Source organism: Zingiber officinale, unplaced genomic scaffold (genome assembly GCF_018446385.1).
Source record: "Zingiber officinale cultivar Zhangliang unplaced genomic scaffold, Zo_v1.1 ctg246, whole genome shotgun sequence".
Taxonomy (NCBI): Eukaryota; Viridiplantae; Streptophyta; class Magnoliopsida; order Zingiberales; family Zingiberaceae; genus Zingiber; species Zingiber officinale.
The window spans coordinates 195,295-267,383 of NW_024589918.1; the positions used below are offsets into that span (position 1 = coordinate 195,295).

The 72,089-nt window shown below is 38.0% G+C and overlaps 2 long non-coding RNA genes and 4 pseudogenes across 3 annotated transcripts; all 6 read left to right on the forward strand.

Moving 5' to 3' along the window:
- Positions 1–9,640: 9,640 nt before the first annotated feature.
- Positions 9,641–11,204, forward strand: LOC122037225 (annotated as a pseudogene).
- A 7-nt stretch (positions 11,205–11,211) lies between these two features.
- On the forward strand, positions 11,212–12,097 carry LOC122037217. The gene is made up of 3 exons (XR_006127580.1): positions 11,212–11,270; positions 11,734–11,836; positions 11,924–12,097. It is a non-coding gene; the product is annotated as an uncharacterized LOC122037217 (long non-coding RNA).
- Positions 12,098–13,275: 1,178 nt separating this feature from the next.
- On the forward strand, positions 13,276–35,885 carry LOC122037227 (annotated as a pseudogene).
- Positions 35,886–35,889: 4 nt separating this feature from the next.
- Positions 35,890–40,376, forward strand: LOC122037228 (annotated as a pseudogene).
- Positions 40,377–40,706: 330 nt separating this feature from the next.
- Positions 40,707–42,276, forward strand: LOC122037216. 2 transcript variants are annotated; one of them, XR_006127579.1, is made up of 4 exons: positions 40,707–40,765; positions 41,229–41,331; positions 41,419–41,693; positions 42,125–42,276. It is a non-coding gene; the product is annotated as an uncharacterized LOC122037216 (long non-coding RNA). The 2 variants fall into 2 exon arrangements; XR_006127578.1 differs by having other exon boundaries at positions 42,128–42,276.
- Positions 42,277–44,026: 1,750 nt separating this feature from the next.
- LOC122037229 lies at positions 44,027–52,408 on the forward strand (annotated as a pseudogene).
- Positions 52,409–72,089: the final 19,681 nt, after the last annotated feature.

Below are 72,089 nucleotides of genomic sequence, written 5' to 3' on the forward strand. Positions count from 1 at the left end.
ATGATTTATTATAAAGACTAACTGTTATTATATATGATGTCTGTTGATTGCATATATATCTTCAAAAATAAGATGAGTAGAAATTGAGGAAGAGTATTTATCTAATTGAATCACTAACCTTAAGGCCCAATAATAAGTTCAATCTAGCCTAAAATGTAAGGACTTTCATGAATCCCTCACAATTTTTTAATATACTAAAGAAATCTAACTTAGCACTATAATACAAACAAAAGGGTCAAGTTTAACCTCCAATATTTGTCTCTTACATACGTTAACATGCCTACATTGTCAACTCATGCAACCCAAGAACTTAATCTGACATAGAAAATAAGTGCTAATAAGATAGTTGTTAAAACATCAAGTTAGCTTCTAGCTTAGTATGCACACAATGAAGATTGATTTATATAACAATTTGATCAACCTGATATAGCCAAATTCCACAAAAAAATGGACAAAATTGATAAAGAACAAAATAACATCTCACAAATATCATACACAAATATTAGAGATTAAATTATTATTTTATTGAAAGAAAAATATCAATACATTAAGTGACGACTCTTTATAAACTTACTCTAAACTAGTAAAACTAAAAAGAACTTTAACAAAACTTTAAATATATTAATCTTTTTGATACCAAAATAATTGTCATAGTAGAGTTTCTCCCTCTCGCAAATTATAACAATTTTTTTTCTTAGCCACCTTACTCTTCCCACCATTTTAGTGAGTGCTTCTTATCCACACTTCCCTTCTTCCTCTTCTCTTCCATATTTTGTGTTAATGGCTTGTTTTTAAGAGTAATTTCTCAACTTTTCCCTCTCATTCTCTTAGTAAGCTTGTAGAGGTTACAAAAAAGGTAAGTAAACTTTCATCCCTTTATTCGTATTTTTTATACTTTATGCTTGTAGTGAGTGCTAAAATTTTCAATAGAATATCCTGTATCCAATTTCCTCAACTTCAGTGACGTATATATTGTACACACTTTATTTTAGTTAAGCTTTAGTTAAGTATGCAAGGCACAATATATCTCCATGTTTACAAGTTCTCTTTTGGCTTAATTCTTTTGTTGATTCTATTCATTGAGGATTAGATCTTCCAGTCAATCTTCTTTTCTTGCCTCTTATTAATCTACCTTAATAAATAAGATAGTGGAGTCTGTTAGGGTCGAAATGTAGCTAGAGGGGGGGGGGGGGGGGGAAATAGCTCGTCGCGCTCGTTGTTGCTTGCTTCTTGATGATGATATATAGCAGAATGTACAAGAAACAAAAATATAACGCTAACACAAGGATTTACTTGGTATCCACCTCAAGAAGAGGTGACTAATTCAAGGATCCACACGTGACACACTCTCCAATAATGAAATCACTCATTTACGGTAACTACCAAAGGCGGAGAAGCCTTACAACACTCTAAGTACAAGAAGAAAGAAAGGGAAGCAAATACAATTGAAATCTGACAAGATTTACACTGGAAACCCTAACCCTAGCTTCTTCTTCTTCTTGTAGATCGCCGATCGCCTCTTGACTTGGACGTGCACCAGCACTTGCCTCCAAGAACTTTCAAGAACTGGCGGTGAGAGCTCGGAGAAGTTGCTGTGTAGATCGGAGAAGAATCGGGCGAAGAAGTTACTGAAGAGACCCTCGCAATGGCTTTATCCAGCGCTAACGGTCGGATCCCAATCAATTGAATAACTCCTAATCGATTGGGGAGGCTTTGGATCGATCGGTTGATCGATCCAAAACGCCTCTATGCTCTCTGGAAATTGCCTGAATCGATTGCCCGATCGATTCAAGGCTTCTCACGATTTTTCAGCGCTCCAATCGATCGCCTGATCGATTGGAGGCTCCCAATCGATCGGGTGATCTATTGGGAGGGCTTTTGTGCAACGGCGTCACTCCCCCAATCGATCCATTGATCGATTGGGAGGAGTTTTTGTCGCGGGACTCACCTAATCGATTGGGTATGATTCAATCGATCGGTTGATCGATTGATCCAACTTGATTTGCCCTAATCAAGTCCCAAGCCCTTAAAACCCAATATCCGGTCAACCATGACCTGTTGGGACATCATGCCTAGCATCCGGTCACTCTCGACCTGCTAGGACTTCCTCACCAAGTGTCCGATCAATCCCTTTGACCCACTTGGACTTTTCACCTCGTGCCAAGTATCCGGTCAATCCTTTGACCTACTTGGACTTCTCACCTCGTGCCAAGTATCCGGTCAATCCTTTGACCTACTTGGACTTCTCAATACCAGGTGTCCGGTCAACCTTAATCCACCTGGATTTCCACGTGCCTGACTTCGCTCACCAGGACCTTCACCTAGCTTCACTCACTTGGATTTTCATACTGCTTAGCTTCACTCACTAGGTCTTTCACTTGACTTCACTCACCAGGATTTTTCAACTGTCTGGCTTCACTCACCAGAACTTCTCCTCTGCCTAGCTTCACTCACCAGGACTTTCCTTCTGCCTACCTTCACTCACTAGGTCTTTCACCTGGCTTCGCTCACCAGGATTTCCCAACTACCTAGCTTTACTCACCAGGACTTCTCCTTTGCCTAGCTTCACTCACCAGGACTTTCTTCTCTGCCTAGCTTCACTCACTAGGTCTTTCATAACTGTCTGGCTTCACTCACCAGGACTTCCCAGTCAAGTATCCAGTCAGTCTTGACCTACTTGACTCTTCTTCACATCTAACTGGTCAACCTTGACCAGAGGAGAATTGTATCAACAATCTCCCCAAATGAACGATTGCACCTGCAATCTTCATGTATTGTCAGTCTCTATGTATTGTCAAATATCGAAACCCAAACATCAAGACTTAAACTTGAGCCTTCTCAAGCTTAGTCAACTAAGTCAACCTTGACCTAGGGAATATTGCACCAACAGAGTCCAGACCATCTAGCAATTTTCTCACTTAATTCATTCACTTCTCAGCTTTCGCATCAGCTTAATGCATTTTGATGATCTCATTTATAAATTCCTTGAGACACCAAATTTTCTCGTTGAATTTTATTTTTTGAATCTTCATGAAGCCATAAGCGACCAAGATTGACCAAATATAGGTAGATGTTATTTCTACTTTTCCAATTTTGTTATCATTACTATGTCTTATTATTTATTATATCCATACAATGATTTATTGTTCTCTCTTCCAAACTGAATGTTTTTATTTCTTCTTTATATTTATTATCTAATCTCTACGTACAAGTTTCAAGGATCTTTGAGTATTGAACTTTCCAATAACAAGCATCCAAACATGTGCATTGTTCATCGAAAAATTGCATTTATTCTTGGGCAGTGGGCTTTTGAGGTTGTAAAATTTTTTCATTTCATTTTGTGCTTCCTATTAATAGTTTGAGGACATTGATCATCTTATTGAGGCACAAGGTATGTGTTTAAATTGTGTTTCTTCATTTTTGTATTTTCTTAGGCGCATTTTTCAATTGCTTTTATTTTTTAGTGGTTGTAAGATTTGAGATTAATGTTTCTTCCATGACAACTTTCAGATCTTTTAGAACCAAATATATTGTGGTAAATTGTAGTGTAGCCAAATCATGTCATGTATAGATAGATATTAGTTTTATCTTGGTGGGCATAAAACAACATGTTTTTTGGTTATAGAATTTTTTTTGTATGACTTGGATGTACTAGCTACTGCTTTAAAAATTCTGTAGCTTAAGAAATATCCTTGTTTCAAGAAATATCCTTGTTTCTGTGTTTTTTTTTGTGCTTTTCTTTCAAGAAAGTGTTGTATCTGTGTATTCTTTTTTTTGCTGATTTATGCTCCATTTTATTTTTGTGTGTTATCAATTGTCAAATTTATTCTTTAGGATTTAGCTTTGCAATGTTCATGATATTTTGTATCTTGCAAAAGATTTGCTTAGAGTAATTTTGTAAACATTTGAGATGAAGGTATGTTCCATGTATTTTATGTTAGAGTATCACTTTTGCCATACTAGTTGCTCTATCATTAAAATAATTCTGAAGCATATAAACATGTTTAATCTCCTGGGCAAACATATCTTAAAATATTTGTACGACTAAGCAATCAATTATAAAATATTTTAATTAGTTTACAATCATATCTTAAAATGCATTTTCTCCCATGATACTGGTACCCAAATGTGAATGTTATAAGCTCATCAACAGAGAATTGCCCATATGTGGGAAAATAAGGAAACTTATCTGCTCTAGGATTTTATGTGATCTTATATGATGTATGTGAAAGGGAACTCAATAAGATATTAAAACATAATTAGCATGAGTTAAACTTCATAAAAGGAACAAAGCATGGTGTATGCTGTGAAATTTCACAGGTTGTTATTTTGATTGCCTCTAATTGAGGGATTTCTAAGTTTATTTTTATCCACAATTATGAAGACAAAGTAATCAACTGCAGTAATCTTAATAGAATTTAGTGTGTATGATTTTTACAATATCTGTACTATTTTCTATAGTTTTTGTAAAAAAGGAACAAGTAAAACATAGCTAGTAATTGTTTCTGAATTATTTCAAAAAAGAAAAAATTGTATAGGAGAGGCTTGTGGAGTCTCTGGTGACTCTTGTGAAGTGTTATGAGTATTGTGCGATCTCTTTTCAAATAGTATCTATCTGTTAAGGAATTGTTCAGTGATAAAATTCGGTTAATTAGATATCAGATGATAAAATTCCATTCGGTTAAAAATTACCAAGTAGCAAATATTTCATTAACAAGATCTAATTATAAGTTATTATATGGTAAAATGAACAAACAGTTACCATTTGGTACAATATTCTCAAATTGACTTATTTACATTTGTGGTTCATGACATCAAAATTTTTACCGTGTAACCCTTATGTTAACTTTTTGATGAAATTGTTCAATTCTTTTTTTGTACAGACTGACGTCATAGAACAACTCCGGCTTTAACACAAGAAGGATCTTCTCCGGGTGGTAGACAGGTTTGAATCACATTACTGCTTTTGAAGTACTATACAAATTTTAATATTTGCAATGATGACGTGCAATATCTGCTACGTGAAGGGTATGAAAAATAAGAACAAGCTATACTTATATTCATGGAAGCATAGGTTTATCCCAACCTTAATCCCTACCATGATCTGCTAATTCGTTTCTCTGCTCTTAATCATACAAGTTACTCTAAGGTCTGCTTATGTCTTAAGTAATATAAGTTGCTCCATTTGAGAGGACATTCTTATTTATTGTGCTTGACATAATTAATTGCTCCAGTTGGCATTGAAAAGCTAGCCAACTTTGTGAGCAAACTAAACTTAGTGAGTTACAGACAACATCGCGAGAAATTTATCTGAACTGGCAATGTTTACTGAAGAAGGAGAACCCCTTAAAACCCCTAGGAGGAAGATGGCTATTGATGAGAGCATAGAAGATCTTGTCTGTGCTCCATTAGCTATGGAGGATGCACTCATAGCTCTCTGTGATCATTCTAATCCTATCCTTCAAAGAAGGGTTGTCAACACATATATATGTGGAGTATACCAAGTTAAACTTCATAAGCGTGAATGACAGACAAGACTTGGTCATTTTTCTGACTGGTGACTTCTTTTGCAGCCCTATATCATCAAGGACAGTATCCGGATGCAATGGCACCATTCTGGTCTGATGGCATCATGGAAATTTTACCAAGAACATATAGAGAAGAGGGGGGGGGGGGATGGTTATCATTAAATCTCTTCAGCTTCTTACATCATCAACTTGCATTGCCTTGAAAGAGACATCTCTGTTTTGTGGATTCTGGTACTGAAATCACAAATGAGCTTCCTCCTCGTCTTGACAAAGGCAATATGATTCATATCGCTTTGATTGGCAGTAACAGCCAGATGAGTACTTTACTGGATAGATACACATCTCTGTAGTTGCAAATTGTAAAGTTATAATAGGTTGTCCTTTGAATATTAGTAGTTTCTTTTTCTCAGTGGGGAAGATCAGGCCCATGAAAGGATAGATAAACTAGCAATGATTTTGAGTGATAATAAATTGAGCTCTGATCTTTTGGATTCAGGAGTTGGTGTTGTTAGTTGTATTATACAGAGGGGTGAAGGACGAACTCCTATGTGCCACACTCCTTTCACTAGTCATTTGAAAAGAAGCATTATGTGGAAGAACCTCTACGTCGTGATGTAGATCCTCTTTCTACATTCCTAGAATTGGTTTGTCACTATATTCTGAATTGTTCATAGGCTTTTCTCATCTTCTCCTTTGGATTGAGCTTAACTTGTTATTGTTTATGCACCTTAGGAAAAGATGAAAGGCTTCTGAAAGTATACCACATAAAGGGATCACCAATGCCATCTTTACACTGTTGTAGATAATGCTAATACCAAGTGGATGTTTCTCCAAACGATCTTGAGACAACCAAGGACAAATGCTAGCTCTGGATCAAGCCCATCCCTTGACATAGAAATATATAATGCCTAACCTTATTTGTCCTTTAATTTCTACAAGCTTATTGAGGTCATTAATGAATGCTTTAGAAGAGTTGAAGTTACAGGTCCACAACGCAACTTTCATATCTGATTACTCACTCTCACATGTATATTCACATTTTAAGGGTGCAAGTATTTCATGATCTTTTACCACCTTCAAAGTTTGTTTAACCTCAAATTTTTGTTAATTTTTTTCTCCATATTTTACTATTTCTATTTCATTAGCTTTTTTGTAATAATGCTAAGCTACTGCCTTTACATGTTCCTTACCAAAATCCTAGTAATCCAACACTAGAAGTGTTTAATTACCTTTTTGTGGGCTAACATGCAATCTTTCCATTCTACTATCTAGAATGATGGATGAAACTAGCATACATATGATCTTAAATGAAATGGCGGTCAAAATTCATGAATTTATTAGTGTTTGGATGCATCGTTTGGCTTTTTGTGAGCGGGAAGTGAAGCTACGGCTTAATTTTCTAGGACCCCCTAATGGTGCTCAGAGAATTGTGGTGACTAATGTCACTGGCCATACCTGCATTATCCATGTAAGTCACTATTGTGCGCTTTATAAATTAACTTTATGTTAGGATCAAAAGGGATTTAGATATCTCCACAATGACATAGTATTATCCACTTTGGACCTAAGCTCTCATGGATTTGCTCTTGGGCTCTACTCAAAAGGTCTCATACCAATAGAGATATCTTTCCCTTATAAATCTAGGATTTTTCTCATGTATTTTCAATGTGGGACTTTATTTACAATCTTGCAACACTAACAATCCCCCCTCAAATGAAGGACTAGGCTTCCCAATCCGATCCTCGATCCACCAAGTCTTCCTATCCCTCGGTCCACCCAACCTACTAGGACTTTCTTGTCTAGCTGCGACTATGACTTCCTGCCTGGTGTCTGTGTTGGGATATGTCCGATGCAGATGCGTGTTAAAATACGTTTCGTAAACATGCACGGTGAAAAATAAAATAATAATAATTTCTAATTACATCACGCACACCGCACACATACAAGGATACAATATGCCAAATATGATTGCATAATTAAAATTTTACGAAAAATAAATTTACGCTAGGTATACCTTACGGATGACATGTAACGAGAAGGGCATCAACCGTAGCGACATTGTCGAACCTCACCTCTATTCGTATCCACGCCGAGCTCCTCAAGACAACTCCGTGAGTACAAGCCTCTCCTTCGAATGTTACTAGCCACGAGCGAAGAAGAGGGATCAAGAGGAAGAAGAAGCGAAGCACACAAGGGAGTGTTTTTCTCCCTTGTGGTGGTCACGGCATCAAGAGGGAGAACTCTCTTGTTGGCGGCAGGAGAGAGAGAGGAGAGGGAGAGGAGGATTGAGTTTCCAAAAGCCAATCAACCAAATAATGAAAATTATATCTAATTCTCTCTCAATTATATCTATATATAATCCTCTTTAATGTGTTGGATTAGAAAGCTCAAATCCAACCCATTGTCCCTTTAACAAAAAATTAGTCCATTAACCCCTTGGTTTGGTTCACAACTAAACCAAGTTGGTTCATGACTAATTCATGATTAAACCAAATATGGTTCAACTCTACCATAAGAGATGTAGCCCATCTGTGCTTCTATCATGACAAATATTTCCAGATTTGTCTTATGTATGGTCCAACCAAACATTTATCTCTTGGTCTAAAAATCATATTTTTTAACTTGTTTTACGTCTTTTAGAGATTCATTAGTGCGTGTGACCTAATAGGTTCCCGGTTCATATTGGTTGTCCATGATTAACTACTTAATTATAGAACGATTATAAATGACACCTAATAGTACATCATGATCCTCAATTAGCCGGAAAATTATAGTTAATCTTAGAACTAATTCTAAACCCTTCAACAGCTACAGTGAGTCGTGCCTTGTTCTTTCACTCATCTTATACCCACTTGGTTCAGAACATGGTCTATGTGTCTTTCCCCACTAGACTGATTATGTCACACCTAGCCCAAGTAATACTTCCTCGTTCTATGGATTCAAATTACTCATACATGTGTCTAAGAGTCTCGCACTCTTAATATGTGATTCTTTGTCCAAGACTTTAAGTAATAATCCTAAGTGGCCATAGGGTATACGTTTCCTTGCAAGGAGCAGTGAATTCTTTGTGTGCTATCCAAACATCTTCGGACATTTTAACTTATACACAATCATCCTGCGTCCATACCTCAATGAGGTGCTTACTTAAGATGTCAAAGTATAACTCTCCATGACCAAGATGACTTGTATATCTCAAGTCGAAGGAAACTTGCACTCGAGTTGCAGTAAGAGCTTCACAGACATATCCATATATATAGATAACCACATGAAGTCTTACAGCGAGTCACTCCAATGAACTAGTTACGATAATTAGCATCCACGTTTAACTCTCGACATCCTAATGTCTCCAGCTAGTGAGAAAACAGCTGCTTGGCGAACCAAGGAGTATAACTCGTGCTAGTCTTACAGAATTGATGATGTCCAAATGCATCAATTCGATGAATAAGGAAATTCTAATACGTTCATAATTACACATATAGAGATAATCACTAGTTGTGATCCAATCATAATTTCTCTCATGCTATGAATTATATTAGAGACATTCAGTAAATAAGTTTAAGACAATCAAACATGTAATATGCACTCAAATAGTGAATCTATATTTAGTAAAAATCGTAAGACGATTTGCCTTAGGACATCCCTCAAAATCTAACAGCATGGTCCTCTTGATTCGGACATGGGAGCCCCCACTTCCTTTGTTTAAGGTCAATATTTTACTCGCATGAATTAATTAGATCATCTCTCTTGTGCACAGTTGGCGATTAGACCTTCTGGCAGTTCATGCTTTGATACCAATTGTTAGGACCAAAAGAGATTTAGATATCTCCACAATAGTATGATATTGTCCACTTTGGGCCTAAGCCCTCATAGTTTTACTCTTGGGCTCTACTCAAAAGGCCTCATACCAATGGAGATATCTTTCCCTTATAAATCTATATCTTTCCCATGTATTTTCAATGTAGGACTTTGTTTGCAACCTTGCAACCCAACACTTTTATCCTATGATTATGTTCGGTCTCTATCATCATTTTGTTTGAGGTTAAATACTTCCTACTTAGATTAATTGAGAAGTGGAAGATACAAAATCTCATGAAATGGTTTACCATTCCTACATGGATGTAAATGGTCCCTCCTTGGAATTCCCATTAAATGCTCAATATACAGAACAAGGGCCCATTGATAAAAGGCGTTTGAATGCAGGAAGAATAACACAACTTACTGTTATGATTTCCTATTGGTAAGTTTCCCTTCAAATTGTTATAAGAAAGCAGCTTATGCAGAATCATATGTTAAATTTACCTTCATGTATATCATTGTAAAGATGTGTTTACCATGTATTCAGGCATTCGAGACTGCACTTAGACGGTTGTTGGAATCATACACATCCAATAACATTAGGGTAAACAATAATAGAGATCTCATTAAAGTGATATAGTTTGCATTTGCAAACAATCATGGAGATTGGACTACTCCTTTAGTCACTGTGAGCCGGTCCTCTAGTCTCAATGACATAGGTACGGTAGCCTGGTTAATGGAGATGTCTACACCAACTTCCCTAGTTTGTGGCAAACAACGTCACTTTCAGAGTTGGTTCATTTGGTCCTAGGGAAGATGCATCCTTTCATGCAGTGACCAATTTAGCATGTGATAATAACCTTGCTCTAATTTATTTGGCTACAAATTCTGGTTCTAGGATTGGAGCAGCTGAAGAAATAAAATCCTTTTTTAGGATTGGGTGGTCTGATGAAGCAAGCCTGGAACATGGCTTTCAGTACTTTTATATGAGTCCAGAAGATTACAATTGCGTTGGTTCATCTATTATCGCTCAAGAACTCAAATTGGAAAATGGTTAGACAAGATGAGATCATTGACGCAATTGTAGGAAAACTAGATGACTTGGGGGCGGAGAACCTGTCTGGAAGTGGTGCCATGGTGTTTATTCAAACACATATAATGAGATATTCACTCTCACTTATGTGACTGGAAGAATTGTTGGCATTGGAGCTTGTCTTGCCCGGCTTGGCATGAGGTGCATTCAACGTCTTCATCAGAGAATTATTCTCATAGAGTACTCCACACTGAACAAGCTTCTTAGACGTGAAGTCTACAGCTCTCACACGTAGTTGGGTGGACCTAAGATAATGGCAACTAACGGAGTTGTCCATCTGACTATATCAGATGATCTTGAAGGCATTTCTTCCATTCTGAGATGACTTAGCTATGTTCATCCTTATGTTGGTGGCAAGAAGAATGGTAAATCTTTTTGAAGACATGATTGTTTTGCTACTAATGTTTAATAGTAACATGTATGTTTTTATAGTTCATGTGGAGAAGACAAAGAATGCCAAGGAGGAAGCGAGGGAATTGTTGCTGAAACTGGAAACAACTATCCATCACAGGGTTAAGCTTATTTAGAAAAATCTCTCAGTTATGCTTAGGATTCTTGGTCAGATGGCTATTGCTAATCCAATATTTACTCATGGTCATCAACTACCTACACTGGTAAGTGATTGTATGTCTTTTTTTGGTCTTCCTACTTCAAGATTACTTATAGGTACTATGAAAGTGTTTCTTTTTTAATAATCTATCAATTAAATCAATGGTTATTAGTGACAACTTTTATAGTTACTGCTGCAGGTCAAATACGTTGATCCATTAATGCACTCATCAATTGTTGGAGATACAGCATTTGAGACTATGCTAAATCTTGCTCATCGTCTAGCCCCACCTCTTTTTAGCTAGGTACACGAGATAGCTGCTTCTTTGCATATAATTTCTGCAAAAGATGTGCATGTAGTCTTGGAGCTTACCTGACCTCTGAAGGTCAAGTTCCCAAAGGTCCCCCATTGGATATTTTTGAGCAAATAGTTAATGGCCTGTCAATGTCATTGAACGATGGACCGCTTCTAGTAGATTTGTTTACCTTTATATTTCCAGTATATTTCTGTCTAAATTTAGTTACCATTCAACTGTACTTCTTGTTTGCTGTTCTTTTTAATTGCTCCATATTTTGCTTTCTTCTAAGAAGATTGCACTTCTCGATAACTTACTTCACATACTATATATGCATTTGGATCCTATATTGCCACTCGCTAGGCCACGGATGCTCTTTGTCGGATATGAATACCTTGATTTTGTAATGATGATCAACCATTTTATATTATAATTTTCTTGTCTCTTGTTGACTCTTCATGGCTTTTTCCAGGTTCTTTATCATGTCCTTGGTGTTCGTCCAGGCTTATTATCCACTAATTGGGCCATTGTTGAACGAGTTATGCCTTGGTATCCAAGCTAATGGATTGGCCAAAGTGAGTAAAATGTGGTTTTGTTACTTAAAATTACACTTATACTTATTTTTTTATTCTTTTTGCTTCTAATATTTCTGTGTAATTTAGTCCCTTTCTGGAGTTTATGCTAAGGATTTGCACGCCTGCTTGACCGCTATAAAATGCATTCCTTCTATCCCTGGCCATGTGCTTCGGAATGATGCTTTGATCATGACAAGTATTTGGATTGCTTGGAAGATGTCTATCCCTGGCCATGTGCTTCAAGCCTTTGCTTCTATCTTCCATCTGCTTCTCCAATACTGAAGGTGATTGATAGTTAAAACAAACTTATATTGCGGGTGCATGCTGTGGAAGTGGACCTCAATGAAATAACGTTGGGGCAAGTAAGCTTCAGCAAAGTAGGTTAGCAGCTTTAAATAATATTTTCCAGTATATTTTCCTTGAGCTTACTTTCTTGTTTTCTAACCATCACAGACTGTCATGTTTTGCAGGAACAACTTAATCAAAGTAACCAGTCATTTATTTTATGTTTAAAAGTAATTTGTCATGTATTTTCTCTATTACTTTCCTACTTTGCTAGTTTCACAGCCAGTTGATATATATCTGACTATGAAAAAGTTGTTGTATGTGAATATCCTATTTGACCAAATGTTTGTTTTAAAGCCAAATCCTATTAGAGTTTCTCTATTCATAGTTATGCTTTCAATTAAATATGAGTGGTAAAAATACCATGTCAGTGCGCTATAATGCTTTTTGTTGTTGCCATATAAGTATTTTTCTATCACAGCAGGTTGCTGATGATTCAACATCATATGGATGCTGCATTTTGGTCGAAGAACTTCTACAAAAACCTTCAATTTTCATTGCTTATAGGGGACAAATAATGCTCATCACCACTACGCCATCATGTTTTCACTACATCACATTGTTACTACATCTTATCAAGGCTTCCATTTTTTTTATTTGCATTTTGGGATACTAAAAAGGTAACAAACTAGCCAAACTTCCTCATCCATCATACTTCTTGTTGCTTTTTGATGTCCAATTGTTTAATTTAACTATATAAATGCATTTAAGCTTCTCAAATGACCACAATCTAAAATTTAACTTAGTGGTCGTAGCTTAGATTATTGAACCTTGTAAGTATTGAAGTTAAAAATTGTTCAGAAGTATCTTTGTTTTTATATGCTAATGAAAATTTTTGTAATGTAGATATGCATAGGAAAAAAAATCTTTTTTAGTAAATTAGTGGGGGTTTTTGCTTATATAGTAATTGGGCACCTCACAATTTTTAGTTTTTGTCGTTGTTGTAGTATCTTTGTTGAAGAAAGGTTAGAATAGCTTACGAAAGGCTTAGAAATGCTAAATCTGATATCTACAAAAGATGCATCTTAAGAAGAAAGGGTGCTTGATATCACTTATAACTCACTAGAGGGAAACTACACTACCGAACAAAGGAAATGAGTGATTCTGATTCAACACCAGATGCTACTCCTAAGGAAGTCTATAAATCACTGGAGGAGTATGGTGCTAAGGAGAAAAAGGCAAAGAAGGGATTCTGATTAAGCTACTCTTAAGGAAGTTTATAACTCACCTGATGAAGAGTGTACTTCTAAGAAAGTATCATTCAGCAAGGATCATGACTAACACCAACAAATTTCTATCTAAGATACTGCAACTTTAGCAGCTGACCAAGGATTGACAGACCTTATTGAAAGAGAAAATGTAGTCATTAGCCAAAATAATTTTGATGACTATATTAATAAAATTAATGCAAACAAGCGACAGAAGTTGGATGCAACCGATACTATTTTGCCACTTTTTCAGTATCATGCTTATGAGAGCTCTGATTCTTCTAGCAAGTAAGCTTTTTTTAAAACTATTTGTTTGCATTACCAAGTCAATCAGTCATTAGCAAAGTATAGCGTCAATTAATTAGTGAAAACTATCATCATATACTTGCCATCAAACAAAGCATAGTATAACTTGTGATAATTATTAGTTCAAGAAATATGCTTAATTTTCTTAGACCATACAAATGTAGTGTCAATTAATTATTATCTTGTGGGTACAGATGTGGAATAGTTAGGTTATTATTTGGATTTTTTAGAACCTCTACATGTTTGAATTCATCTTTTCCCTAGGTCTTTGGAAGATTTACATATTTATCCTTTCAAACTTTGGAAAATGAATTTCCATTGCAGAAATGATATTTGATTTTTCATATATTTTTCTGAAAGTATTAATTTTACAATTTTTTGTGGTCATGTGACTATTTTCAATTTCTTTATGTTGTTCTGTAAATATTTCCTCTGAGTTAATTAGAATTTATAGCAAATAGCATGATCCACTATGATGCTTCCTATATGCTCTGCCTTAAACATTTTGTTCTTATTATCAAGATACCTAAATTCAACCACACAAACATGCTCTAGTCCCAACATATTGCACTTTTTAGTTATTTTGTTATGCATGCACTGTTGGATTTTTCGGGCCGCGAAAATCGCTTTTTCGCGTCGCGGAAACCCCGAAACTCCCTAGCCAACGGATCCGTGCGAAGAGTATAGAACCAAATTTTACATGTACAAGTTTACTAACTAGATCTACTCTTAGATCTATATGTTTAGAAAATTACCCTTGATGCGTGCCCTTTTCGAATCCCGCTCGTCCAAGGAAGTGTCGGATCTCAAGATTGTCAACGTAGACAATCCTCTAGAAGTATCCACACGAACAAGATGTGTTCTCTAACACACAAGGATGGAGAAGAGAACACCACAAGTGTGCTAGCACTTCTTGATGCTCTCGGATGGGATTGGAAGAAGAAGAAAGGAAAAGAAGAGAACACACTCCTTAAAAAAACTCTATGTGACTTTCACTAACCTTTCTTCTTGGATTAGATTCACTCTCCTTTCTTCTCCCTTGCTTGAAACCCACGACCAAGAGAAGAGAAGGAGCAAAAAGAGAGCTTGAGGAAGAAGATGATGTGAATGTAATTGAATGAATAATCAAATTTTCATTCACATCACAATTTGAGTGGTCAGCCACTACAAGAGGTGTAACCCCCTTCACATTAATCACAATTAATGTGGAGGCCGCTAAAGAGAATAGTTGTAACCTCCATGAGGTGGCGCATGTGATGATGTGGCACATCATCATTAGTTCTAATGCCAAGTCACAAATGATGTGGCATAAAGTCAAGTCAAACTTGACTCTTCCTCTTCCTCTCAAGTCAAGTCAAACTTGACTTAATCTCTCTCATGGTTGATCTAATCCAACCATTTAATTCAAGCCAATTTAATATAATGAATCTAATTCATTTAATTAAATTGATTCAATGAGTCATAATCTAAATTAGACTGATTGAACACATGAATCAACTTGAGTCCAACTCAATTAGCCCAATTAGGATTACTCTTAATCCAATTTGATTCATCACATGAATCTAATCCTCTTGGTTCATCATATGAACCTAATCTCCATCCACTTGTTCTTTGTGTGTGACCCAATAGGTTCTTGTAACGTTGGCAATGCTCCTAAACTCATTTAGAAGCATAAGTAATGAGCGGTATCTAGCAATACATCATTACTACCCAAGTTACAAGAATGTTGAGATCCAACATCACCTTGTGACTACTAATTGTGACTCCTCACAATATATGACAAGTGTCCTTCTATCCTAGACATCTAGATTGATCAATGTGAGGCATAGACCGTGTCATCCTCTAATCAATCTAAATCTTGAACTCCAAGTAGACTCACTAAATCAAATGAGCTCAATATCCTATATTAACTCATTTGGGCATGGCCATGCACTTCGTGGTCTCACTCTATCAAGAATATCGATGTCTCTCCCGTCATATAGGAGGGATAGATCTCATCTACATCACTCACATCCCTCTGCATAATTTGTTACATACCCAGTAATCGTCTTTATAGTCCACCCAGTTACGGGTGACGTTTGACGAAACCAAAGTACATAACTCCTTATGTAGGGAACCATGGTGACTTCAGGTCTAAGGACTAATAGTCATACTAATAGCCACATGAGAAAGTATATGACACTCATATAATGATCAATGATACTTTCTCATGGCAGGTCATTCAGTATACATTCTCCAATGCATACCCATGTGTCAACTTGATATCTCCATATCGATGACTTGTGAGATCAAGTCATCGAGTTGAGCTACATGCTAGTCTTATTGCATTAACATTGTCCCTAAATGTTAATACTCGACTAGGAATGATTAAGAGTAGTGTTCCCTATATCATCTCACTATCGGTTCAACTAACCGATTGATATAGGTGAGAACCTTCTACTCAAGGGCGCTATTATACTTAGTTTATTTGACACCAATACAAGTATAATAACCAAAACAAATGCCTTTTATTTATATAAGAATATGATACAACAAGTCCACAATACAATCATCAAATAATTGGCTCTAGGGCTCTAACTAACAATCTCCCACTAGCACTAGTGCCAATCAGTGTAGGCTCTAAGCCCCAATGACCTAGTGTGACTATCATGCTTCCTCTGTGCCAAAGCCTTGGTCAAGGAATCTGCGATGTTAGCTTCTGTAGGTACTCTGCATATCTTCACATCTCCTCTCTCGATAATCTCTCGAATGAGATGGAAGCGCCGTAGTATGTGTTTGGTCCGCTGGTGTGAGAGAGGTTCCTTCGTCTGTGCTATAGCTTCATTGTTGTCACAATAGAGCTCAATAGGGTTAGCAATGCTAGGAACCACCCCAAGTTCAGTGATAAACTTGCGAATCCAAACTGCCTTCTTTGCTGCCTCTGATGCAGCAATATACTCGGCCTCTGTCATAGAATTAGCTACTGTGTCCTGCTTCGAACTCTTCCAGCTCACAGCACCACCATTTATGCAAAACACGAACCCTGACTGTGATCGATAATCATCCTGGTTGGTCTGGAAGCTAGCATCACTGTAACCCTTTACAGCTAGCTCATCATCGCCTCCATATATCAAGAAATATTCTTTAGTCCTTCTTAAGTACTTAAGAATATTCTTGACCGCTATCCAGTGACTTTCACCTAGATCTGACTGGTATCTACTCGTCATGCTCAAAGCATACGAGACATCAGGTCGAGTACATAGCATGACGTACATGATAGATCCTATGGCTGAGGCATAAGGGATTTGATCCATGCGGTCTCTCTCCTCTCTAGAAGAGGGACTTGAGTCTTCGAAAGACTCACGCCATGTGACATCGGCAGAAATCCCTTCTTGGAGTTCTGCATGGCAAACCGAAAGAGTACCTTGTCAATATATGTACTCTGACTTAGGCCAAGCAATCTCTTAGATCTATCTCTATAGATCTGTATCCCTAGAATGCGGGATGCCTCACCTAAGTCCTTCATTGAGAAGCAACTCCTTAGCCAGGTCTTGACAGACTGAAGCATAGGGATGTCCTTCCCAATGAGTAGTATGTCATCCACATACAATATGAGGAAGACAACTATATCCCCTACAACCTTCTTGTAGACACAAGGTTCATCTTCATTCTTGATGAAACCAAACTGTTTGATTGCATCATCGAATCGAAGATTACAGCTCCGAGAAGCTTGCTTTAGTCCATAAATGGACCTATGCAACTTGCATACTCTGCTAGTATGCTGTGGATCTACAAAACCCTCAGGTTGTGTCATGTACACATCCTCGAGTAGGTTTCCATTCAGAAACGCGGTTTTGACATCCATCTGTCAGATCTCGTAATCGTGGTAAGCTGCAATAGCAAGCATGATCCGAATGGACTTAAACATCGCTACTGGAGAAAAGGTTTCATCATAGTCAATACCATGAATCTGCTTGAAACCTTTAGCTACCAAGCGACCCTTATAGATAAGTTCATCCATGTCTGTCTTTCTCTTAAAGACCCACTTACACCCAATGAGTTTTACCCCTTTAGGTGGATCAACCAAAGTCCATACTTGGTTGGTGTACATAGATTCCATCTCGGATCTCATGGCCTCTAGCCATTTCTTGGAATCTGGTCTCATCACAGCTTCCTGATAGGTGGTAGGCTCATCCTCTATGAGCACAACGTCATCATGGTCAGACAAGAGAAATGAGTATCTCTCAGACTGACGACGTACCCTATCAGATCTGCGAAGAGGTATGTCTACTTGAACTGGTTGTTGTCTTCAACTCCTTGTGGAACAACATCATCCACAACACTTTATGGTTCCAGTTCAACTTCCATCGAGGCATCAGTGCTATTGTTCGCATCTTGAACTTCTTCAAGATCGAATGTACTTCCACTAGTCTTTCTAGAAATAAAGTCCCTTTCTAGAAAGACTCCAGTCTTTGCCACAACTACCTTGACTGGGAATGTAGAAGTAATATCCCTTAGTTTCATTGGGATATCCAATAAAGTAACACTTATCAGATTTGGGTCCTAACTTGTCTGAGACTTGACGTCGAACGTAAGCCTCACAACCCCAAATCCTCATGAAAGACACCTGGGCATCTCTCCCAGTCCATATCCTATATGGTGTATTTATCACAGCCTTGGATGGAACTCGGTTGAGTATAAAAGCTGCTGTGTCTAGAGCATAGCCCCAAAGGTATGTCGGAAGATCTGTGTGACTCATCATAGATCGTACCATATCTAATAGGGTACGATTCCTCCTTTCGGATACACCATTCCACTGTGGTGTTCCAGGAGGAGTGAGTTGGGATAGAATCCCACACTCATCTAGGTAGTCACGAAAGTCATGGCTAAGGTATTCTCCACCTCGATCTGATCGAAGTATTTTAATACTCTTGTCAAGCTGGTTCTGTACTTCATTCTTGAATTCTTTGAACTTTTCAAAGGATTCAGACTTATGTGTCATTAAGTACACATAACCATATCTACTGAAGTCATCAGTAAATGTGATGAAGTACCTATAACCTCCTCTAGCAGCGACATTGAAAGGGCTACATACATCACTATGTATAAGTCCTAACAAATCAGTCGCTCTCTCGCTGTGCCCACTAAAGGGAGTCTTGGTCATCTTGCCTCGTAGGCATGACTCGCATATCTCATATGATTCAAAATCAAATGAGTCCAGCAAACCATCTTTATGGAGCTAGGATAAGCGCTTGTCATTTATATGACCTAAGCGACAGTGCCAGAGGTAGGTTTGGTTCATGTCATTTGACTTGAACCTCTTGGTATTTATGTTATAGATAGGGCTCTCAAGGTCTAGAATATAGAGTCCGTTCATCAGAGATGCACTACAATAGAACATATCGTTTAAATAGACGGAACAACATTTGTTCTTTATTGTAAACGAAAATCCTTTCTTGTCCAAACAAGAAATTGAAATTATGTTCTTAGTCAAGGCAGGCACATAACAACAATCATCTAATTCTAGTACAAGCACAGAGGGTAGAGATAGATAGTAAGTTCCTACAGTAATAGCAGCAACCCGTGCTCCATTGCCTACTCGTAGGTCTACCTTGTTGATACAGTCTGACCTGGCTGTTATTTTGATGTTGACACTGATTTAAGTTTGTATCAGATATTAATTAAACTCAGACTGATTGATGATCAAGGATGATCATGAGGAGAGGAAAAGTCCAAGTATGGATACTTGGCACGCAAAGTCAGAGAGGGCTCGGTAGCTCGTTCTTTGGACCGGACGAAGTCGGAGAGGGCTCGGCAGCTCGTTCTCCGGACTAGGTCAGAGAGGGCTCGGTAGCTCGTTCTCTAGACCGGACGAAGTCGGAGAGGGCTCGGCAGCTCGCTCTCCGGACTAGGTCAGAGAGGGCTCGGTAGCTCGTTCTCTGGACCGGACGAAGTCGGAGAGGGCTCGGCAGCTCGTTCTCCGGACTAGGTTAGAGAGGGCTCAGTAGCTCGTTCTCTGAACCGGACAAAGTCGGAGAGGGCTCGGTAGCTCGTTCTCTGAACCGGTCAAAGTCGGAGAGGGCTCGGCAGCTCGTTCTCCGGACTAGGTTAGAGAGGGCTTGGTAGCTCGTTCTCTGGACCAGGAAGACGTTAGGGTTTAGGGCTGGGAGGCTCTAAAACTAACACAAGGATATTGGATCGGTCTGTTGACCGATCCAGTGATACTCTGGTTGTCTGGATCGGTCGGCAGACCGATCCAGTGATACATGAGTCACCTGATCGGTTTTGTGACCGATCAGTGACCACACAGAAAGTCTCTGTGGGTTATCTGATCGGTCTGGGGATCGATCAGTAACCACACAGAAGCATTCTGTGGGTTATCTGATCGGTCTACAGACCGATCAGAAAGAAGTGATCAAAAAGACGCTGGGACTCAAAGCGATAGGGGGATCGGTCTGTGGAATGATCCACCCATAGGCTGATCGGTCCACAGACCGATCAGACTCTTCCCAGACCGATCAGGATGAGTCCTGATCGGTCCAGAGAGCTATGGATCGGTCTGTTGACCGATCCACAACATGTCGTTTGTTTCTGCTGCTTCTCTGATATTTCTGATTCACTTCTGATTCACCTGATCAAATCATCTGCTGTGAGATTTTTAAGTTACAGGTTACAGGTATCGTGCCATTGGTTAATTTCAAATGAAGCTCCATCAGAAGAATAAGAACAAGTGCCCTTTATGCTGTATTTCACTGCAAGTGATGCAATTCGGGCTTCAACGTTCACTGGCCGCGATCAGTTGGTCTCTTGCTCATTGGTTCGAGCTCAGAGACAAGAGACACCAGTGAAGACCATGGATGGTATTGGTGTGAGTTCAGAGAACCAGATGAGAAGGAAGAGTGATTGGCGACGCCTGAGTTGGTTGCAGCGATTCGACACAGGTGACAGTGATTCGGGACAGTGAGAAAGCAGAATAAGAAGGAGGAAGAAGAGAGGTTTGCTAAGGTTCTGGAAAAACTCTCTGTCGATCAAGAGGCTGTGTTGTTGAGCTCTTGACTGAAGACTTCCTTCTGTCTTTGCGTGCGTTTTGCTTCGTGGCTGTAAGTTTCATTTGTTCATTCCTTCAGCCACCAAAACTCTGTAAGTCATTGTGCTTTGTTTTCAAATCTATTCTGTGACTTTTGTGGAGAGGTTACTCCACCGAGAAGGAGAAATACTTAGCCGGAATTTGTCCGGGGTGTGATCTACCGAAAGATCAAGGGATCGTCCACCTTACGGACACGCCGAGGAGTAGGGGCAAGTTATCCCCGAACCTCGTACATCGTTTTGTTAGTGTTGGTTGGTTTTCTTTCCTTGCATCAGTTTTTATTTTGTTTATTTCCGCTGTGCTAACAAAGTCTTGTGAGGAAATTGATTGAGTTTTAGTGGAGGCTATTCACACCCCCCCTCTCTAGCCATCCGAAGATCCTAACAAGTGGTATCAGAGCAGGGTACTCTTCATCCGGATTAACACCCTAAAGAGCAAGAAGATGGCTATGAAGGAAGGTTTTAGTACCAATCGCCCACCCTACTTCGATGGAGCGGATTTCCAATATTGGAAGAGTCGTATGGAGTATTATCTCAAGACCGACATCTCCATGTGGTTCTCGGTCAAGGAAGGTTTCACACCTCCGAAGGATGAAGAAGGTAAGGAACTAGAGTCGTCGAGGTGGTCCGCCGAGCAAACTCGCAAAGGACAAGCCGATGCTAAGGCGGTGGTCACACTACAATGTGGAATAGCCAAAGATCAGCTTGTCAAGGTAGGTCCATTCGTGAGTGCAAAGGATTTATGGAACAAGCTCATCGAGCTCCAAGAAGGAACTCGAGACTCTCGGATCGCCAAGAGAGACTTGTTCCTAAACCAACTACAAAATCTCACCATGAAGGAGAATGAAACGGTAAGTGAACTACACGGAAGGTTCAAGGAGATCATCAATGGTCTTCATTCCGTGGATGAACGTGTAGAAAATCGTGATCTCGTAAGGTACGCTCTCAAAGCTTTTCCAAGGAATGCCTTGTGGTCATCTATGGTAGATGCCTACAAGGTCTCCAAGGACCTCTCAATTGTTAAGTTAGATGAATTCTTTTGTGAAATGGAACTTCATGAGCTTGCTAACAAGGGTCAAAAAGAGAAAGGTATTGCTTTAGTTGCAGGAAAAAAGAGCAAGGATGGAAGGAGGAAGAAAGAAAAGAAGAAGGAGAAAGAAATTCCTACATCCTCATCCTCCTCCGAGTCCGATGATGAAGGAGGATCATCATCAAGCGAGATGGCCAACTTCGTGAGAAGAATCATGAGAAGGAGACGAAGATATAAAGGGAAAGGTAAGTCTATTGATCAAAATATTGATAAGACTAACGTTACTTGTTATGAGTGTAGCAAGAAAGGACACTATCAGAGCGAGTGTCCGAAACTCAAGAAGAAGGAAGAAAGGGCCAAGAAGAAGAAAGCTCTCAAAGCTTCTTGGGATGAATCCTCCTCAAGCTCATCGGAGGAAGAGAAGGAGAAAAGCACTCGTCAATTAGCACTCATGGCAAGGGAGGAATCGGACTCCGGAAGTGATACATCAGCCGCGGCTTCATCATCTTCGGATGATGAAGAGGTAACCTCTCCACATTTAGAAAAATACTATAAGACTATTGCTCATTTATCTACACTGCTTAAGAAATCAAAAACTGAAATCAAATTATTAAAAGAAGAAGTAGAACACTTGAAGACTCTTAGGGAAGATGAGGTTGATGACCTTCATCAAGAGCTTCTTGAGGATGAAAATAATGCCCTAAAGAGTGAAGTTGAGAAACTCAAGAAAATGCTTGAGAAATTCTCAACTAGATCTAAGACCTTAGATATGATTCTAAATGCCCAAAGGGCGGTCTACAACAAGGCTGGATTAGGATACCAACCTAAGGAGTCTAGTTTCATTTCCTTAGTGTCTAGAACCCAATTTCATAGATCACATGCTTCTAGGGTTCATGAGACTAGGAAGGGTGTGACCAAGGCATGGGTTCCTAGGTCTTTCATTGTAGATGCATTAGGTCCCAAGATTTGGGTACCTAAAACATCTATCTTTCGTGTCTTGTAGGCATTTGTCAAGGGGGAGCATCTATCAACTTGGTTTGTTGATAGTGGATGCTCTAAGCACATGACCGGGGACAAGTCACTCTTTACCACCCTTCAAAATAAAAATAGAGGTAATGTGTCTTTTGGTAATAATGGTAGCCTTAAGGTTATAGGAGTTGGAGATATTCAAATATCCGAATGTCTCCAAATCAAAAATGTCCTTCTAGTCAAGGGGATGACTTTTAATCTCCTAAGTGTCAGCTAATTGTGTGATACGGGTTACACAATTGAGTTTCATTCAAGTCAATGTCTGGTCAAGCACATTGACACACTTGACACGGTACTAGTAGGCACAAGGGTAGATAACATTTACCAAGTATCCTTTAAAAGTGCTACTAATGCCTCTGCTAAGTGTTTCATGTCAAAAGAAGAAGAATCATGGTTGTGGCATAGAAGATTGGCCCACGTAAACATGAAGAATATTGGAAAGCTGGCCAACAAAGGATTAGTGCGAGACTTACCAAGCATCAAGTATCAAAAGACAAAATTATGTGATGCATGTCAAAAGGGTAAGCAAACAAAAGCGGCTCATAAAGGTAAAAGCGCTGTAAGTACATCTACTACTTTAGATTTATTGCATATGGATTTGTTTGATTGCAGTAATGTTATTTCATTGAATGGGAGTAGATACTGTTTAGTGATCATTGATGATTTTACTAGATATACATGAACCTTCTTTTTGAAAAATAAGGATCAAACCATAGATATTTTTGTTTCTTTTTGTAGAAGAACTGAAAATGAAAAATCGACAACAATTAAAACAATTAGAAGTGATCATGGTGGAGAATTTCAAAACCATAGATTTTTAGAATTTTGTCAAGAAAAAGGATATAGGCATGAGTTCTCTACTCCAAGGACCCCACAACAAAATGGGGTTGTGGAGAGAAAGAACCGAGTCTTGCAAGAGGCTGCACGAAGCATGCTCAATGAGTACTCATTACCGAGCTACTTATGGGCTGAAGCGGTAAATACCGCTTGCTATGTTCAAAATCAAGTCTTGATACATAGGTTTTTAGGAAAGACTCCCCATGAACTTTGGTTTGGGAAACCTCCTACAATTAAACATCTTAGGATGTTTGATTGTAAGGTGTTTATCTTGAACACCAAGGATCATCTTGGAAAGTTCACGGCTAAGGCTGACGAAGGGGTACTAGTCGGGTACTCTCTCACTAGCAAAGCCTATTGAGTCTACAACAATAGGACTAAATTGATTGAAGAGTCCTTGGATGTAGCATTTGAAGAAATCCCTAAATCAAATGATCAATCAAGGGATGTAGGAGAAATTCAATTTGAACTTAGAAATCTAAGTTTAAATGATCAAAACATAGAGAGAGTCGAAGTTGACTCCGATGACGATGAGCAAAGGCAAGAGAGAGCTCAGTCTGATCCTTTACCTGATACTGAGCCCTTGCATGTGTCTAGTGAGATCACTCATGAGGCACCGTCAACACCAAGGCAATCTAGGATAGCCTCTAGTCATCCCCAAGACCAGATTGTGGGAGACATTCAACAAGGGGTTAGGACTAGGTCATTCTTTAGAAATGAGTCTAATGAGGTCGCCTTGATCTCAGAAATCGAACCAAAATTAGTTGATGAGGCATTGCATGATCCTGATTGGATCATAGCTATGTAAGATGAGTTAGGTCAATTTGAAAGGAGCCAAGTGTGGGACTTAGTTCCTAGACCTAAGAAGACCACCATTATTGGAACCAAATGGGTCTTCAAAAATAAGTTAAACCAAAAGGGAGAAGTCATAAGAAACAAGGCAAGACTTGTAGCCAAGGGCTATAGTCAAGTCGAAGGCCTCGATTATGATGAGACTTATGCTCCCGTGGCTCGATTAGAGTCCATTCGTTTAATGCTAGCTTTTGCTGCACATAGGGGCTTCAAGCTCTATCAAATGGACGTCAAATCAACCTTCTTAAATGGTTTCATTAAAGAAGAGGTCTATGTTGAACAACCACCGGGGTTTGTGAAGACCGAAGTTCCAAACCACGTGTACAAGCTCAAGAAATCTCTTTATGGGCTTAAACAAGCACCTCGAGCTTGGTACGAAAGGTTGTCAACTTACCTATTAGAAAAGGGTTTTGTGAGAGGTCAAATAGACCCAACACTATTTCTGTATAGAAATGGTGAAAACATATTTGTAGCCCAGGTGTATGTCGATGACATAATTTGTGGCTCAAATAACAAGGGTTATTTGAATGAATTTATCACTCACATGGAAAGTGAGTTTGAAATGAGTCTGGTGGGAGAATTGACATTCTTCCTTGAACTTGAAATCAAACAAACTCGAGATGACATTTATGTCCATCAAACAAAATATACTCAAGAGATGCTCAAGAAATTCAAAATGAGTGACTCTAAGGAAGTATCCACTCCAATGGCGACAAGCACTCGTCTTGACAATGATGAGAGTGGAAAACCAGTTGATCTAACGCAATATAGAAGCATGATTGGTAGTCTTCTATATCTCACAGCTAGTAGGCCGGACATACTTTTTGCTGTGGGCATGTGCGCTAGATATCAAGTATGTGCCAAGGAATCTCATTTAATTGCAGTTAAGAGAATTCTGAGATACCTTAAGGGCACAATTCGAGTAGGTCTATGGTACCCTCGCACGGAGTCTTTTGATTTGATAGGTTATACCGACTCCGATTACGCTGGGTGCAAATTAGATCGGAAAAGCACTAGTGGGGGTTGCCAATTTTTAGGTTCATCATTAGTTAGTTGGTCAAGTCGGAAGCAACATTGTGTTGCTCTTTTCACGACCGAGGCTGAATACATTGCCATGGGAGAGAGTGTATCACAATTGTTATGGATGATCCACACTCTAGAAGATTATGGACTTTCGTATAAGGGAGTGCAAGTGTTGTGTGACAACATCAGCACAATAAACCTAACAAAAAACCCAGTCCATCATTTAAGGACCAAACATATTGAAGTGCGTCACCACTTCATTAGAGATCACGTATCTAGGGGAGACATTGCACTCACCTATGTTGAGTCAAAGTCAAACCTAGCCGATATTTTCACCAAACCTCTTCCGGAAAATGAATTTAGTCATTTAAGGAGAGAATTGGGAATGTGTTTGGCTCAATAGGCCATTAGGACTTCATCATGATCAATAAGGATAATTAAAACAACAAGAGAAATAGGGAAATTAATTTGGGCAACTTGGGAACATCTCACACAAACTATAAGGTTTAACAAATGATTTTTGTTTGCTAGAAATGGGGTGAGATGCTAGGATCAGCCGAATTATTCAAAATGTATCATGCATCCCTTAAATAATTAGGTTGAAGAGACATAAATTGAGTATGGGGAAGACCATTACATAATTCATGTGTATTTGGTTCCTAGATCTTACTCATATATTCCAACCAAGGAAACTTGGTTGGACCTTTACCTAGAAATTATGAAACTTTGGTTGATGGACTGTTTGATACACTTGAACGATGCTTTTCATGATTTTGATTGATACTAGGACAAGTCCTTGAAAGAATGATAGCAAGTTGGTTACATTTTGACAAACTTGAAACTGAACATAACAAAGGTCAAAAATTTCAGCTTTCAGGCCTTAAGTTGTTTGTTTTCTAAATGTCTGCAACTTTAGGGCTATAAACAAGTTCAAACCATAATTTTTAGGTAATCGTTATGCTTGTAGATCCTCCAGGTTCTAGGTTCTGAACTTGGAAGTTTTCCTAGAGAAACTTCCACGAACTATCGAACATCTCTATGAATTTCAGTTACTGAAATTACTGGAGAGATCTAAGTATCAGACACTGATCGGTCCACGGACCGATCAGGTCAGCCTGGCACGCAGAGCCCGCTACTGATCACTTTCTGATCGGTCTACAGACCGATCAGGGAGTTCCCTGATCGGTCCGGAGACCGATCAGATCAATCCGGTACGCAAGGCCACTGATCATTCTCTGATCGGTCTACCGACCGATCAGGAAGTTCCCTGATCGGTCCAGGGACCGATCAGCGAGTACTGATCGTCTCCTGATCGGTCTACAGACCGATCAGGATGTTCCTGGATCGGTCCATGGACCGATCAGGAGGCTCCTGATACCTCCTGATCGGACAGCCGTCCGATCATTTCATCAACTGTACACCCATCAGAAAACCCTTAAAACTTCCCGATCCTTTCTTTTCCCTCTTCACGCGGAAGCCCTAGCCGACTCTTCCCTACACCTCACCTCTTCTCTTCTCTTTGCACGCCGGAACCCTAGCCAAAGCTCTAGCCAAAACTTCAATGGCACCAAGGTAACTCCTTACTTCTCTAGAACTTGACATTTCGGTCTCATTTCTCACCATATCTGTGGTTTTTGTTTCGGGTGGCTCCGGTGCTCACTTACTTGCCCCATTATATCACTTTGTTAACTCTTAGAAAGAAACCAGTGGGTGAGGGGACCTCTAAGTCACCTGAGAAGTCGAAGTCTAAGGCTCCTTCCCGACCTCAACCATCTGTTTCCGGGAGATTTCCGAACCACAATTTTGAAGAAGCCTTTAGACAAAGAACCTTTAAGTTACTCCCTTGTAGGTCTGTAGATCGTAAATTCATGGACGAATTTTGTCCAACTGTGTCTGAAATCATTGCCTACTACAAACTTGACTCACTTGTCTACTTAGAACGGGATATCAACTATGACTTGGTCTCTGAGTTTTATAACAACCTTCATCAGACTAATGATGTAAGTTATAAAACAAGAGTTGCTAAGCGGACTCTTGATTTCAGTTTCTCATCCTTCTTTGACTATCTCGGTTGTCGGAGGTGTTCCGGTAATGTCTTTTCGATATTTCCTGATTTACCAGATCCTTTACCTCCACCCTTTGATATCTCATCTGACGATATTTATGAGTACTTCTTCAGACATCCTAGACCGGGTGGCCTTGATGAGTTAGATGTTGACTTTCCTACTTTTGCAGCCTTGAGATTATCTCCTCAAGACTACATTCTTTTTAAAATTGTCACAAATTGCCTTCTGCCTATCACATCTAAACCATTGTCTGAGATCCGACCATATCATTGCCTGATGCTTTATGGATTGCGTCGGCGTCTCGACTTTGACATCATATCTAGCATCTACTCTTCGATCATCTCCTATAGTGAGCCGAGCGGCTACACTGTTTATATGCCTTATGGGCATATAATTACAGATTGGCTCGAGACCCTTCAGATTGATGTCTCTAAGGGTAGAATAGTCAAGATGGTCAGACAGGATTGCAGACTTGGGAAGCGGGCATTTTCCAAGTCTGGAATCATAGGACAAAATGGGGATGTTTGGTAGAAGGATGGGAGAGCTCTAGGTGAGTTATCACGGGGACCTCCACGACAGGTTGCAGCTGCTCCTCCTGCTGCTGACGATGGAGAGGCCGATCCTGATCTGCGCTGGCAGATCGCCGAGCTGGAGAGTCGCTTTGATCGGCACGATGAGCTGCTGGTTGCTGAGCTTCACGGGCTGCGCGTCCGGATTGACCAGCGCTACGATGATTTACGCAGTCAGCAGCTGGTGACACATCAGGCGATTATGGATTGGATGGCCATATACCCACCTCCGCAGGATTTCCCGAGCTATCCATCCTCGAGCAGCGGCATGCCACCTCAGGGACCCATTCCTCCCGTTGATGATGCTGATGCTCCTCATGATGAGGAGGCTGATTGATATACATTGTTCTATGATGTCATTTTGACTGTCTATGTTTTGGATGTTGGTTGTTGGATATGTATGTCTGTCCTGGATACTTACTGATTTCTTCTATTTATGTTGTTTATTTTCTTTCTTTATGTTTCACTCCTTATTGGTTTTTAATATGCTGTTCATATGTCATGTCTTGTATGTCTCTTATTTCTTTATCACTGTCTTATAATACATTTAGAGGGTGTCCTAGGTGAATTAAGAAAAAGACAGTTTGGGTTAAGGGAGAGTTTTTTTTTTTTTTTAAAGTTTTCTTACCTAATTCGCACCTTTTCGGTGTTTGACAAAGGGGGAGAGAATAACTAAGTTTAGAGATAAATGAAAGTTTTGCTTTAGGGGAGGACCTTGATTCCCCTAAGTTTAGAGATAAATGAAAGTTTGGCTTTAGGGGGAGGACCTTGATTCCCCTATCCTTACATGGTGTTGTATCTGTCTTAGGGGGAGGAGCTTGATTCCCCTAAAATTAGGGAAATATGGAAATATGAACATTTCTGATCTAAACTTAAATCGTGTTGTCAAACAACAAAAAGAGGGAGATTGTTGATACAGTCTGACCTGGCTGTTGTTTTGATGTTGACACTGATTTAAGTTTGTATCAGATATTAATTAAACTCAGACTGATTGATGATCAAGGATGATCATGAGGAGAGGAAAAGTCCAAGTACGGATACTTGGCACGCAAAGTCAGAGAGGGCTCGGTAGCTCGTTCTCTGGACCGGACGAAGTCGGAGAGGGCTCGGCAGCTCGTTCTCCGGACTAGATCAGAGAGGGCTGGGTAGCTCGTTCTCTAGACCGGATGAAGTCGGAGAGGGCACGACAGCTCGCTCTCCGGACTAGGTCAGAGAGGGCTCGGTAGCTCGTTCTCTGGACCGGACGAAGTCAGAGAGGGCTCGGCAGCTCGTTCTCCGGACTAGGTCAGAGAGGGCTCGGTAGCTCGTTCTCTGAACCGAACAAAGTCGGAGAGGGCTTGGTAGCTCGTTCTCTGAACCGGACAAAGTCGGAGAGGGCTCGGCAACTCGTTCTCCGGACTAGGTCAGAGAGGGCTTGGTAGCTCATTCTCTGGACCAGGAAGACGTTAGGGTTTAGGGCTGGGAGGCTCTAAAACTAACACAAGGATATTGGATCGGTCTGTTGACCGATCCAGTGATACTCTGGTTGTCTGGATCGGTCGGCAGACCGATCCAGTGATACATGAGTAACCTGATCGGTCTTGTGACCGATCAGTGACCACACAGAAAGTCTCTGTGGGTTATCTGATCGGTCTGGGGACCGATCAGTAACCACACAGAAGCATTCTGTGGGTTATCTGATCGGTCTATAGACCGATCAGAAAGAAGCGATCAGAAAGACGCTGGGACTCAAAGCGATAGGGGAATCGGTTTGTGGACCGATCCACCCATAGGCTGATCGGTCCACAGACCGATCAGACTCTTCCCAGACCAATCAGGATGAGTCCTGATCGGTCCAGAGAGCTATGGATCGGTCTGTTGACCGATCCACAACATGTCGTTTGTTTCTACTGCTTCTCTGATATTTCTGATTCACTTCTGATTCACCTGATCAAATCATCTGCTGTGAGATTTTTAAGTTACAAGTTGCAGGTATCGTGCCATTGGTTAATTTCAAATGAAGCTCCATCAGAAGAATAGAACAAGTGCCCTTTATGCTGTATTTCACTGCAAGTGATGCAATTCGGGCTTCAACGTTCACTGGCCGTGATCAGTTGGACTCTTGCTCATTGGTTCGAGCTCAGAGACAAGAGACACCAGTGAAGACCATGGATGGTATTGGTGTGAGTTCAGAGAACCAGATGAGAAGGAAGAGTGATTGGCGACGCCTGAGTTGGTTGCAGCGATTCGACACAGGTGACAGTGATTCGGGACAGTGAGAAAGCAGAATAAGAAGGAGGAAGAAGAGAGGTTTGCTAAGGTTCTGGAAAAACTCTCTATCGATCAAGAGGCTGTGTTGTTGAGCTCTTGACTGAAGACTTCCTTCTGTCTTTGCGTGCGTTTTGCTTCGTGGCTGTAAGTTTCATTTGTTCATTCCTTCAGCCACCAAAACTCTGTAAGTCATTGTGCTTTGTTTTCAAATCTATTCTGTGACTTTTGTGGAGAGGTTACTCCACCGAGAAGGAGAAATACTTAGTCGGAATTTGTCCGGGGTGTGATCTACCGAAAGATCAAGGGATCGTCCACCTTACGGACACGCCGAGGAGTAGGGGCAAGTTATCCCCGAACCTCGTACATCGTTTTGTTAGTGTTGGTTGGTTTTCTTTCCTTGCATCAGTTTTTGTTTTGTTTATTTCCGCTGTGCTAACAAAGTCTTGTGAGGAAATTGATTGAGTTTTAGTGGAGGCTATTCACACCCCCCCCTCTCTAGCCATCCGAAGATCCTAACATACCTCACCCTTCGTCAATGCCCTGCTATTTCTCAGCGCTTGTACATTAGTACAAATGTGCGAAGCACATCCGGTATCTAATACCCACGATGAAGAAATAGAGAGGTTGACTTCTATAACATGTATACCTGAAGTAGAAATCTTATTTCTCTTCTTCTTAAGATCTTCTAGGTATTCTTTGGAGTTCCTCTTCCAGTGCCTTGCTTGTCCTTGATATAGGTGACAAAGATGTTCAACCATATCGTAAGCGCCCATCAACTCATGTTGCTTCTGAAGCTCAGAGTTCATGGTCGCGAGCATAAGACAGGACACATCTAATGCATCATCTTGATGCTTCTTGTAAGCATCTCGGTTTGCTCGCGTGGCAGTGGCAGGAGGAGCCTCCGGAATCGGCTGCTCCAGAACGTACAGTTTACGTTCTTGGGTGAGAACTATTCTCAGGTTCCTGTGCCAGCCCAGGAAATTTGCTCCATTGAGCTTGTCCTTCTTAAGGACATAACACAGAGAGAAGTTGTTCGTGTTTGACGTCATGGAAATTCTACAACAGAAATAAATGCAGAAATAAATATCATATTCTTTTAAATCATTTAATTAGGTCTTCAACTAAATGATGCTCCCACTGAATTCTATAATTCATGTGGGACAAGATCCACATCATACTAACCCTTGAGTTAGTTTTGGCTAATACGCCCAAGATTTAGTATGATTGGTAGGTAACGATTACCAATTACATCTCTATGCAACTCTTGTTTATAGGATCATTATCCGCAGTTATATTAAAACTTGAGTTAGCTTTGGCTAATACTCCCAAGAATTAATATAAATGTGATTTATGTCCTATCTTTCCAACCGTTGAAAGAATGTCTATAGTTGTACTCGATCCAATTGAGTTAACTAGTTACTCAATCTAATTGAGTTGTACTCACCCATGCGTTGATAGGCTGGACCAAGATTGTCCCTCCGTACCCTACCAAGATAATATGTGTTGCTCTGCTTTGGCAGTTTCAACAACGACATGTGATCGAGGTAGTAGTAGGTATCACGGCACGGTAGGCATTTTGAGTTGTCGTGATTTAGATCTAATCTAAATGTCGATGTTGTATCATATACTCGATATAGATCTAATCTAATCGATAGGGTGCATCTTGTACACGATGTAGATCTAATCTAATCGTAAGGGTGCATCTTGTGCACGATTTAGATCTAATCTAATCGTTAGGTACTAATTAATTACTATTTTACTAGCATGCATCACATACACACATAAGCAATTAATTAAATAATTTTGTGATTATGTCATGGCCCTACTACGATCTTCTCAAGCCAATGAGAAGATCAGATGGTCAACCTAAGGTCAACAGCTTCTCAAGCGCCTTCCTTTTGACCACCTTGTGTTGCTCGCGCCTTCCTCGTAACTCCGTCTTGAATGGACCTTCCACCGCTTCAAAATTTACATTACAATTTTGAAACTCGAGTTACATTCGAGTCTAAATCTAATTTACAACCAGAATATAAATAGGGAGGCACGACGCGCAGGTCGCGTATCAAATACAGGACACACAAACACATTACGACACGTAGGCCGTATTATAAATTACAACACAAATCCAATCATATTGGGTCTTTTTGGGCCATGACTATTACAAAAATAATATATAATTCTAAATTATATATTTTTCATAATTTTCTGTAATTTTTCCTAATTTTTACAATTTTATGAGTAAATTTTTCCCGGCGGTCCCGATTAGCGATTTCGGGCGCAATCGCGGAGCAAATCCCCTTGCGGGGTTAGGGGCAGTACCCCTACCTGCGATCTAACCATCGCGAGTTTCTCCTAAGCGATCCTACAGAGCCTTAGCCCGCTGTCCCAAAAGGTTTTGGGTCGAAACATTGTCGTTACGGAAAAATCTTCTCGGTAGTCGAAGCCTACAAGTGTCTAAACACTTGTGCTCCGCTTCTACGAGAAAAATACCCTTTAAAACTATAAAATTCATGAAATTACAGAAATTCACAGAAACTATATTTTTCATAAAAATATAAAATAAATTCGTACATGTCTTCGCACGTGGCTCTGATACCACTGTTGGGTTTTTCGGACCGTGAAAACCGCTTTTTCGCGTTGCGGAAACCCCGAAACTCCCTAGCCAATGGATCCGTGCGAAGAGTATAGAATAAAATTTTACATGTACGAGTTTACTAACTAGATCTACTCTTAGATCTATATGTTTAAAAAATTACCCTTGATGCGTGCCCTTTTCGAATCCCGCTCGTCCAAGGAAGTGCCGAATCTCAAGATTGTCAACGTAGACAATCCTCTAGAAGTATCCACACGAACAAGATGTGTTCTCTAACACACAAGGATGGAGAAGAGAACACCGCAAGTGTGCTAGCACTTCTTGATGCTCTCGGATGGGATTAGAAGAAGAAGAAAGGAAAAGAAGATAACACACTCCTCTAAAAAAACTCTATGTGACTTTCACTAACCTTTCTTCTTGGATTAGACTCACTCTCCTTTCTTCTCCCTTGCTTGAAACCCATGACCAAGAGAAGAGAAGGAGCAAAAAGAGAGCTTGAGGAAGAAGATGATGTGAATGTAATTGAATGAATAATCAAATTTTCATTCACATCACAATTTGAGTGGCCGACCACTACAAGAGGTGTAACCCCCTTCACATTAATCACAATTAATGTGGAGGCCACTAAAGAGAATAGTTGTAACCTCCATGAGGTGGCACATGTGATGATGTGGCACATCATCATTAGTTCTCCTAATGCCAAGTCACAAATGATGTGGCATAAAGTCAAGTCAAACTTGACTCTTCCTCTTCCTCTCAAGTCAAGTCAAACTTGACTTAATCTCTCTCATGGTTGATCTAATCCAACCATTTAATTCAAGCCAATTTAATATAATGAATCTAATTCATTTAATTAAATTGATTCAATGAGTCATAATCCAAATTAGACTCATTAAACACATGAATCAACTTGAGTCTAACTCAATTAGCCCAATTAGGATTACTCTTAATCCAATTTGATTCATCAAATAAATCTAATCCTCTTGGTTCATCATATGAACCTAATCTCCATCTAATTGTCCTTAGTGTGTGACCCTATAGGTTCTTGTGACCCTATAGTGTTCAGTGATAAAATTCGGTTAATTAGATATCAGATGATAAAATTCCATTCGGTTAAAAATTACCAAGTAGCAAATATTTCATTAACAAGATCTAATTATAAGTTATTATATGGTAAAATGAACAAACAGTTACCATTTGGTACAATATTCTCAAATTGACTTATTTACATTTGTGGTTCATGACATCAAAATTTTTGCCGTGTAACCCTTATGTTAACTTTTCGATGAAATTGTTCAATTCTTTTTTTGTACAGACTGACGTCATAGAACAACTCCGGCTTTAACACAAGAAGGATCTTCTCCGGGTGGTAGACAGGTTTGAATCACATTACTGCTTTTGAAGTACTATAAAAATTTTAATATTTGCAATGATGACGTGCAATATCTGCTACTTGAAGGGTATGAAAAATAAGAACTAGCTAATACTTATATTCATGGAAGCATAGGTTTATCCCAACCTTAATCCCTACCATGTTCTGCTAATTCGTTTCTCTGCTCTTAATCATACAAGTTACTCCAAGGTCTGCTTATGTCTTAAGTAATATAAGTTGCTCTATTTGAGAGGACATTCTTATTTATTGTGCTTGACATAATTAATTGCTCCAATTGGCACTGAAAAGCTAGACAACTTCGTGAGCAAACTAAACTTAGTGAGTTGCAGACAACATCGCGAGAAATTTATCTGAACTAGCAATGTTTACTGAAGAAGGAGAACCCCTTAAAACCCCTAGGAGGAAGATGGCTATTGATGAGAGCATAGAAGATCTTGTCTGTACTCCATTAGCTATGAAGGATGCATTATAGCTCTCTGTGATCATTCTAATCCTACCCTGTCAACACATATATATGTAGAGTATACCAAGTTAAACTTCATAAGCGTGAATGACAGACAATACTTGGTCATTTTTCTGACTGGTGACTTCTTTTGCAGGCCTATATCATCAAGGACAGTATCCGGATGCAATGGCACCATTCTGGTCTGATGGCATCATGGAAATTTTACCAAGAACATATAGAGAAGAGATGTGGGGGGGGGGGGGGGGGGGGGTATCATTAAATCTCTTCAGCTTCTGACATCATCAACTTGCATTGCCTTGAAAGAGACATCTCTGTTTTGTGGATTCTGGTACTGAAATCACAAATGAGCTTCCTCCTCGTGTTGACAAAGGCAATATGATTCATATCGCTTTGATTGGCAGTAACAACCAGATGAGTACTTTACTGGACAGATACACATCTCTGCAGTTGCAAATTGTAAAGTTATAATAGGTTGTCCTTTGAATATTAGTAGTTTCTTTTTCTCGGTGGTGAAGATCAGGCCCATGAAAGGATAGATAAACTGGCAATGATTTTGAGTGATAATAAATTGAGCTCTGATCTTCTGGATTCAGGAGTTGGTGTTGTTAGTTGTATTATACAGAGGGGTGAATGACGAACTCCTATGTGCCACACTCCTTTCACTAGTCATTTGAAAAGAAGCATTATGTGGAAGAACCTCTACTTCATGATGTAGATCCTCTTTCTACATTACTAGAATTGGTTTGTCACTATATTCTGAATTGTTCATAGGCTTTTCTCATCTTCTCCTTTGGATTGAGCTTAACTTGTTATTATTTATGCACCTTAGGAAAAGATGAAAGGCTTCTGAAAGTATACCACATAAAGGAATCACCAATGTCATCTTTACACTGTTGTAGATAATTCTAATACCAAGTGGATGTTTCTCCAAACGATCTTGAGACAACCAAGGACAAATGCTAGCTCTGGATCAAGCCCATCCCTTGACATAGAAATATATAATGCCTAACCTTATTTGTCCTTTAATTTCTACAAGCTTATTGAGGTCATTAATGAATGCTTTAGAAGAGTTGAAGTTACAGGTCCACAACGTAACTTTCATATCTGATTACTCACTCTCACATGTATATTCACATTTTAAGGGTGCAAGTATTTCATGATCTTTTACCACCTTCAAAGTTAGTTCAACCTCAAATTTTTGTTAATTTTTTTCTCTATATTTTACTATTTCTATTTCATTAGCTTTTTTGTAATAATGCTAAGCTACTGCCTTTACATGTTCCTTACCAAAATCCTAGTAATCCAACACTAGAAGTGTTTAATTACCTTTTTTGTGGGCTAACATGCAATCTTTCCATTCTACTATCCAGAATGATGGATGAAACTAGCATACATATGATCTTAAATGAAATGGCTGTCAAAATTCATGAATTTATTAGTGTTTGGATGCATCGTTTGGCTTTTTGTGAGCGGGAAGTGAAGCTACGGCTTAATTTTCTAGGACCCCCTAATGGTGCTCGGAGAATTGTGGTGACTAATGTCACTGGCCATACCTGCATTGTCCATGTAAGTCACTATTGTACGCTTTATAAATTAACTTTATGTTAGGACCAAAAGGGATTTAGATATCTCCACAATGACATAGATCCACTTTGGACCTAAACCCTCATTGATTTGCTCTTGGGCTCTACTCAAAAGGTCTCATATAAATCTTTCCCTTATAAATCTATGATTTTTCCCATGTATTTTCAATGTGGGACTTTATTTACAATCTTGCAACACTAACAATCCCCCCTCAAATGAAGGACCAGGCTTCCCAGTCCGATCCTCGACCCACCAGGTCTTCCTATCCCTCGGTCCACCCAACCTACTAGGACTTCCTTGCCTAGCCGCGACTATGACTTCCTGCCTGGTGTCTGTGTTGGGATATGTCCGATGCAGATGCGTGTTAGAACACGTTTCGTAAACATGCGCAGTGAAAAATAAAATAATAATAATTTCTAAGTATTACATCACGCACATCACACACATACAAGGATACAATATGCCAAACATGATTGCATAATTAAAATTTTACGAAAAATAAATTTACGCTAGGTATACCTTACGGATGACATGTAACGAGAAGGGCATCAACCGTAGCGACATTGTCGAACCTCACCTCTATTCGTATCCACACCGAGCTCCTCAAGATAACTCCGTGAGTACAAGCCTCTCCTTCGAAAGTTACTAGCCACGAGCGAAGAAGAGAGATCAAGAGGAAGAAGAAGCGAAGCACACAAGGGAGTGTTTTTCTCCCTTGTGGTGGTCACGGCAACAAGAGGGAGAACTCTCTTGTTGGCGGCAGGAGAGAGAGAGGAGAGGGAGAGGAGGATTGAGTTTCCAAAAGCCAATCAACCAAATAATGAAAATTATATCTAATTCTCTCTCAATTATATCTATATATAATCCTCTTTAATGTGTTGGATTAGAAAGCCCAAATCCAACCCATTGTCCCTTTAACCAAAAATTAGTCCATTAACCCCTTGGTTTGGTTCACAACTAAACCAAGTTGGTTCATGACTAATTAATGATTAAACCAAATATAGTTCAACTCTACCATAAGAGATGTAGCCCATCTGTGCTTCTATCATGATAAATATTTCCAGATTTGTCTTATGTATGGTCCAACCAAACATTTATCTCTTGATCTAAGAATCCTATTCTTTAACTTGTTTTACGTCTTTTAGAGATTCATTAGTGCGTGTGACCTAATAGGTTCCCGGTTCATATTGGTTGTCCATGATTAACTACTTAATTATAGAACGATCATAAATGACACCTAATAGTACATCATGATCCTTAATTAGCCGGAAAATTATAGTTAATCTTAGAACTAATTCTAAACCCTTCAACAGCTACAGTGAGTCGTGCCTTGTTCTTTCACTCGTCTTATACCCACTTGGATCAGAACATGGTCTATGTGTCTTTCCCCACTAGACTGATTATGTCACACTTAGCCCAAGTTATACTTCCTCGTTCTATGGATTCAAATTACTCATACAAGTGTCTAAAAGTCTCGCACTCTTAATATGTGATTCTTTGGCCAAGACTTTAAGTAATAATCCTAATGAGTGGCCATAGGGTATATGTTTCCTCGCAAGGAGCAGTGAATTCTTTGTGTGCTATCCAAACATCTTCGGACATTTTAACTTATACACAATCATCCTGCGTCCATACCTCAATGAGGTGCTTACTTAAGATGTCAAAGTATAACTCTCCATGACCAAGATGACTTGTATATCTCAAGTCGAAGGAAACTTGCACTCGAGTTGCAGTAAGAGCTTCACAGACATATCCATATATATAGATAACCACATGAAGTCTTATAGCGAGTCACTCCAATGAACTAGTTACGATAATTAACATCCACGTTTAACTCTCGACATCCTAAAGTCTCCATCTAGTGAGAAAACAGCTGCTTGGCGAACCAAGGAGTATAACTCGTGCTAGTCTTACAGAATTGATGATGTCCAAATGCATCAATTCGACGAATAAGGAAATTCTAATACGTTCATAATTACACATATAGAGATAATCACTAGTTGTGATCCAATCATAATTTCTCTCATGCTATGAATTGTATTGGAGACATTCAGTAAATAAGTTTAAGACAATCAAACATGTAATATGCACTCAAATAGTGAATTTATATTTAGTAAAAATCGTAAGACGATTTGCCTTAGGACATCCCTCAAAATCTAATAGCATGGTCCTCTTGATTCGGACATGGGAGCCCCCACTTCCTTTGTTTAAGGTCAATATTTTACTCACATGAATTAATTAGACCATCTCTCTTGTGCACAGTTGGCGATTAGACCTTCTGGCAGTTCATGCTTTGATACCAATTGTTAGGACCAAAAGAGATTTAGATATCTCCACAATAATATGATATTGTCCACTTTGGGCCTAAGCCCTCATAGTTTTACTCTTGGGCTCTACTCAAAAGGCCTCATACCAATGGAGATATCTTTCCCTTATAAATCTATGATCTTTCCCATTTATTTTCAATGTGGGACTTTGTTTGCAACCTTGCAACCCAACACTTTTATCCTATGATTATGTTCGGTCTCTATCATCATTTTGTTTGAGGTTAAATACTTCCTACTTAGATTAATTGAGAAGTGGAAGATACAAAATCTCATGAAATGGTTTACCATTCCTACATGGATGTGAATGGTCCCTCCTTGGAATTCCCATTAAATGCTCAATATACAGAACTAGGGCCCATTGATAAAAGGCGTTTGAATGCAGGAAGAATAACACAACTTACTGTTATGATTTCCTATTGGTAAGTTTCCCTTCAAATTGTTATAAGAAAGCAGCTTATGCAGAATCATATGTTAAATTTACCTTCATGTATATCGTTGTAAAGATGTGTTTACCATGTATTCAGGCATTCGAGACTGCACTTAGACGGTTGTTGGAATCATACACATCCAGTAACATTAGGGTAAACAATAATAGAGATCTCATTAAAGTGATATAGTTGGCATTTGCAAACAATCATGGAGATTGGACTACTCCTTTAGTCACTGTGAGCCGGTCCTCTAGTCTCAATGACATAGGTATGGTAGCCTGGTTAATGGAGATGTCTACACCAACTTCCCTAGTTTGTGGCAAACAACGTCACTTTCAGAGTTGGTTCATTTGGTCCTAGGGAAGATGCATCCTTTCATGCAGTGACCAATTTAGCATGTGATAAAAACCTCGCTCTAATTTATTTGGCTACAAATTCTGGTGCTAGGATTGGAGCAGCTGAAGAAATAAAATCCTTTTTTAGGATTGGGTGGTCTGATGAAGCAAGCCTGGAACAGGGCTTTCAGTACTTTTATATGAGTCCAGAAGATTACAATTGCGTTGGTTCATCTATTATCGCTCAAGAACTCAAATTGGAAAATGGTTAGACAAGATGAGATCATTGACACAATTGTAGGAAAACTAGATGACTTGGGGGCGGAGAACCTGTCTGGAAGTGGTGCCATGGTGTTTATTCAAACGCATATAATGAGATATTCACTCTCACTTATGTGACTGGAAGAACTGTTGGCATTGGAGCTTATCTTGCCCGGCTTGGCATGAGGTGCATTCAACGTCTTCATCAGAGAATTATTCTCATAGAGTACTCCACACTGAACAAGCTTCTTGGACGTGAAGTCTACAGCTCTCACACGTAGTTGGGTGGACCTAAGATAATGGCAACTAACGGAGTTGTCCATCTGACTATATCAGATGATCTTGAAGGCATTTCTTCCATTCTGAGATGGCTTAGCTATGTTCATCCTTATGTTGGTGGCAAGAAGAATGGTAAATCTTTTTGAAGACATGATTGTTTTTCTACTAATGTTTAATAGTAACATGTATGTTTTTATAGTTCATGTGGAGGAGACAAAGAATGCCAAGGAGGAAGCGAGGGAATTGTTGCTGAAACTGGAAACAACTATCCATCAGAGGGTTAAGCTTATTTAGAAAAATCTCTCAGTTATGCTTAGGATTCTTGGTCAAATGGCTATTGCTAATCCAATATTTACTCATGGTCATCAGCTACCTACACTGGTAAGTGATTGTATGTCTTTTTTTGGTCTTCCTACTTCAAGATTACTTATAGGTACTGTGAAAGTGTTTCTTTTTTAATAATCTATCAATTAAATCAATGGTTATTAGTGGCAGCTTTTTAGTTACTAGCTAAAAATTGTTACAATAGAGATTTTGTTTGGTCAATTTATTTCTCATCCTTAAACAATCTGCTGCAGGTCAAATACGTTGATCCATTAATGCACTCATCAATTGTTGGAGATACAGCATTTGAGACTATGCTAAATCTTGCTCATCGTCTAGCCCCACCTCTTTTTAGCTAGGTACACGAGATAGCTGCTTCTTTGCATATAATTTCTGCAAAAGATGTGCATGTAGTCTTGGAGCTTACCTAACCTCTGAAGGTCAAGTTCCCAAAGGTCCCCCATTGGATATTTTTGAGCAAATAGTTAATGGTCTGTCAATGTCATTGAACGATGGACCGCTTCTAGTAGATTTGTTTACCTTTATATTTCTAGTATATTTCTGTCTAAATTTAGTTACCATTCAACTGTACTTCTTGTTTGCTGTTCTTTTTAATTGCTCCATATTTTGCTTTCTTCTAAGAAGATTGCACTTCTCGATAACTTACTTCACATACTATATATGCATTTGGATCCTATATTGCCACTCGCTAGGCCACGGATGCTCTTTGTCGGATATGAATACCTTGATTTTGTAATGATGATCAACCATTTTATATTATAATTTTCTTGTCTCTTGTTGACTCTTCATGGCTTTTTCCAGGTTCTTTATCATGTCCTTGGTGTTCGTCCAGGCTTATTATCCACTAATTGGGCCATTGTTGAACGAGTTATGCCTTGGTATCCAAGCTAATGGATTGGCCAAAGTGAGTAAAATGTGGTTTTGTTACTTAAAATTACACTTATACTTATTTTTTTATTCTTTTTGCTTCTAATATTTCTGTGTAATTTAGTCCCTTTCTGGAGTTTATGCTAAGGATTTGCACGCCTGCTTGACCGCTATAAAATGCATTCCTTCTATCCCTGGCCATGTGCTTCGGAATGATGCTTTGATCATGACAAGTATTTGGATTGCTTGGAAGATGTCTATCCCTGGCCATGTGCTTCAAGCCTTTGCTTCTATCTTCCATCTGCTTCTCCATTACTCAAGGTGATTGATAGTTAAAACAAACTTATATTGCGGGTGCATGCTGTGGAAGTGGACCTCAATGAAATAACGTTGGGGCAGGTAAGCTTCAGCAAAGTAGGTTAGCAGCTTTAAATAATATTTTCCAGTATATCAGAACTCTGATTGCCTTTAAAAATGTTTTCCTTGAGCTTACTTTCTTGTTTTCTAACCATCACAGACTGTCATGTTTTTCAGGAACAACTTAATCAAAGTAACCAGTCATTTATTTTATGTTTAAAAGTAATTTGTCATGTATTTTCTCTATTACTTTCCTACTTTGCTAGTTTCACAGCCAGTTGATGTATATCTGACTATGAAAAAGTTGTTGTATGTGAATATCCTATTTGACCAAATGTTTGTTTTAAAGCCAAATCCTATTAGAGTTTCTCTGTTCATAGTTATGCTTTCAATTAAATATGAGTGGTAAAAATACCATGTCAGTGCGCTATAATGCTTTTTGTTGTTGCCATGTAAGTATTTTTCTATCACAGCAGGTTGCTGATGATTCAACATCATATGGATGCTGCATTTTGGTCGAAGAACTTCTACAAAAACCTTCAATTTTCATTGCTTATAGGGGACAAATAATGCTCATCACCACTACGCCATCATGTTTTCACTACATCACATTGTTACTACATCTTATCAAGGCTTCCATTTTTTTAATTTGCATTTTGGGATACTAAAAAGGTAACAAACTAGCCTAACTTCCTCATCCATCATACTTCTTGTTCCTTTTTGATGTCCAATTGTTTAATTTAACTATATAAATGCATTTAAGCTTCTCAAATGACCACAATCTAAAATTTAACTTAGTGGTCGTAGCTTAGATTATTGAACCTTGTAAGTATTGAAGTTAAAAATTGTTCAGAAGTATCTTTGTTTTTATATGCTAATGAAAATTTTTGTAATGTAGATATGCATAGGAAAAAAATCTTTTTTAGTAAATTAGTGGGGGGTTTTGCTTATATAGTAATTGGGCACCTCACAATTTTTAGTTTTTGTCGTTGTTGTAGTATCTTTGTTGAAGAAAGGTTAGAATAGCTTACGAAGGCTTAGAAATGCTAAATCTGATATCTACAAAAGATTCATCTTAAGAAGAAAGGGTGCTTGATATCACTTATAACTCACTAGAGGAAAACTACACTACCGAACAAAGGAAATGAGTGATTCTGATTCAACACCAGATGCTACTCCTAAGGAAGTCTATAAATCACTGGAGGAGTATGGTGCTAAGGAAGGAGAAAAAGGCAAAGAAGGGATTCTGATTAAGCTACTCTTAAGGAAGTTTATAACTCACCTGATGAAGAGTGTACTTCTAAGAAAGTATCATTCAGCAAGGATCATGACTAACACCAACAAATTTCTATCTAAGATACTGCAACTTTAGCAGCTGACCAAGGATTGACAGACCTTATTGAAAGAGAAAATGTAGTCATTAGCCAAAATAATTTTGATGACTATATTAATAAAATTAATGCAAACAAGCGACAGAAGTTGGATGCAACCGATACTATTTTGCCACTTTTCCAGTATCATGCTTATGAGAGCTCTGATTCCTCTAGCAAGTAAGCTTTTTTTAAAACTATTTGTTTGCATTACCAAGTCAATCAGTCATTAGCAAAGTATAGCGTCAATTAATTAGTGAAGACTATCATCATATACTTGCCATCAAACAAAGCATAGTATAACTTGTGATAATTATTAGTTCAAGAAATATGCTTAATTTTCTTAGACCATACAAATGTAGTGTCAATTAATTATTATCTTGTGGGTACAGATGTGGAATAGTTAGGTTATTATTTGGATTTTTTAGAACCTCTACATGTTTGAATTCATCTTTTCCCTGGGTCTTTGGAAGATTTACATATTTATCCTTTCAAACTTTGGAAAATGAATTTCCATTGCAGAAATGATATTTGATTTTTCATATATTTTTCTGAAAGTATTAATTTTACAATTTTTTGGGGTCATGTGACTATTTTCAATTTCTTTATGTTATTCTGTAAATATTTCCTCTGAGTTAATTAGAATTTATAGCAAATAGCATGATCCACTATGATGCTTCCTATACGCTCTGCCTTAAACATTTTGTTCTTATTATCAAGATACCTAAATTCAACCACACAAACATGCTCTAGTCCCAACATATTGCACTTTTTAGTTATTTTGTTATGCATGCACTATCTTTTATAATCGTTTTAAAGCACCATGTCGTTCTGTTACTTGAAAACTATATGTGGGCACTTGGTTTCACTTATGAACCAAATAGCTAGAGATGCAGAATGATCCAGACAAAGGCAATATGCTTGATTACATTAATTGATGATATTTATGATGTCTATAGAACCTTGGATGAACTCCAGCTCTTCACTAATGCCGTCGACAGGTGACAGGCATTCACAATCATCATCAAGTCATGTTTATCTCAACTATCTAAGCTCGAGCGAGTTTTGTTGCAGATGGGACATAACTGCCATGGACAAGCTTCAAGAATACATAAAATTATGGGACTTAACTGACGTGGAGACTAACAACGAACAGGTCCTTAATGATGAACTTTATATTTGGTTGAGACAAAGGACTACTAGCCAAATATTGTCTCGAAGTGTATGTTTAATTTCTCCTAATTTATGTAAACTGCTGCCTTTCTCCTTGTATTTTGTCAAATTGTCAAATGCAGAGTTACTAGAGGAATTCATGAATGTTGTGAAATATAGATATGTGGAAAAAGTACTTCTAATTCAGGTCAATGACTAGATCAACTCTTTGTGGTTACAGATTTGCTTTGTGTTTCCTACTTATGCTATTTTGATCTCAAATTTGTTTAGTGTTATATTTTCAGTTTGAAGACTTTGCCAGCTATAATGCATGAACTCCTTGCCAAATATCACAAAACACATCTAGTCTTCAATGATGATATACAAGTAATTGATTTTAGCTCTAGTGTTTTAGACTTCAGTATCTTCCTTTATAGTTCTTTGAAATTGTATAACTTGATTCACTCACATTATACTATCTCCACATGTTTATGAACAATTCAATATGCTTATTCTCCATTGTGCTTGCTAGGCGTTTTGGCGCTTTAAAAATAGTTGGTGGAACATTGGCATAACAAAGTTTCTTATTTCTTTGTGTTGGGGAAGTTTTACTCCTAACTTAATTGGTTGATTTGGTCTATTGAATGTATTTGCATTTGGTCTATTAAATGTTTTTGACTTTGATTTTGTTGACTTGTGTATTTGCCTGTGAACATCTTAGTTTCCCATTATGGGAGTATGAATTCCTATTTACTTATGCTTCGTCCTTGTATTTTATATTACAAATCTTGTGATGTAAATAATTATATAAGAAATAAATATAGAAAATCATTTCTATTAGGATTTTATTTATTAGTTGGGCTTCTGCTTTTTGAAAAAAATGGCAGAAGATGGTTTTTCCAATTTTATGGTTTGCATTAAAATCTAATATTTGCCATAATTTTGCTATGCTACTTAGTGTTAAGTTTACATGTTGCATGTTATATGACTTTAATTATTGCACTGCACGTACATGTTTCAAGAGTATATTAACTCAACTACTCTCAGTTAAATATCTATTTTATTTTTGCTATCAATACTTCTTTGAATCTTGTCCTTATTTTGATTATCAATACAGGCTGGTACCGGTATTTGTAGAACTCATGGCTCTTGAGATGTCAAAGCAGGTTTTCAACTGAATCTTTTTATTATGTGCATGGACAACATTTTGGATGTTCTGTATGATTTTACATACTGGCTCATTTGGTTGTAGATTTTTATGGCTGTTGTAGACAAAAGCTCCGTTGGAAGGAATTTGCAAGAAGATATAGATGGTTGATTGTAAGGTAAGGAATAGAATCTTAGACCTTGCTTATTTAGTTATTTTTATTGCAAGCATAAAACTTTTAATTGTTTTACTTTGTTGTTCATTGTTTGCATTGTGATACCCGTTCCAGGGGATATTTTCTCTTACTATGTGTGTGACTTTTAAGTTATATCATTATTGATGACGAGAATGCTTTCTCCAACTCGGGTTTACTCTTTTAAAGTGGTTTCTCTAGTGGTCATATTTTCATTTAAAAGATACTAATACTTTATCTTATTTTTGCTGTCTCAAGTTTGTACAAATTTAAGTGTACTTTCTACTTGTAAATTTGCCTACACTAGTTTTCGAATAGTCCTTCATTTGTTCTAGTTTAATTTCTTAGGTAATCAAGCCCACTATTTTACTGGGTCATCTGGAGTGGGAAAAACTTTCACGACGGAATACGACTACTTTTAATGAGGTTAGCTTCCAGACCTCTACCAAATCCTTACTAAAATGCATTCAGTTTCTACGTGCAATTTACCTATATTCAGAGAGGATTAGATCCAATCCACAAGTTCCCTTGCATTGATTACAGAAATCCATAATTTTGGCTCTATCTAGCCGTACCTCTCAATCAGAATGCAATGCAGAAGAGGCATATTCATGGCGTAAGGTAAGCTTTCTCCATCTTTTTACAGCAACAGTTGCATAATTCATATTCATGATTTACTCTGATAGTTAACTTCTGTTACTGAAGAATTTGACTTTCATTCACAGGGTCAAGCAATATTTGCTAGTGGGAGTACATTTGATCCAATTGAGTATGATGGAAAAGTTCTTGTGCCACGACAAGTTTAAATTTTGCTCTCAACATAAACAACCTATATCAATAAGAAAATTTTTATTTGTTATTGTTAGAATATTGTAAATATAATAACTAGGGGTATTATTATAATTATGTTGTATCATTCTCTATATAAGTCAATAACTCCATGGTCTCTAATACACGGTTTTCTTTTAACATGGTATCAGAGCCAAACCTTAATTTTTCCGCCGCCGCCACCAATTCCTGCTGCCATTAGTCACACTTGGACGGGGACAAATCTCCCGATCTCTCTTCTCCCTCTCGCGTCACTTGCAAGCACTAGCCCCGCCTCCTTTCCTTGCGCGGCAGCAGAGGCATCTCCTTCCCGATCGCGAGCACAGGTCGTCGCTGCTCTTCCTTCTGCGTGGAATATCCTTGCGTCGCCGCAGCCAACCCTACATTTTCCAGCGCTGTCGTAGCAAACCTTAAATTTTCTAGCGCCGTCACAGCAAACCCTAAATTTTCCAGCGTCGTCGCAGCAAACCCTAAATTTTCTAGCGTAAACCCTAAATTTTCCAGTGCTGTCGCAACAAACCCTAAATTTTCCAGCGCCGCAACAAACCCTTAATTCTCTTCGTGCCTGTCTCCAAGGTGTTGCGACGTCACTGAAGATTCGGGTTGCTGCCCTCTTTCACCGAACTAATCAATGGCTACCTCCAGCACTCCAAAGCCGGATATTTCGATCTTTACCAACCACATCACCGCACCACTCTCCTCCGAGCAGTTGGATGGTAAGAACTACTCCTCTTAGGCTTCTCACATTGAGCTTTGGCTTGTTTGATGGAGTCAAAGAAAGAGCGCAACAAGCTAACGATATGGATCATGGTCAACCCACTCTAGATATTAATGATGATCCATTATGCATCAATGGAGGCCCAATTACAAGGGCTAAGGCTAGAAAGATGAAGGAAGCACTTCATGTACTTATTGAAGATGTGAAGGTCAAAGCTACCATTGAAGAAGGTTTGACTAAGAGCAACTCATTCGACATAGTCAACTTAATTCAAGCCTTAGATGAGCTTAATTAGCACTTAAGTCTCATGTCTATGTAGTAGGGATATGTAGGCTCAATTTAAACTCAATTTCTTCTTTTATTTGGGTTGTAATAAAGCCATAAGCTTATAATGGCTAAGTAGTCTGCATAGGCCTTTACTAAATGGGCTTTCTTTTGGCCTTTTAGGATTTTTTGGTCACCTTATAGCTATAAATAAAGGGGGTGACGCCCACACATGTATCTTTGACATATTTTTCAATCTAAAGCACGGTGAGGCTCTCGCTTGTTGGTTCTTCATTGAACTTGAACTTATTAAGGCATCTCCTTGTGGCGTTCAAAGACTTATCAACCTCAATCCCAAGGTTGTGGCGTCTTCCATCTCTTATACCAAGGTTCGTGCTTTTCTAAGCATTGGATCGAGGTTTCTTTCATCCATCTTATCGTCTTAGACCTTCCTTCTTTCTGTTTTCAATTCGTTGTGGGTTCTTGAGATATCTTTCTCGTTGGGTTCACATCATTGTTGGACAGGGTTATGAGACACATCTCTCTCAAACCGAAGAGGATGTTCAAGTCGTCGATCGTCCTCTGTGGAAAAAGGTTTACGCCCAGTTGTGTTGCATTATTCGAGCCACCATCCATCCATCTCTTAAGGATGTCTTCCGCACTCACAAAACCTGTAAAGATATTTAGACACAGGCTTAACAACTCTTTACAAACACCTCTCGGCGACTCTATCAAGTTTGTGAAGATCTCATGACCATCCTCAGTGCCCATCAAATTAAGGATTCAATGTCAACGTATGTGGGATTGGTCTCTAGCCTTCTTTGTGACTTCAATGAACTACTTCCACCTGCGGCCACTCGTATTGCAGAGCTTGAAAATCGAAAGAAGTTTTTTATGTCTCTGGCTTTATATGGTCTGCCCTCAGATTATTCTCATGTTCGTGATCAGATCCTGGGCAGCCCCACAGAAGCTACCATAGACAGTACGTGGACGACTCTCCTCCGTGTCCCTGCCAAAGTCTTGACGTTACCTTCTTTCGTTCCTAGTGACTCGTCAGCTTTGGTCTCTCGAAACAACAACAGACCTCTGCCTTGAAAGGGTGGCAAAGGACCTCCTTGGTGTGATCACTGCCATCGACCAGGACACACGATTGATAAGTGTTGGAGTCTGCATGGTCGACCTCCTCGCGCTGCTCAGTTCGTTCAGAGTTCTATTGCTTCTTTGGCTTCTGATGCGCTGCCGCCACCGGATCTGACCCGAAAACCTTCCTATAATGACTTTCTGAAATGGTTTGAGGATCGTCAGGTTTCTGATTCCATTGCTGCTGTTACACACGCTGGTAATTCCTTTGCTGGCATATCTCACTCTTCAGGTCCTTGGGTTCTTGATTCTGGGGCCACTGATCATATCACTGGTAATAAATCTCTATTTTCTTCTCTCACTACTTCTGGTTATTTACCAATTATCACCATGGCCAATGGTTCCCAAACTAAGTTCAAGGGTATTGGTATTGTTCATCATTCTCCGTCTCTTTCCTTTCATAATGTTCTTTATGTTCCCGGAGCTCCCTTTAATCTATTGTCAATAAGTCAACTTACTCGGTCTCTTGATTGTGTTATTTCTTCTGCTAAAACGTCTGTTTTCTTACAGGACCGGAATACGGGGAGGATGATTGGCTTCGGATGTGAGTCTCATGGACTTTATCGGCTTCAACAACCCTCTCTTGTTGGCTCGGCGGTGATATCTCCACTTCTTATTCATGCTCAGTTGGGACATCCAGGTCTTGATAAGTTGAAACAATTACATCCTAGTCTTTCTCACTTAGAGTTTTATCTTGTGAGTCGTGTCAGTTAGGTAAGCATGTTCTTAGTTCTTTTTCTCCTCGCACTATGAGTCGGGCTGCGTTCCCCTTTGCTTTGGTACATTTTGATGTTTAGGGTCCGAGTCGTGTTTCTTCTACATTGGGATCACGATATTTTGTTACTTTTATAGACGATTTTTCCCGTTGTACATGGTTATATCTGATGAAGGAACGTTCAAAATTGTTTTCTATTTTTCAATCATTTTTTCATGAAATCAAAACTCAGTTTGGTATTTCTCTTCGAACTTTACAAAGTGATAATGCACGGGAGTATCTTTCTACTCAGTTTCGTTCCTTCTTGGCATGTTATGGTATACTGCATCGCACGTCTTGCCCTCATACCCCTCAACAGAATGGGGTTGCAGAACACAAGAATCGTCATCTCCTTGAAACTACTTGACTCTTCTTCTCCATTCTCATGTTCCTCATCAGTTTGGGGTGATGTTGTACTTACTGCATGTTATCTCATCAATCGTATGTCTTCTTCCACTCTCCAGGGTAAAATACCTCATCATATCCTCTACCCACATAATCCTCTTCATCTTTTACCACCTTGGGTCTTTGGTTCTATATGTTTTGCTCATGATCTTGATCCTAGCATTGATAAACTCTCTCCCGGTCTCATAAGTGCATTTTCCTTGGGTACCCAAGGTCTCAGAAAGGGTATAAGTGTTATTCCCCTACTCTTCGTCGGTACTTCATCTCTGCTGATGTCACATTCTTTGATTCGGTTTCATTTTTTGGGCCTCCCGCTTCCCAGTATGAGGTTTCTCCCTCTCCACCTGCACCAGTGACTATCATTTGTCCTCCGGAGGTGCCTCTATCATCCCCAGCCTCGTCTCCTCCTTTGCAGGTTTATCAGCATCGTTCTCATCCTACTTTGTCGCTGACCGACCTTGAGACTGCCGTGGAGACATCTTTGGAGCCAAGTCCTTCGCCGTTTCCTACGGTCCCATCTCCTGACTCTGATATTCCTATTGCACTTAAAAAGGGTATGTGTTCCACTCGTAATCCTTCTCCTCACTATGTTTCTTTGAGTTATCATCATCTTTCTCCTTCCTATTATTCTTGTCTTTCTTCCTTGTCGTCTGTTTCTCTTCCTAAGACTGCAAACGATGCCTTTGCCCATCCAGGATGGAAACAAGCTATGCTCGATGAAATTTGTGCTTTACAGAGTAGTGGGACTTGGGACCTCGTTCCTTTACCACCTGGGAAGTCAGTTGTTGGTTGTCGATGAGTGTATACGGTGAAGGTTGGTCCAGACGGGATGGTTGACAGACTTAAGGCGCGTCTCATCGCTAAAGGCTATACTCAGATCTTCGGATTGGATTATGAGGATACTTTTTCTTCTATTGCCAAGTTGTCTTCTGTATACCTATTTCTGTCAATTGTTGCGATTCGCCATTGGTCTCTTTATCAGTTGGACATCAAAAATGCATTCTTACATGCTAATCTGCTCGAGAAAGTCTACATGGAGCAACCTTCATGTTTTGTTGCTCAGGGGGAGTCTTCTGGTCTTGTATGTTGCCTGCAGAAATCTTTATATGGCCTCAAGCAATCACCCAAAGCATGGCTCGGTAGATTTAGTACTGTAATTCAACATTTTGGCATGACTAGGAGCGAGGCTGACCATTCTGTCTTTTATCACCACTCATCTACAGGTTGCATCTACGTAATGGTTTATGTTGATGATATTGTCATCACATGTAGTGATCATCTTGGGATTTCACAAGTGAAACAATATCTTTTTAAACATTTCTAGACAAAGAATCTCGGCAAACTCAAATATTTATTGGGATAGAAGTAGCACAGCCTAAACAGGGGATCATCATATCCCAAAGAAAGTATGCAATGGATATTTTGGAAGAAACGGGAATGTTAAATTCAAAGACAGTCGACAGCCCTATGATCCTAATGTCAAGCTCCTGCCAAATCAGGGGGAGCCTCTTCCAGATCCTGAACGGTACAGACGATTAGTAGGGAAACTAAGCTACCTTACTGTTACTCGTCCGGATATCTCATTTGCGGTAAGTGTAGTAAGTCAGTTTCTCAACTCTTCATGCAAAGAACATCAGAATGCTGTGACTCGCATTATTCAATATATCAAAGGTGCACCTGAAAAGGGTCTTTTATATGCAGACAAATGGCATACTCGAGCTATAGGGTACTCTGATGCAGATTGGGCAGGATCTCCCACTGATAGAAGATCCACTTCTGGGTTTTGTATATTTGTTGGAGGTAACCTTGTTTCTTGGAAAAGCAAAAAGCAGAATGTTATGGCAAGATCCAGTGTAGAGGCAGAGTATCGGGCTATGGCCATTACTAGTCAAGAGCTTATATGGCTAAAATGATTGCTTCAGGAACTCAGGTTTGGGGAGGTTACACAAATGTCACTTATATGTGACAACCAAGCTGCCATGCATATTGCCTCGAACCCAGTTTTTTACGAGAGGATAAAAAGCATATTGAAATTGACTATCACTTTGTTAGAGAGAAAGTTATATCAGGAGAAATATCTACTAGTTTTGTCAACTCACATGATCAACAAGCAGATATATTCACTAAGTCACTGAGAGGTTCTCGAATTGACTACATATGTAACTAGCTGGATGCATATGATCTATATTCTCCAGCTTGAGGGGGAGTGTTAGAATATTGTAAATATAATAACTAGGGGTATTATTATAATTATGTTGTATATCCTTCTCTATATAAGTCAATAACTCTGTGGTATCTAATACACAGTTTTCTCTTAATAGTTACAAACTAAACTTTGGTGTTTCATGCATATTCGTCCAGTCAAATAATGCCTACATCTTCCTGGGTTTGGCCTTAGTGATCTCCGGAGCAACCCGTGTGCACAACGACATGCTGCTTGCAGCCTATAAGTTCACAAGTTAATTCACTGTTTCTATTTTTGTATATTCATTATTTCAAAGTTGTTCCATATAACATAAACCCATTGGGAACATGTTTAATCAACTTCGAATTTTACTTTTCCATATATTCCACAAAACTATGGAAAGTAGTGTAATTGTGGTAACTTTTATTAGACAGCGGATGCTTTAGCTCAACAGGTGATGCAGGAGAACTTGGACAAAGGAATGATCTACCCACCATTCTCAAACATTAGGAAGATAGCTGCTTATATTGCTGCGAATGTTGCAGCAAAAGCATATAAACTCGGTGAGTTTCTTCATCATCTCTTTATTCTGAATTCATAATAAGTCTATGTTAAACTATGCTATACCTAGATCCCAAGGCCTTGGTGAAGTACGCAGAGAGCCTCATGTATACAACCCTGTTTTCCACCAGTAAAGATGATTGGACAAGAGCCAACACTTCATGCATATTAGCAGTCTATATAATAAGTAGGTGTTTTATCAATACTTTTTCTAATTATTTGACCCATCCACATTACAATGTTAACTTGGAGTTAAACTTGTGTTTTTCTTTTTATTTTCTTTTTCACATCAGAATTTATTAATGATGGTAAGGCGTTTTGAGTGCTTCCTTCTGTTTGATGACTTCATGTTGGTACTTTTGTGTCAAAGGAGATGTCCTACTTAAGTGGTTGTATATAATATTTTTTATGCTTTTTTATTACCCAAAATTCACCTTTGATGATGTTTTCATTCTTAAGCATCCAACATGGTTCATCCTTTTAAATACACTCAGTGCAATTACTTAATGATGAATTTTATATTGAGTTGAGGGGAAGAAGGGCTACTAGCCAAGTAATGTCTAGAACCATTTGTTTTATTTCTCCTAATTCAGGTAAACTTTTGTCAAACTGGTTTCTCCTTGTATTTAGGAATATGCAAAGTTACTCGAATTCATAAATGTTGTGAAGTAGAGATATTGGAAAAAAAGTACCAATTCAGGTTAGTGGCTGGATCAATTCTTTGTGGTTGCATATTTGCTAATTGCTTCCTGTTTATGCTATTTCAATCTCAAATTTGTTCTGTGTTATATTTTCAGTTCGACGACGTTGCCACCTTAATGCATTTGAACTCCATGCTAAATATTGTAATACACATCTTGTCTTCAATGATGATATACAAGTAATTGATTTGAGTTATACTATTTTATCTCCATGCGTGAATATTTACCTGATCTATCACTTTGTGAAGGTCATTTGTTATTAAGGTAAAATTTTCTGCTTGAATATTTTATCGACCATTCCTTTTATGAAGGTTTCATTTATTGTTGATGGTGTTTTTTTAATAAATATTTAATCTCTATCTATTCATGCTAAAGGAAAGGAACAATGGGTCAGCTGTGTGACCTTCCTGAATTGATCTAAATGTATGTTGACTTTTGCAGTTGTAAATAGGTCTGCAAATTCATAGCAGTAGTTAGATTATGTTTTGAGCATTCTCCAATTTGTGAATGATGATGTTCGTACTTCAAGATCAATATAATTTCTTCATAAGCATATTGCTAGGCTAGTTCATTTTGCATGGTTTAGTTTATTTATCTTGTCAAACTATTCTATATATGCGGTGTTTCTCGTGGAATAGTGAAGCCATCATTGAACCTGACATGCTACTGATTAGTTGTGATTTTGGTTCAAATATGAGTTGGACTCTAGGTCTTGGGATGTCAAGTTTTTTTTTTATTTATGTTGACCACATAGTAGTAGTAGTAGTAGACACCAAAGCAGTTATGCTACTCAACATTCTTTGTTTGTTGAAACAATAGTGGACAGACACAAATATGATCTTTAGGGCTAAGGTAGTCTTGAATGATACATTGATACCAAACTGGTGGAACTGAACCAAACTGGAGGCCAAACATAGGAAAAAATTTGAAATGAAGGGCCTATATAAGAAAGTGTTCAGGGAGTTGACAATGAGAGTTATGCTACACAACGTGATTGTCCACATAGTAGCAACTAACTCAGCCGAAAATAATTTTTCAGTCTTCATTCTTCCTAATTGTTGGAATGTTCATCCAACAATCATCCTAGAAATGACTTTATTTTCAGAATCTGGCATGTACCTTCTACTTATTCTAAATTTTACTATCAACATCAGGTCGTGTTTATCAAATTATTACTCGCTTTTTTGCATCTAATTACCAAAATAAATTAGACGTTTTTTTTTGCTTAGAATAATTTATTTTTGTCTTGAATATTTTATGCCGTATCACAAGTAAACTGTGATCTCGAGGAGCATTTAAATGTCTTTAATTGGACAAATTGTCAAACAACACAATAGAAACCAACAAACAGGATGAAGATTTCCATTTGTATTCATCTATAAAATTGGACTTTCTAGTTTAGGAAAAAATGTGAAATTTTTCAAGCAACAAAATGTGAGACAAGATATGCTCTTATCTTTTTTGGAAAAAATAACCAAGACCTTACATACTTTAATGCAGTGTTAGATATGAGGACTAGTAACTAAACATTTTATATGTTGGTTGAACACCCCAACATAACTCATAAGGAGTTACAGAAGGCAGTACCAGGTCTTTAATGCTCGGCGAAGGTTATTGGGCCAACATTTACTGTTAAAATTTTATTGTTTGCATCTTGAGCGTAGTCTATAAAAATTATTTTTTCAAAAAGAATCATTGGGTCACTTCTATCTCTATGAAATTGCAAAGTCGTGTTCTCAATTATTTTTCAAGCAACAAAAGGTTCTTTATTCTTGAACGGGAAAACATGTCCTTGTTCCCTAGAGCTTTTGGAATGGGCTAGAATAGAACTTGAGGAATTTATATTTTTATGCATATTTTAAATCCAAATAAAAAATAATTATTAAATTTCATTAGGTAGTTAAAGCTTTATATTATTCTATCTCAATTTGCACTTTGTTGAGATCTTAAAGATTGTTCTTAATGCATGATTTGATGAATTACTTTAGGCCTAATATGTAGGATTTATTAGACAAATATTTGAATAATTAAATGTTTTAATATATTGGTGGAAATTGGGACATGGGTACTAAAAATGTTTCTTCTATCATAACTGTTAGAGGTGACGCCATCTACAGCATAGAATGGTGCTGAAAAATGGTATTGTTTACTAACTTGCAGTGGAAGAAAGTTTGTCACATTTATATGAGTTTCTTGATTACACATAGAAATTGATATACCTGATCTTACCAAAGTGTACACAACTACACTTCTTCAATATCTTATGAATGACTGGGCTATAAATTTAAAGTTTCCAACATCAGATTGGCTTTTTATTTGTTCTCAATGTTTATTATTATTGCATTTGTATTACTTCCTTCTTCTTAATCTCTATTTTTCACTCTATTTCCCTTATTATATGATTTGCTAAACTTTGGTAAAAGAGGGGCTACAGCATTAATCTTGAATATAAACATACAATAGAATCCATTTTTGTAAGGGAAGAAGTGTAACTAGTGATTAAAGCCCATAGTTTAATTAGATTAGCATATTGCAAACTATGCATCATGAAGTAGCTACTTTCCATTAACCTACATTTAAGCTGATCTTGAGTTGCTCGTGGAGGATTCCACATTGTTTAGAATAGCATCATAAAGAAAATGGTGAGAGTAGATAATTTGAAAGGTATAACTGAGGCCTCAATGTCCTATCCATGTGATATTATTCATCTAAATCAAAATACAGATAATATAGCTCAACAATCATTGCATATACAATCATTTCATTAATGATTTGAATATGCAAAGTAGTCTGAAGCAACTGCAAAATCTTATAATCTAAATGATATGAATTGCACTAGATAGTGATCATTAATCAGTTTTAATTGTATTTAATCCAGACATTGTCAATGAATTCTCTCCAATGGTTACTTTTGAGATGGGATGTTTCAGTGCTCAAAGAGATGCTGGCCTAGTTAATATTAATTCGATAGAACAAGTTATTCAAAGTAACGACAAACTATTCTAGGAATTTGTGATCAAGGAATTACGGATATTTCAAAACTAGAGCAGCAATTATTGCTTCTGGTTAACACTGCAAATATTGTGAAACTTTTGCTAATTATTACTTCTGGTATCATTAGCATTACAAAGCCTTTACATTCTCATTCGGTTAATAGATCATAAGAGGAGCATTACGATTTGGTGTTTTCTATTGAAGAGGTTGCAGATAAGTTACAAAGTACTTTCTTCCAGTAATTTTTCAGATTTATTAATTTTGACTTTAAGTAAATCGTTCCTATGCTTTGACTAACATCATTGATGAAATTTTATGGTTCCATGCGATGCATTAATTTTATGATGCAATCATGTTTTCTTAATTCCCTTTGCATGCTCATTGTTCCTGATTATATTTATTAGGAAGAAGTAATAGGGTTTGCTATTCAATATAAATATATAATTCTATTAAAACAACTAATGAACTTTTATTAAAAAAAAAAAGCATCTTTGTAGGTCTACTATTTAATTAATGTCATACTCGTACACCAATATTATTGAATTTTCAGTGATTTCTTATTTAATAATTTATTTCTTGAAGCCTTTCTAAATCCTAAATAAGATTTTTTTTTCAAAAAAAAAACTTAGAAATTGGTTAGATTTTTTAACAAAACATGGTCAAATTGACATGATTTTTTTTTAATATTATGTTAATTGTCATTTTTTTTCTACTTGGAACTCTAAATTGATTATTATGCTCTAGTGGATAGTATTTATATTTGATTTGAGAATAATACAAATTTTTGCCTAAATATTAGTCGCCTATTTAGAACTCATTCATACTTCTAATTAGTATTTGTCATATTTCAAGTGGGGTTCTACTATGAGAGGATGACATAGAATACATCGTTTAAAAGTTTGAATCATATCAGAGTTCAGTTTATGATCGAAACATCACAAAATTAGCTAGCTCCAAAACCAAGATATGGTCTTTTGGATCCTCACAGTCGGCCTACCTTCATGCATGGTGAATCACCAATTTCAGACATAGGTCATACTGATACTTCTAAGCTTGAACATCCTTTTTCATCTGGATCATTAGAGAAAACACAGAATCAAGTTTCTCATTCTCAACAGACAGATAGAACTCAGTTGGACAAATAATATTTTGGTGATGGTGATAAGATCTACCCTAACCATGTTATACTGGAAGCTTCAAAGGAGAATGAACACTATATATGGGATCATGAGCCTTCTCGTGGGGATGCTAATTTTCCCAGGCATCATGGCACAAGCTCTACTAATAGCAGTTCTATTGATAAGGCACAAAAGCATAATCTCAGAAAACAAATTCGGCCACTCTTAGGTTTTCTAGAAAAGGGACCACCTTCTCAGCATGTTTCAGGACAACTTAATTATGTTTGGCATATATCTAGACAAGAAAGACATGAAAGCATACTGCCACTATTGTATTGTAACGCTCGCCCCTTCCGGGGGCGCTAGGGCTACCCTAAGGGACGGGGTTACTTACACCTACCTAACATACATATGCATATGATCTCATGGCAGCGGAAGATATTTATTAAAATTTTCATTCTATTTTATCATATGCATTTTTTTTTTAAACATGACATGTGAACCGTAAATCATACTAATACTCATGCATAACTTAATCTATATTTGCTACTTGAACATGAATCATGATCTTATAAATCTACTGATATGAAAGAAGACATCATAAATGCATAACATACTAGTTCAAGTTATCAGCATACACATAAGGTCCAAACTTAGTTCACATGCACATTTCAACCAAATAAACTTTTAAAACTAAATTAGATCTATCTACCATGCCACTTCCACACACACTCTCTGTCTTTCCTGCTGCTCCCCTTAGTTCATCCATTCCTTGCCTTTCTCTGCAGTACAAGGACACATAAAAACTATAAGCCCTAAGGCTTAGTAAGTTCCTTTCCTACTCATAAAACCATAAATCATACGTACACATAAAACATATCATAGCATGTGAAAGACATAACATAACCATATCATAGCATGTGAGAACAGAATATAAAACATATCATGCATGTGGGAACATATCATGAAACATATCATAGCATGTGAGGACATAACATGAAACATATCATAACGTGTGAATACATAACATGAACTAATAACATGATCATTCAAACATCATAAACATGATTCCAAAAGTAAATAAGTGTGAAGGAAATCATATAACATGTACATGTAGATGCAAGATGTTCCTTTGAAAACATGCATAATGAAATGAACATATGCAACATGTGTTTTTTTTTTAATATCATATACATACTTGAACATAATATCAACATAAGGGCCCGGCTTGTACCACATACATACATAAATGCGCGCAATCCCTAGGACACGGTAGCTAGCCCTGAACCTACTAGGGATCTAGGTCCGTTCATAGTCCGTCGACCTAGGGGCGTACTAAGGAGCCCATCCCTTTTTACGAGGGTCGTTTCATAGACCATCGACCTCGGGGCGCTTATGGAGCTCACCCTTGGTACAAGCCATACAAAAAGTAAAATAGCATGTCATACATATCATGTATCATGGTTCTTATCATATCATCATACATATCATGTTCTTGTCTTATCATACATGTCATATCATGAAGAGAGCTCTTGATCCCAACTTAAGGGAAGCATCTCTTAGGCTTTTCTTCTTACATAAGCTTTTCATAACATATCTCATAAACCATAACATGTTCTTATCATAACACATAGCATAGCATGTTACATGAAACATAGCATTTATCATGTCATGAAGCATAGCATATCATCTCATGAAACTTAGCATATATCATATCATGAAGCATAGCATATCATATCATGAAGCATAGCATATATCATATCATGAAGTATAGTCTATATCATTCCATGAAACATAGCATATTATGTAACGCCCCGCCCCTCCTGCTAAGGCGACGGGGGTTACTTGGACACATACATGCTTAATACAGCGGAAGTCTTACTTAGAGAATTTAAAAACTTTTCTTACTTTAACATTACCATAGACATAAAAGAACCACATAGCATACCCATCATAATTTATTAGTCTCAATACCCAAACACATACCTAATGTCATGGAGTCATAAAGTAAAAATATCAACATGGCATATTTCTTATTAAACAAAAGCAAGTCTTTTCCTTTAGCCAATCCACTATCCCACACATCCTTCTAGCCCCTCCTGCTGCTCCCCTAGTACATCCATTCTTTGCCTTTATCTGTGGTACAAGAAAGTAAGCTGTGAGCACTCATGGCTCAGTAAGCATATTAAAATCACAAGTCAAGAGACACAAAGACAAATTTATCATATCAAGCAGCATATCATGACATATCGTAACATAACATAAAGTAACATGACATAATATAACGTGATCATCAAATGTATCCTGACATAACATAACATCATCATAAACATCATGGCATAATCATAGAGTATAGCAAGGTAAATTCCTAAACATACATCATGCAACATATGCAACATGTCTTTTGAAAACTTATAATATACATACTTAAACATAATCTCAACATGATTAGGGCCCCGACTTGTACCACATACATAAATGCGTGCGTCCTATGTAGGTTCAAGGTAGCAAGTCTTGAACCCTACAAGGCATACATACTAGGCCCGTTTCTTAGTCCATCGACCTAGGGGCACTTAGGAGCCCATCCCTAACGAGGCCCGTTTCTTAGTCCATCGACCCCGGGGTGCTTATGGAGCCCACCCTTGGTACAAGCCATACATAAAGTAAAATAACATGTCATACATATCATAGTTCTTATCCTTTCATGCATATCATGTTTCTTAACATATCATAAAACATGCATATTTGGGCACACAGCACATGCATGAATCATAACGTACATCATGAACATATCACTTATCATATCATAAAGCATGCATATTTGGGCACACAGCACATGCATGGATCATAAGCTTGCATAATGAACATGTCATTTTATCATATCATAAAGCATGCATAATTGGGCACATAGCACCTACATGGATCATAAGCATACATAAAAGAGCATATCACTTATCATGAGAAGACATAACCATTCATGGAATCATTAAATAACATTTCTTGATTCATTACATAGCATGTGAGGTATATCTAGGTCACTAAACCCATATGGCCGAAAGTCATGAGTAGGGCATGATCTCTAGACAACACACAAATATAAAAATCTCATGATATCTTCACATACTAGCATAAGAAAGGTCATAAGCATGTTAACCTAAATTTTTAAGCCCTCCTAGGTTTCTAATTCTTTCATGGTCGAAACCTTCATGAAGAGCAATCAAGTTCTAAGCAACATGCAAACATGTAAACCCTAAACACATATCATATCATATTTAATAAGGAACAACTTAAGCATGTTTAGTTTGGGTTCTAAGTTCCTTAAGCTTCTAACCTTATCATGGCCGAACCCTAGCATGTCTCATTCTAGGTTACAAGTAGCATGAAAGTGTTGAACCCTAAGCCAATATCTTATACATTTTCATGAGGAACATCATAAGCACATTTGTTTTAAATTCCAAACTTCCTAAACCCATTAACTCAAGGTGGCCGAAACATATCAATCATGGAACTAGGTTTCTAGTGGTATAAGAGCATAAAAACCACAACTACATTTCATAGCATACATCACAAGAACATCATAAGCATATACAAGTTGGGTTCTAAATTTCTCTAGGCCTTTAAACTAGTAGTGGCCGAAACATATCAAGCATGGAACTAAGTTTCTAGGGGCATAAGAGCATGGACACCACAACTACATTTCATAGCACTTATCACAAGAAACATTATGAACATATATAAGTTGGGTTCTAAATTTCTCTAGGCCTTTAAACTAGTAGTGGCCGAAACATGTGAGCTTGGTTTTGTTTTTCATATGGCCTAAAAGCATGGAAACCCTACACAATTTTCATGGCAACATTACAAGGAACAACATGGGTAAACTTAGTTTAAAATCTAAGCATCCTAGCTTTAAAACTTAGTGTAGCCGAAAGTTACATGTAACCAATCTTCTATGTAACAAGAACATCAACTAGTTTCATATCATTTTATCAAGAAGGTCATGAGCCTCCTAGACTTGGTTTAAACTTTCCTATACTTCAAATCTCATCATAACCGAATCTTCATAAGCATGTAATAGGATTCATAGTCAACATACAATCATGGTATAACATTATAGCTTCATATCTTGTCTTAGGAAACATCTTAGCATGCTTAGTTTTTTTTTAGGTTTAAAACTCTCCTAGGCCTTTAGTTCTTCCATGGCCGAACATTCATGAGCATGGAAATGGAGTTTCAAACAACATACAAGTAAGAGAAAAAGTTAACAACATCAGTATCATAGGGTACATAACACAAGAATAAGGAAACATGCTTAGTTTGAGTCTTAAGCTACCTAGTCCTCTTGTTCATGCTTGGCCGAGAGTCTAGGGTTCATGGATCTAAGTTTTCATTGTTCATTCTAGCATGGAAACCTTAGATTAACCTCTTATATAAGATACATGTCACAAAAATAAATAATAACCATATCTAGTTACAATTTTCTTAAACACTTCCTCTTGTCTTGGCCGAAATTCTCATAAAGCAAACCTTAGGTTTTTAAGCGATCTATCTTCATGGAAAACCATATAAACTATTGTACCACAGGTGAGGGGAAGCTTACCTAGTGTTCCCTTGTTAATCCTTAAAGTAATGGTACCCTTGGTGAAGAGGAAGGAGGCTAGCACTCCTTTTGATTTCTCTTGCTTGGAAGGGTGCACCTTGAAGGCTCCTTCTTGTAATTTAGTTTCCTCTTAGGGAGAAACCTAAACTTGGCTTGCGGAGATGAGGGAGGAGGGCTTCTAGTTTCGGCAATGGTGAGGGAGAAGGAAGAAAAAATGAAATCCTTTCCTTTCTTTCTTTTTATGCTAAGTGGGTGGAAGATACAAAGATGAACTTTGCTTCCCTTTTTCCTTAATTCATGCATGTATTTTTCTAATGAGAATATGTCCTCATTCCTTTCCTTTAATTCTTCTCTTCATTATTCTCTTAAACTCCACGAAAATAGAGAAGGAAAAGGAAGAAAGACAACTTGTCTTTTGCTTACTCCTTTTCTTAACCAAGAGGTAAACAAGAGGAATAAACCTACTTGATTTTCTCTTGTTCCCTCACTTAATCATATCCTCACTTTTTAACTACAATTCCCATCATTTTCCATTCATATGTTATTCATTATCCTAGTGGTTATCATACATAACTTTATTTCTATCCTTTGTGAGAGGTTCAAGGTTCAAACCTTCACCTCTTCTTTTTATTTCTCTTATTTCTTTTTTTTCTTTTGATTCTTCTTTTATGCTCTAAAGCAAATAACACCCATATACTTATCTTATAATTTTGTGGGTGTTACATATTATATCATGAAATCATAGCATATAACATATCATGAAGCATAGCATATCGTATCATGAAGCATAGCATATATCATATCATGAAGTATAGCCTATATCATTCCATGAAACATAGCATATCATATCATGAAATCATAGCATATAACATATCATGAAGCATAGCATATCATATCATGAAGCATGGAAACTTAAACTAACCATATATCAAGAATCATACATTATGAGGAAACATAAGCATGCATAGTTAGATTCAAAAACTTTTCCCTAAACCTATTCTTTCAATCTTGGCCGAAACCTTACTAGCATGAATTCTAACCTTTGGCCGCCATAAGGAGCATGAAACTTCAACCAACTATAGATAAATAATCATACATCATAAAGAAGCATAAACAAACATAGTTAAATTTCAAGACCTTGCTCTAACTCATATACTTGCTTGGCCGAACCCTAAGGTGAGGTTCTAAGATTCATTTGTACAACATGTAGCATGGAGACTTATCTAATCTCATACAAAAGATCATACAACATGTAGAAACATAACTAAGCATAATTAGGTTAGAAAAACTTAACTCTAAGCTTACACTCTACCTTGGCCGAAACCTACAAGTAGGGTTTCAAGTCTTCTAGTGCAATATGTAACATAAAGTCTTAACCTAACTTCATACAAGGTATCATACTTCATGAATGAACATAAACAAGCATGTTTAGGTTTTTAAATTTTAACCCTAAGCCTCATATCTTATCTTGGCCGAAACTTCACTAGGGTTTTTTTTTTTCATACAACATGAAACATAAAAATCTAAGCTATCAATACATAAGAGTTCATTCATCATGAGGGGCATAAACAACATATTATCATTTAAGTTTCAAAAACCTTACTCTAAATTTCATTCCTATTCTTGGCCGAAACTTGAAGATAAACTTATCCTAATTTTATACAACATGGAGCATGAAAAACCTAAGCTATCAACATATAAGAAAGTCTAACAAGTTTTAGGAGCATAAACAATATGTTTCCTTTTTAAAGTTTTGCCCTAAACCTTATAACTCATCTTGGCCGAAACATTAGGTTAGAGTTCTTAAAATTTTTAATATCATATGAGATATCCAACTTAGCTAACAACATATAAAAGATACTATATCATGAAGGAACGTAGACAAGCATGTTACCAAAAGAAACTTTGCTCTAAACCTTCTCCTTTTTGTCTTGGCCGAAAATTCAAGGTGAGGTTCTAAATTTCTTCTTTTTTTTTTTGGTACAACATAGAGCATAACTTGTAAAAATGTTTATCCTAAGTGACCACTAACCTATCTTGGCCGAAACTTGCAAGGAGATCTCTAAGGTTTCAATAACATTCACATACAAGGAAAATCGATAGCTACTTGTACTGCAGTGAGGGGATACTCACATCCTTGCTTGATTTACTTAGGGAAGAAACCTTGCTTGTGGAGCCTTCCTAGAGAGGAGCTTCTCTTGATTGGGTTTCGGCAATGGTGTGGAGGAGGAGAGTTCTTTGGTCACGGTGGAGAGGAGGAGGGAGGAGGAAGAGAAGAAAATGAAATTTTCTCTTTCTTTTCTCCTTTTATTCCTCATGAAAAGAAGAAGGGAAAATGAATTTTTCCTTCTCTTTTCTTTTACTCATCCCTTAATGAAAAGAGAAAGCAAGAATCCTCTTTTCCTTTGAGAGGAAGAAGGCAATTCCAACTTCTCTTCCTAAATGAAAGAAACTTTCTCTTACTCTTAACTATATTGTCCCTTCTCTTCCTAACAATACATTCTCTTGATTCATTGGTTATCACATACATGTATCTAGTAAGAGGTCCAAGGTTCAAACCTTGGTCATCTCTTTTTTGTTCTATTTTATTATTTTTGCTAATATTCCCATAAGGCCCATATTTTAACCATGGCAAAAATATATGAAATTGCTAGGTACCCTATGGGTGTTACAGTCCCCCATACCTCATAAAAGTTCATCCTCGAACTTAAAATAGCTCCGGGTACTAAGGTGGCCTACGACTTCCTGCTGAGTGCATCAGCCACTTTGTTCGCTTTTCCCGGATGGTAAAAGATCTCATAGTCATAGTCCTTGACTAGCTCAAGCCATCTTCGTTGTCTCATGTTCAGGTCCTTCTGTGTAAAGAAGTATTTCAGACTCTGGTGATCTGTATAAATCTTACTCCATATAGATAATGCCTCCATATTTTAAGAGCAAAGACCACGACTGCTAGCTCTAAATCGTGAGTGGGGTAATTTTTCTCGTATTCTTTGAGTTGCCTAGAGGCATAGGCAATGACCTTGTCATTCCGCATGAGTACAGCTCCGAGTCCTAATCTAGAAGCGTCGCTATACATATCAAATCCTTCATTTCCTTCCGGAAGAGTAAGAATTGGAGCACTGGTCAATCTCCTTTTCAGTTCTATGAAACTCTTCTCACAGTCGTCTGTCCATTCGTACTTCTTATTTTTCCGAGTGAGGGCTGCCATCGGGGCTGTAATTCTGGAGAAACCCTCTATGAACTTCCGATAATAGCCTGCTAGTCCGAGGAAACTCCTGATTTCGCTGGCATTCTTTGGCCTATTCCAGTTACTGACGGCTTCAATCTTGATTGGGTCTACCATTACCCCATCCCTAGAGATAACATGACCCAAAAATGATACTTGGTCGAGCCAAAATTCGCATTTGGAGAATTTCGCATACAGTTGCTTTTCCCGAAGAATTTGTAATACTATTTCCAGGTGTTCGGCATGCTCTTCTTGGGTTCTCGAGTAAATGAGGATGTCATCGATGAAAACTATCACAAATTTGTCAAGATATATTGAGAACACCTGGTTCATCAGGTCCATAAATAGAGCAGGAGCATTTGTCACTCCGAAGGTCATTACTACGAACTCATAATGCCCGTATCTTGTCCGGAAAGCCGTCTTCGGTATATCATCTTGTTTCACCTTTACTTGATGATAGCCAGATCTCAAATCAATCTTAGAGAAGACGGTGGCACCCTTCAACTGGTCAAACAGGTCGTCAATCCGTGGTAAAGGATATCTGTTCTTGATTGTAACCTTATTTAGCGCTCGATAGTCTATGCACATTCGCATAGACCCATATTTCTTTTTCACAAACAGTACCGGAGCTCCCCATGGAGAGTGACTAGGGCGGATAAGTCCCTTGTCGAGTAACTCTCGTAGCTGTTCTTGAAGTTCCTTCAATTCAGCCGGCGTCATATGGTAAGGTGCTTTAGAGATCGGCTTCGTACCAGGAATCAATTCGATCTCAAACTCGATTTCTCGGTCAAGTGCTAACCCTGGTAGTTCATCAGGAAATACCTCTGGGTAATTGCATACAACTCTGACATCTTCCGGCTTCAGCTCCTCTGCCTACTTGTATCAACCACATGAGCTAGAAACTCAGTGCATCCGTTGTCCAACATCTTCCGTGCCTTTAAAGCTGATAAAAACATTTTAACTTCTTTCTTGGTCTCTCCGATAAATTTGAAAGTCGGTTCTGCTTCAGGCTGAAAAATTACTTTTCTATTACGGCATTCTATTGAAGCACCGTACTTGCTCAGGAAGTCCATGCCCAATATAATATCATAATCCTGCATGTCAAACACTATCAGATTACAGTAGAGTTCTCTGTTTGCCATTCTGATGGGTGCGGCTCGCAGCATATGAGTGGATGACATCACTTCTCCCGAAGGTAAAGTCGTTAAGAATTTACAATCTAAGGCTTGGGGTGGCATGTCTATCTTTCTTGTGAAAGGTGTAGAGATAAACGAGTGTATTGCCCCAATGTCAAATAGTACAGTAGCATACTGACTGAAAATAAATATCTGACCTGTGACAACCGTAGAAGCATTAGCCACATCTTCCTTGGTGATGGAGAAAATTCTGGCATTTGTCGTCACTGGCGGAGCTTCCAATCTCCCCTGGCTTATCTGTGGGCCTTCTAATGCAGCTTGCATCAGGTATAGCTGTGGGGGAACACCTCTGTTTTGGACATGCTGTGGAGGAGGTGTCTGAATCTGAGTAGGACAGTTCCGAGCCATATGTCCTTCCATTCCACAGTTGTAGCACCAATTTGTGCCTATACGGCATATTCCTGGGTACTTCTTCCTGCAGGTGGTACACTGAGGAAACATGAGTTGCTTGCTTGCTGGACCACCCTTGGAGTCATTCCATTGCTTCCTCCTGCCACTGTGATTTCCTTTCCAGTTGGTTATGGTGCTTTGAGATTTCTGTCCTCCCGCCTGAGTTTGACTCTTGCCTTCGTTCATCGCCTTCTGATAGTGTTCGGTGATCAGGGCACTGCTGATTAATTCTTCAGCGGTCTGTGGTCTATTAACTCCGCCGGCCACATTCAGAGATATCTCAGGTTTGAGCATCTTCAGCATGAGTCTGACCCTTTCTCTTTCAATGCTAACCAATTCTGGACATAAGCGCGCTAAACGGTTGAATTTCTTAACAGCTTCATTAACCGACAGATCGCCTTGTCGGAACTCGGTGAACTCGTCATAATGCTTGTTTATCACCCTCATATGGAAGAATTCTTCGAAAAATTCCGTCTCAAAGTCTGTCCATCTCATCTGATTTATTTGTCTTTTTGCTTTGACTCGGTCCCACCACATTCTGGCATCACCCGTAAGGCAGAACGATGCGCATTTGACTTTCTCGTGTTCGGGCCAATCCAATAACTCCACTATGCTCTCCACAGTCTTGAACCAGGCCTGCACGTCCCATGGTTCACAGTTACCGGAGAAAGCTTCCGGCTTCAGTCTCTGCCACTGAATCAGATATGCCTCCTGACGAACCACTGGAGCTGGGCCTACCGGTGGTGCAGGTGCCGGTGGCACTGGTGCAGCTGCAGGTATAACTGGCATCGTATTCTGATTTCCAGGTGGGGTAGCAGTATTCCCCTGCTGATTCATTAGAGCAGTGATTATCTGTTGTTGTTCCGTAACCTGACGCTGGAGCTCAGTGACCACAAGCATCAGATCCGGTGGAGGTACTGTCTCCTCTGCCCTAGTATTGCGTCTTCTAGCCATACTTCTCTTCATGAATAATAACAAGGCTAGCATAAGTTATTATTATTCCTAATCTACCATCATGCATACTTAAACTAAAACTGTAACTTATCAAATATTAATAAAAAATGGAGTAGACATGCATACTATCAAAGCATTATGAAAGAATAGATTTAAGCATAAGCATCATAAAAATTTAAGCATAAAAATTCTTACTTGGAGCGGCAGGATGTAGGCTTGATGTGTGTGTAGTGGAAGGTAAACCGACTCTGATACCAAACTGTAATGTCCGCCCCTTCTGGGGGAGCTAGGGCTACCCTAAGGGACGGGGTTACTTACACCTACCTAACATACATGTGCATATGATCTCATGGCAGCGGAAGATATTTATTAAAATTTTCATTCTATTTTATCATATGCATTTTTTTTTAAACATGGCATATGAACCGTAAATCATACTAATACTCATGCATAACTTAATCTATATTTGCTACTTAAACATGAATCATGATCTTATAAATCTACAGACATGAAAGAAGACATCATAAATGCATAACATACCAGTTCAAGTTATCAGCATACACATAAGGTCCAAACTTAGTTCACATGCACATTTCAACCAAATAAAGTTTTAAAACTAAATTAGATCTATCCACCATGCCACTTCCACACACACTCTCTGCCTTTCCTGCTGCTCCCCTTAGTTCATCCATTCCTTGCCTTTCTCTGCAGTACAAGGACACATAAAAACTATAAGCCTTAAGGCTTAGTAAGTTCATTTCCTACTCATAAAACCATAAATAATACGTACACATAAAACATATCATAACATGTGAAAGACATAACATAACCATATCATAGCATGTGAGAACAGAACATAAAACATATCATAGCATGTGGGAACATATCATGAAACATATCATAGCATGTGAGGACATAACATGAAACATATCATAACGTGTGAATACATAACATGAACTAATAACATGATCATCCAAACATCATAAACATGATTCCAAAAGTAAATAAGTGTGAAGGAAATCATATAACATGTACATGTAGATGCAAGATGTTCCTTTGAAAACATGCATAATGAAATGAACATATGCAACATGTGTTTTTTTTTATATCATATACATACTTGAACATAATATCAACATAAGGGCCCGGCTTGTACCACATACATATATAAATGCGCGCAATCCCTAGGACAGGGTAGCTAGCCCCGAACCTACTAGGGATCTAGGTCCGTTCATAGTCCGTCGACCTAGGGGCGTACTAAGGAGCACATCCCTTTTTACGAGGGCCGTTTCATAGACCATCGACCTCGGGGCGCTTATGGAGCCCACCCTTGGTACAAGCCATACAAAAAGTAAAATAGCATGTCATACATATCATGTATCATGGTTCTTATCATGTCATCATACATATCATGTTCTTGTCTTGTCATACATGTCATATCATGAAGAGAGCTCTTGATTCCAACTTAAGGGAAGCATCTCTTAGGCTTTTCTTCTTACATAAGCCTTTCATAACATATCTCATAAACCATAACATGTTCTTATCATAACATAGAGCATAGCATGTTACATGAAACATAGCATTTATCATGTCATGAAGCATAGCATATCATCTCATGAAACTTAGCATATATCATATCATGAAGCATAGCATATCATATCATGAAGCATAGCATATATCATATCATGAAGTATAGTCTATATCATTCCATGAAACATAGCATATTATATCATGAAATCATAGCATATAACATATCATGAAGCATAGCATATCGTATCATGAAGCATAGCATATATCATATCATGAAGTATATCCTATATCATTCCATGAAACATAGCATATCATATCATGAAATCATAGCATATAACATATCATGAAGCATAGCATATCATATCATGAAGCATGGAAACTTAAACTAACCATATATCAAGAATCATACATTATGAGGAAACATAAGCATGCATAGTTAGATTCAAAAACTTTTCCCTAAACCTATTCTTTCAATCTTGGCCAAAACCTTACTAGCTTGAATTCTAACCTTTGGCCACCATAAGGAGCATGAAACTTCAACCAACTATAGATAAATAATCATACATCATAAAGAAGCATAAACAAGCATAGTTAAATTTCAAGACCTTGCTCTAACTCATATACTTGCTTGGCCGAACCCTAAGGTGAGGTTCTAAGATTCATTTGTACAACATGTAGCATGGAGACTTATCTAATCTCATACAAAAGATCATACAACATGTAGAAACATAACTAAGCATAATTAGGTTAGAAAAACTTAACTCTAAGCTTACACTCTACCTTGGCCGAAACCTACAAGTAGGGTTTCAAGTCTTCTAGTGCAATATGTAACATAAAGTCTTAACCTAACTTCATACAAGGTATCATACTTCATGAATGAACATAAACAAGCATGTTTAGGTTTTTAAATTTTAACCCTAAGCCTCATATCTTATCTTGGCCGAAACTTCACTAGGGTTTTTTTTTCATACAACATGAAACATAAAAATCTAAGCTATCAATACATAAGAGTTCATTCATCATGAGGGGCATAAACAACATATTATCATTTAAGTTTCAAAAACCTTACTCTAAATTTCATTCCTATTCTTGGCCTAAACTTGAAGATAAACTTATCCTAATTTTATACAACATGGAGCATGAAAAACCTAAGCTATCAACATATAAGAAAGTCTAACAAGTTTTAGGAGCATAAACAATATGTTTCCTTTTTAAAGTTTTGCCCTATACCTTATAACTCATCTTGGCCGAAACATTAGGTTAGAGTTCTTAAACTTTTTAATATCATATGAGATATCCAACTTAGCTAACAACATATAAAAGATACTATATCATGAAGGAACATAGACAAGCATGTTACCAAAAGAAACTTTGCTCTAAACCTTCTCCTTTTTGTCTTGGCCGAAACTTCAAGGTGACGTTCTAAATTTCTTTCTTTTTTTTTTTTTTTGGTACAACATAGAGCATAACTTGTAAACTTGTTTATCCTAAGTGACCACTAACCTATCTTGGCCGAAACTTGCAAGGAGATCTCTAAGGTTTCAATAACATTCACATACAAGGAAAATCGATAGCTACTTGTACTGCAGTGAGGGGATACTCACATCCTTGCTTGATTTACTTAGGGAAGAAACCTTTCTTGTGGAGCCTTCCTAGAGAGGAGCTTCTCTTGATTGGGTTTCGGCAATGGTGTGGAGGAGAGTTCTTTGGTCACGGTGGAGAGGAGGAGGGAGGAGGAAGAGAAGAAAATGAAATTTTCTCTTTCTTTTCTCCTTTTATTCCTCATGAAAAGAAGAAGGGAAAATGAATTTTTCCTTCTCTTTTCTTTTACTCATCCCTTAATGAAAAGAGAAAGCAAGAATCTTCTTTTCCTTTGAGAGAAAGAAGGCAATTCCAACTTCTCTTCCTAAATGAAAGAAACCTTCTCTTACTCTTAAGTATATTGTCCCTTCTCTTCCTAATAATACATTCTCTTGATTCATTGGTTATCACATATATGTATCTAGTAAGAGGTCCAAGGTTCAAACCTTGGTCATCTCTTTTTGGTTCTATTTTATTATTTTTGCTAATATTCCCATAAGGCCCATATTTTAACCATGGCAAAAATATATGAAATTGCTAGAAACCCTATGGGTGTTACATGTATGCTTCAAATGAGAAGAGGACAACGGTAACTTGATTCATTGATGGCAGAATTTGCAGGTTAACATGTTATCTTGTGCATATGATCAATAATCAATCTATAGTTTAAAAGTATGGTTAATTGCTTCTATGGCTATATTTAGTTAAAACTAATTGTTTAATCTTTTTTTATGGATTCTGAAGAGTTAAAGATATATAAATTCACACTTATGCATTATTCTTAGATGAAATCTAGAAATGCAAATTCTGCTTGATCAATAGTGACTAAGAAGGCAATTTTGTATGCCTGTTGAACTTCTAGCTTATATCTTGTAGCATCTTTCTAGGAGGAAGAGTTTCATGATCATGCCCATAAAGCTTTTGTATTATGTAATCCAAGATATTAAAAAATTATGGGTTTATTGTGCCTTTTGGCTGAAAGATAGGTGTTCTTTCTTTTTGGTTATTGATGTCTCCTTGTAACATTGCCCTTCATGATACTGTTATATTTTGAAATTCAAACAGTTTAATATTCAGAGTTTAGGTGTAAGTATATAAGTATTACTTTACATATATTTTATTTTGTCATGGCAGCTTGCTGCATCTTAGACACAGTTATTTGGATAATGATTTACTACTAACTAAATCTTTAAACTTTCATTATTCTATTTGAAAAGTTTATTACAAACTTCATGCATAACAATGTAATAGTCCAAGCTGTTTTGTAAATAATTGCATGAAAAAAAAATGTGAATTTCCAAAAAGGTCTTACAGCATGTTCATCTCAATCACTTTACTTGTAACACCTATTAGCTTGTATGGTTTGGGTATGTTTGTACCACCAAATTTAAGATTTATAGCTAGGAATTAGGACATCTCTAAATTATATTGTAC